We start from the raw sequence: 72,089 nt of genomic DNA, 5'->3' as shown, positions 1-72,089 counted from the left end.
AGAGCGCTGACCTGGTGGGCAGGTCATGTCATCCTTATGCCGGATGAATGCATACCCAAGCAGCTCTTTTTTGGGGAACTTTCTGCTGGAAGATGCTCGCATGGAGGGCAGAAAATATGTTACAAAGACACACCCAAGGCCTTCTGAAGTCGCTTGACATGACACAGCCATCTAGAACACGCTGGCACAAAACCGTCCTACCTGGTGCTGCCTCATCCACAAGGGCTGTCAAGCTTACGAAGCAAGGTGTATTGCTGAAGCACAACTTAAGTGCAAGCTGCACAAGTCCAGAGCCACCAGTGCAACAACTACAGTGTCTACACAAGTCTGCCCAATATGTGCCACGACATTCCATGCCTGAATTGGCCTGATCAGTCATTTTTGGACACACCGCAACCAGCCTCAAAATGACTAATGGTGTTGAGGTCCTCATCGATGACGATGGGCGAACAACAATAATATGGTTCCCATGGTTCGCAACATCGCAACGTTGGTCTGAGACAGATTGTCTTCTAGAACTGCGCTGACTCCATGAAAATTGTAGAGCGGAGTATTTATTTAGGATGTATACAGTTATACTAGTTATATAGTAATGACACTAGTTATATACTAGTTATTTAGTATTTTAGTTTTCAGCATTTATTTAGTATAGTGCTTTAGTAGTTACTTGGTATTTTTGTATTTAGTGTTTATTTATTGTGCATACAGTCATACTAGTTATATAGTAGTGATATTAGTGATTTAGGATTATAGCAGTCAGTATTTATTATTTATAGTTATACGGTTGTATTAGTTATATAGTAGGTACACTAGTTAATTAATCTTTCCTGTCTGAATGTACTGTGGCATGGCCAGCCTTTGATTTGATTTAGTTACACCCCTTGTTTAGGTGTTATTTGGTGTTATTTCTACATTACAACAGTGAGAAAGTACTTTATTAGCTGTAAAGTTCTTTGGGACTTCCTGAGGTAGTGAACCTTAGTATATATATTACACCCAATTTGTGAAACTGCCTATTTCATGAACCTATTAGATCCATTTCATGGACTGGGCAAGCACATTGCACAGCAGTTTGATTGCTCATTTCATGAAATGGCTGTACTGTGTATAAGTTTTAAAATCTTATTTGTGGAGTTGTTGCTACAAGCTTAACACCATGTATTAAGTTGCTCAACAATGACATGAACATTGTAAATTTGGGAAGGCAAGTTTTTTTTAAAAAATTCATTAGATATGGCATCGCTGACTGGACTGATATTTATTGCCCATTCTCGAGAGCACTTAAGAGTCAAGCACATGGCTATGGGTCTGCAGTCACATATAGGCAAGGCCAGGTAAGGATGGCAGATTTATTTTCCTAAATTAGTGAACCAGTTGAGTTTTAATTGACAATGCTTTCACGGTTATTAGACTTTTAATTCCAGATTGTATTTTATTGAGTTCAGATTTCACCATCTGCCATGGTGGGATTTGATTCCAGCTCCTCAGAGCATTACGCTGAATTACTAGTCTAGTGACAGTTCCCCTAAGTTAGTCTACAAAGGCATAAATAGTGGTTGGTGGAAGGTGTAAAAGTTAATATAAACTTCAAAAGGACAAGTATCGTGGTGCATGAGGCCATTTGGCCCATCAAGCCCGCACTGCTAACAATCCCACCCAGGCTCTATCCTCGTAACCCCACATATTTACTCTGCTAATCCCCGTGATGCTAGGAGGCAATTTACTGTGGCCAATCTGCCTAACCTGCACATCCCTGGACCGTGGGAGGAAACTGGAGCGCCCGGAGGAAACCCACCCAGAATGTGGAAGCTCCACACAGATAGCCACTGAGACTTGAATTGAGCCTGGGTCCCTGATACTGTGAAGCAGCCATGCTAACCATTGTGCCACCCACAAATCAATGATGCAAAAGTGTTGACTTCCAACACTTTTACAGCAAGTAAAACTGCACAGTCCATTGGCAACATGTTTATCTTTCCTTTGTTGTACCCAGACGAACATGTGATGGCATTCACACCTCTTGTTTAACTAGCATATAGGCATAAAAATCTATACTAACCAACATAACCCCTGTAAACACTGAAAATGCATGATTGTATTGAGAGCTGTACTATTTTGTGGTCTTCTAAGCTAAGATGAATACATGGCTTAAGGGATGGTGCAAGAGGGAGGGATTCAAATTCCTGGGACATTGGAACCAATTATGGGGAGGTGGGACTAGTACAAATCAAATGGTGTGCACCTGGTCAGGACTGGAAACAATGTCCTAAGGGGAGTGTTTGCTAGTGCTGTCGGAGAGAGTTTAAACTAATGTAGCAGGGGGATGGGAACTCTTGCAGAAAATCAGAGGGAAGTAAAGTGGGGACAGAAACAAAAGGCAGTAAGGGGAAAAATGGAAGGCAGAGAAACCAAAGACAAAAACCAAAAAATCAAAAATAGACTACAGAGACTATGGAGAACTCAGTGAATGGGTCCAGTAAGGTTAAGAGAAATAAAATACAGGGAGAGTGTACAAAACATGATAGGACAGATGGTCTGAGGTGTGTTTGCTTTAATGCAAGGAGTATGAAAGGTAAGACGGATGAACTTAAAGGTTGGATTACTATATGGAATTATGATGTTGTGGCAATTACGGAGACTTCAGGACTGGCAGTTCAGCATTTCAGGATTTAGATGCTTCAGGTGAAATAGAGGGGGTGACAAAAGAGGTGGGGAAGGTGTTGCTTTACTGATTAGGGAGAATGTTAGAGCTATACAGAGGGAGGACAACTTGGTGGGATCATGCAGTGAGGCCATATGGGTAGAACTCAGGAACAGGAGTGGTGCAATCGCACTGTTGGAGTTGTACTACAGATCTCCTAACAGCCAGCGTGAAGAGGAGGGACTGATACGTCAGCAGATTATGGAAAGATGTTAAAACAACAGGTTTGTTGTGTTGGGTGGTTTTAACTTTCCCAACATAGACTGGGATTCTTTTAGTGCCGGGGCTTCAACGGGGCAGGTTTTGTTCAGCATGTCCAAGAGTGCTTCTTGAGGCAAGATGTGGATAATCTAATTCAGGAAGGGGCTATCTAAGACCTGGGAAATGAGGCCAGACAAATGATTGATGTCTCAGTGGGAGAGCCATTTTGGGAACAGTGATCACAATTCTATAAGTTTTAAAATACTTGTAGAAAAGGATAAAAGTAGACCCAGAGTGAAAGCACTAAACTGGAAGAAGGCTAATTACAACAGTATTAGGCAAGAGCTAAGGAATGTGGACTGGGGGTGGCTGTTTAAGGGTAAATAGTAAATTAAAATATTTCTTAACAAAAGAAAAGATGATTTAACCATACATGATTCTATATATATATATAAAATTAGTCTTACAGAATATGCCCCCCCAGAAGATTTCCACTTGGTTAGATTCACAAACAAACTTTACTTTAGGCAATAGTTGTATAGTATTTAATTTATAAAACACTCAGTAACATTACCACGAGGCAAAGACTGTTGCAATGGGGAAGATACTTCACAGGGTACCTCTCTAGTTCACTCTGCTGTGGAGAATTCCAAAAGGTTTAGAACAAAACCCTGCTTTCTGAAACAAATAGACACTTCTTTTGGGCTGGCTGAAGGCTGTTCACTTCTTCACAGTTCTGACCCAGCACAGGATACACTCCAGAGTCTTACACACAACCCCCCCACCCAACAACAATCCCCCATCCCCAAACACAGCTCCTAACCTTCCCTTAAATATGTTTATTTTCTCTTCCATCTTTAAAACTATTGTTCACAGCATCTCTCTGAACTTAACTGTCTTCAAAACATAAAAAAACTTTCATGTTCTCTATTGTCCCCATTCCTGGGTTAAATGAAACTTAATAATCTTTCCCAAGTTTACTTATGAACTTTCCCTAGTTATAAAACCTTTTTTTTACATCTGTTTGAAACTCAACAGCTAAATTCTCAAATCCAATTGTCTCCGAATGAAAATTTCTACTGAGGTGTTAACTTGTAGAACACCCAATTAGGCTATATTCACTTCAAATACTTGCTTTTTGCACCCAGCTCCTTTGATGACCTCAATTCCATAGACAATCTCTACTTTAATTAAATTATCACACAAACGCAACGACATGCAGCCCCCACAATCCCACTTTACAGAATAGCACAGAAATAATTTAAAAATAACATTTTCTTCACAATGATGTAACTGACCAAATTCCATGTCATCCGTCCATTGAAATCCAAGACAGCAGCTGAGGTTACTCATAGAAACATAGAAACCTGAAGCCCCCTCTGCTATTCATCACCATCATTGCTGGGACTTGAGAAGTTGAGTTACAGAGAGAGATTGAATAGGTTAGGACTTTATTCCCTGGAGCGTAGAAGAATGAGGGGAGATTTGATAGAGGTGTATAAGATTTTGATGGGTGTAGATAGAGTGAATGCAAGCAGGCTTTTTCCACTGAGGCTAGGGGAGAAAAAAACCAGAGGGCATGGGTTAAGGGTGAAAGGAGAAAAGCTTAAAGGGAATATTAGGGGGGCTTCTTTACGCAGAGAGTGGTGGGAGTGTGGGATGAGCTGCTGGATAAAGTGGTAAATGCGGGGTCACTTTTAACATTTAAGAAAAACTTGGAGGGGTTCATGGATGAGAGGGGTGTGGAGGGATATGGTCCAAGTGCAGGTCAGTGGGATTGGGCAAAAAATGGTTCGACACAAAAGGCCTGTTTCTGAGCTGTAATTTTCTATGGTTCTATGGCTGATCATCCAAGTCAGTTGCCTAATCCCGTTTTCTCCCCTTAACATTTGATCCCTTTCACCCCAAGTGCTTTATCCAGCTGCCTCTTGAATACATTCAATACTTTGGCATCAACTACTTCCTGTGGTAATGAATTCCACGGGCTCATCACATTTTGGGTGAAGAAATGTCTCCTCATCTCTGTCCTAAATGGTCTACCCTGTATGCTCAGAATGTGGCACCTGGTTCTGGACATCCCCACCATCAGGAATATTCTTCCTGCATCTGCCGTGACTTTGAGCTGCTTCTCGTATTTCTAGACATTGGAGTTCTACATATTCTTCAGTCAAACAATGGAGCAGGGTTCACAGCACACAAACTGGTAACACTAGGCAAAGAGTTGGTATTGGTCAATGGACATTCCAGACATCCCAAGTCAAGGCTCTGTGGAACACAGTAATGCTGATATGAGCTGGATACGTGATAACTGCTGCTCTCCATAGCTTTGGTGTCCACTTTTCTGGGTTGACAATGAACCGCAGTTGTAGTGAGGCTATAAAGATGGCTCCTTAGTGGAAACAAATCATGGTGTAGTCTCACACCAATGTTTCCAGATGAGTTCCTCAACAGAATCTCCACAAATATTGAAGAAGATGAATCGGAAAGACTTCTTAAGAACATTTCATAGAATTCCTATGGTGCAGAAGGAGGCCATTCAGCACATTGAGTCTGCACTGACTCTCTGACAGAGTTTTCTACCCAAGCCCTTTCCCCTGCCCTATCCTTATAACCCCACACACTCACCATGGCTAATCCACCTAACCTATATGTATTGGGACACTAAGGGACAATTTAACATGGCCATTCCACCTAGCCTGTGCGTCTTTGGAGTGTGGGAGGAAACCAGAGCACCTGGAAGAAACCCACGCACACACAAAGAGAATGTGCAAGCTCCACATACAGCCAGTCATCCAAGGCTGGAATCGAATCTGGGTCCCAGGCGCTGAGAGGTAGCAGTACTAACCACTATGCCACCGTGCCACCCTAACATGGAAAACCCTGACCCTGAACTGGGCCCTGAACCATCCTTCATGGACAATCCTGTGCTGGCCCCAGAACCATCCACCATAGACAATTCCAAGTCAGACCCTAGACTATCCAACATTGAAGATCCTGCGCAAATCCCAGAAGGATCCAACGCAGATGACTCTGAGTCATTCCCGAGACCACCCAAACCTAAGCCAATTTCTGGATCATTCAACAAGCATGATCCTGAGACTTCCCCGGGACCATCCTTCATGAATGACCCTGAACAGGCCTCTGGATTATCCATTGGAGATAACTCTAAATCAGATGAAGAGCTTTACCTTGCTAGGCGTGCAAGGAAGGACGTTTCACAGCAAGCCAGTCACTTTGGGCAGTTGATGTTGGAGACAATGTGACTGTCCCAGTGTGATTGCAGCAGAGGTGACCCGTCAAATATTATAGGGGTGGCACTGGCAGCAGATGGGACTAGGTACATCTTTGGAACAGTTGGGGGGCTGTGAGAGGCAAACTTGCCAAAATTAGTTTGTATCTGTGTGGTACAGTGGATGGAGTGCAGAAGACATTCCACAAGAACAACTCAGCCTTTATGAGACTGTATGTGTTCAAAGTATCATTGCAGTGTTAGTGTAAGCCTACTCATGACACTAATAAATAAGCTTTAAAAAAAACTCTATTTGCTTCAGAGACTTTCAGAGATCACTGAAGGAGTAACTGCTTAGCAGGACGATGTTCCTGCTTGAAAGCAGGTCTCCACTGCAATGGTGCCTGTCACTGCCACAAATCTGTGACAATGTTGACCAGTACTGACAGTGCTGACATGTTAAATATGTATGAATTGTATTCATGCTGTTTTTGTAAACATTGATGTATAAGTTATCTGAATGGTTTGGGTGTGATCTTGAATGAAATATATCAGAACACAAACCAATGAATTTGAAATGTTTGGATCTCACAATGAATCTAAAAATGTACATTGAACAAAGGCACATTATGCGTGGATGAATTATTTCTTTATTTGCTGCATCCTATTCATTGATGAATATAAGCTCTTTCTGAATGGTTTGGGTATAATACTGAATGAAACAGAAGAGGAAGTAAACAGAATCTAGCAGATTATACACTTGTGAATTAAATTTTATTATTTTTCCGATAAGTTGGTCATTTCATGAACTGAGTGGTCAAACTGTGTGTGTCATAAACTGTGCTGGTCAGTGCTCATTTCAAAAAAATTGCCAATTTTACTGGCTGTTTCATGAAATGCACAGTTTCATAAATTGAATGTAACACAAATACATTGAGGATTCTGCATGTTAGGGAGTTTCAGAGACACATTTTCATTTTTTTTATTGGTGTGACAAGTAGGTTTACATTAACGCTGCAATGACGTTACTGTGAAAATCCTCTAGTTGCCACACTCTGGTGCCTGTTCGGGTACATGGAGAGAAAATTTAGCACGGCTAATGCACCTCACCAGCACGTCTTTCGGACTGTGAGAGGTAACTGGAGTACCTGGAGGAAACCCATGTAGACATGGGGAGAACATGCAGCATCCACACAAACAGTGACCCAAGCCAGGAATCGAACCCAGATCCCTGGCATAGTGAGGCAGTAGTGCTAACCACTGTGCCACTGTGTCGCCCCGTGAGAGTGGTCAGAACGTGGACCATGCAACCAAAAGGAGTTGTTCAGCCAAATACTACAGATGCTTTCAAATGTAGCTGGATAAACACACAAGGATGAAAGGAATAAAAGGGTTAGTTTATAGGATAAGTTAAAAAGGGCATTGTGAGTAATCTTAATACAAGCGACAGATTATTCCATCGCATTCTGAATTCAGCTATCTGTTTTGAGTGAAGTGATAGATAATAGCTTGCTGTAATTCTCCACAAAAGGCAGCAGGGTGCAGAATAGAGCAGAGCAAGCAAAAAGAGAGAATAGATGTTAACCTGTAAAAGGGGAATGGTAACACTTGCAGAACCTAATCATTCCAGTGATTTACCCTCGGAATCAGAGAGGAAATAATATCGGGATTGAATCCTGAATCTTATTTAAAGGTTCTAGATTTTATCTCCAACCTATTTTTTGTACGGCTAATTAAAAAAACAATAATGAACTGCAGGGTAATATTTGCGATGACATTCCTAGCCGTTAGTTTACAGACAGCATGAGTCTAATTTCAACTGTACTGCTTTAGAAGCTGCCAGATAGAGACCAAGCAGTAAGGGAGGTTAGAAAAATTACAAGGATTAATTTACACATCTACTGGTGACCTCCATTTTGGGAGAAAATGCAGTGGATTGAGAAAGGTGGCCGGGGTGTGGGGGGGAATGGCCAGTGGGATGGTTGGGGTTGGGGGGGATTGGTAAGGTGGCAATGGGAATATATACACAGCTTAAATTTTTCAAATCATCAATTTAAAATCTAATCAGGAGCAAGTTTAGGATTGACAAGGAACTTTGTGATTTTTTTGGGCCTCCTAGCAAAATGTAATAAAGGGAATAAATCTCGGCCCTCTAAGTACCCGTCTGAGTTCCTACTCAAGTATGGGACAGAACATTTCTGATTTATAGGATTTCAAAAGTGATGAAAGATGGCAAACTTCTTGTTTTTAAAATGATGATCAAAAGATGATCACCAAAGATGGCGTCGGAGTGAGGCGACTTCTTGCAATCTGTTCGCAGCATACCTTCTCATTCTATCTTTTCACTCTCTCGTTTCATTCTCTATGAACGGTATGCTTTGTCAGCACGCAAGAAACAATAATCTTCGCTGTATGCTAACACATGCGACAATAATAAATCCAATCAAATGATTGAGAAAGCTTATCTGAGAAGTCAGCTGCAGGTTAGGAACAACAATCCATGTGTTCCACACTCTTCTCCCTCATGTCTCATCCATACTTTCCATCACCTTCTGTTGTGGTTTTCCTAACAGCCTCTTCACTGGCTTTGCGCCGTAAATAAACACTTATAAGAATTTCGCCACCTCTACCTTTTCCACATTAAGATCATCAATAATCTCAGCTCAATTCATTGATTTCAAAATTTGCCTTCTTATCAATGATTCTAGCCTCAGACCTGCCAATCTATGGGAACTTCTCCAGCGCTAGCTTCTTGCAACATTGTTGATTGATCAATTTATGATGGATTATAATTCTTGCCCCTTTTCAGGACAATCCCAGATTCGACATTCCTCTCAGATGACTCCCTTCAACTTTAGGTTGAGGAAGGCAGATCCTTAAAGATGTTAAATGGGTTTGATGGAATGACCTATCTCTTCATTCTTCACAAAGGACAACTAATGCTTCAGTTGTACAGAACGTTGGTTAGACCACATTTGGAGTACTGCGTCCAGTTCTGGTCACCTTACTACCAGAAGGACATGGAGACCCTGGAGAAGGTGCAGAGGAGGTTTACCAGGATGCTGCCTGGCATGGAAGGACTGAGTTACGAGGAAAGGTTGGAGAAACTGGGGCTCTTCTCCTTAGAAAGACGGAGATTAAGGGGTGATATGATAGAGGTATATAAAATACTGAAGGGAATAGATAGAGTAAACAGTGGTAGGCTTTTCCCTAGATTGGGGACAATTACGAGAGGTCACGATCTAAGGGTGAGGGGGGAGAAGTATAATTTGGATATGAGAGGAAGGTTTTTCACGCAGAGGGTCGTGGGGGTATGGAACGTGCTACCGAGTAGGGTGGTGGAGGCAGGCACGTTGGACTTGTTTAAGGTTTACTTAGACAGACACGAGTGAAGCAAGGATGGAGGGTTATAGTAGAGGGTATTAAATAGGGTCAGAGCCTCGGGACGACACCGGAAATGTAGTTTTATATGTTAACGTATTGTCTTTTTATTCCACAGGGTCGGTCCACCTTGTTGTCAAACAAGGGGCATGCACACGGTGGGTCGTGCGTGGGCTGCTCTTGGAGGTTCCGGGAGTGGCCTAGTACTTCGTGTCGTTGTGCATGCTTAATCCTGGACCAGCAGATGGGCACTGCAACAGCTCAGTGACTATCACTGCTAGCTGTGCAGATACATGGATTTAGGCCTGTGTCTGTGGGAGTTTGTGCATTCTCCCTGTGGTTGCGTGGGTTTCCTCCGGGCGCTCCGGTTTCCTCCCACACCCCAAAGATGTGCTCTTAGGCTGATTGGTGTACCAAATTGACACTATTCTACCCTGAATCTGGCTACATTAGGGGTTCCACTCACATACACACAGGGCAGGGTAGGTGTAGGAAGATGCGGCGGCACGGGCTCGTTGGGCTGAAGGGCCTGTTTCCCGTGCTGGGATATTCTTTGTTCTTTGTACAACTGAGAGTATTACACTCCTCTGGATAACCTTATTTTTTAAGCAGATTTCAGTCAGATCATCATATCCTGGATATTATTAGGGCCTAAGAATAATTCCTCAGTATTATAGCACACCCTCCTCCCCCCACCCCCTCCTCAGGTTCAAAATCAGGTCCACATGTTAGTGATACAGGAGACTATGTAAGACAATATAAATTCTAAATCATACGGATGTTTATTAAAGAACTAGACATGAAAATGTGGTAAAAAATAGTCAATTGCAATGTTAGAAAATTCTACAAAAAGCGAAGAAACACAGTCTTATTGCTGGTAAAGAATCCTGTTTTTAAATATACTCAGTAAAATATTTTAAGTAGGCTACCCATCATTTACAAAACTAATATTTATCTTAATCCCTCAGTGAAGACCAGAGTTCGCATTCTGTCCCACTTAGGGAGAGAATTATAATCACCAAACCCCAGTAGTTGTATCTTTACTGCAGGGATGTTGGAATAAATTCAGTGAATCTAAAATTGCAGTGTGAGCTCTCAATATACATAGTGTTCCCTGAGGTTGCATAATTAATTTCTTATGTGGTTGGGATATGTTAATTTCTAGCCAGTTCCAGCCTTTTTTGATTTCTAAGTAAATTGATATAATTGTTAACTTCTAAGATAAAATACTGAGGATGCTGGAAAACCTGCTGAGATTATCCAGTTTATGTAACTGTTAACTTGCAGGCAAGATCTGCCCTTTTGTCAGCTGTAAGGATGCAAAGCTGTGAGGGCCCTGGCTGTATTTTAAGATTATAATGCTGTTTTTGGATTGGGTTTGCTTTGTAAGGATTTAAAATTGATTGTGGTTTAGGCTATCAGCATAAACTCATTTTATCAGATATTACATTGCGGTAACCTTCCTGACAGGTTACAAAGAAGTGTTTTACCCTGTGGCTTTGGATGTGGATCTCTCTGATTGTTCAAGGAAGAGACAAGTCACTTCACGCAGGGCCAATCAACTTTGAGCTTTGATCTGTATTTTACCTTTTAAATAATGAAACCTTTCCAACGTTTTAGAGTTTACATTCATAGGAAAATAACTCTTTCAACCTTATAATCCCTTACTATGGCCAGATTCCATTGCAAATCTGTCTGGTTTGCAATGCCTCTTTTTAACTTCAAAAGCATCCTTAAAAAGCTACCTCTTCAACACTATCTTTAACCCCTTTGTCCAATTCTCCTTCTTGTTGAGCCTGAGTTCCAACTACAAATGCCTTGGGATACCTGGTTACATTCAAAGTTGTATAAAAATGCAAGTTCTTTACTGAGTTCCCTGGCTGACCTTAGTAACGGCAACAATGGAGGTGCAATTTACCTCAGCAGCTTTGGGTTATTTAGGGGAAAACCAGTCAGGCTTCCCTCTCCTGAATGCTTTCCAACAGTACTTGCAGATATGGATGTGGATGGAAGCAGAATTAAGTTTTGCAATGGTGCCCTCCTGTAGTTAATTAAACTGCTTGCATATAAAAAATGACCACTTGAGCAAGATAGCAGAAGATTTCCACCACCCGTGGAGAGGGGAAAAAGGATGAAAATTGATGAGGAGAACATAGAGTTCTAGATATTAGCGATCAGCTGTACAGTTTCACACTATTAATCAAATATACATGAAATACTTGACATAGCTTCTCAGATGAGTGTGTTTCATCGGTGGAGAAAGACGGGCAACAGCCATTTAATAAATGATTGAGGCCATATGACCCATCCATGGATATACTCATTGGCCAAAATTTGGCTATGATTTCAAGGCCGCCAGGGGGTCATTCAACGGGAAACCCCGTTGATCTTGGCAGGAGCAGAAGATCCCATTGTGGTGAAACATATGACAGGTCGCATGGTAAATCCTGCCCAGTGGAAATGTGAAATGAAAGGCAGCTCCCAATGATTTGCCATCCAATATCAGGTTCCATAATGGACAGAGAGCTTCATGAGGTGGCTGAATTCTTGCTGAACCATCAATGACTGAGTAAGGGGGTCATTGTTACCCAATGTACAACGAACCCTGTTGGGCTCCTCACTTTGTAATGATGATGAGGTCTGAATAAAATGTCAATGGTATGTTTTACTGTTGGATTAACCTTGGTATATTTTGTTCATGGCAATCAAACAACTGACTGACGTGTGTCACAGGCAGCAAGTAAATTACAAAGACTAGGACTTCTGTCGGCCATTGTCTGTTCATATAAAACATTTGAATTAATGATTTTTCGATTGTGGCAACAGATGTTTTGTTATTATTTCGCTACTTTTGGACAGGGTTACTAGTGTGGATGCAGTGAAACTGGGAAGCGATTCACATTTTGACATAATATGAAATATTGAGTCAGTGAGCAATAAGAATGTTTTTAAAACATCACTGTGTTATGCACTGTGAACACCTGGTGGAGAGGATTATAGACAATTGCTGCAATGATTCATGTTCTTATATGCTGCAAAATCACTCCAGTACCCTATCAAACCCTATGTGAGCTAAATATTGATGGTAAGAAATGTCACAGGCGAGTATGAGACCAAGTCTGTCTTTACTCAATGTCCTTATATGCATATCTTCCTACCAGAAATAATTCCCTCTGGATTTCTACTATCCTGAAAGCACTTTGCTCAGATTTACATCTGCTTTATTTTGTGTGTGTTTCTCTTGTCAATGAATTAACATTATTTTCTTTAGACCTGAGGTTTTATCAAATTTATTCTCATTTCCATGAAGTGTTTATGTTTGCTCCTGTATCCCTGCTTAAAAGGCTGTGAATGTAGCCCAATCCATCATGCAAACCAACCTCCCATCCATTGACTCTGTTTACACTTCCCGCTGCCTCGGAAAAGCAGCCAGCATAATTAAGGACCCCACGCACCCGGATATTCTCTCTTCCACCTTCTTCCATCAGGAAAAAGATACAGAAGTCTGAGGTCACGTCCCAACTGAGTCAAGAACATCTTCTTCCTTGCTGCTGTAAGACTTTTGAATGGACCTACCTTAAATTAAGTTGATCTTTCTTTACACCCTAGCTGTGACTGTAACACTACATTCGTCTCTCTCTCGTTTCATTCTCGATGAACAGTATGCTTTATCTGTGTAGCGCGCAAGAAACAATACTTTTCACTGTATGCTAATATAGGCGACAATAATAAGTCAAAACAAATCAAATCAAATTGTGTAATTTTATATCAATATTCAACTATAGGAATTTCATTCTTGAATGATTGTATACTTGAGCTTGTCAGTAGTTTGTTAAAATGAATGATTGATATAACAGATGCTTCTAAGCTTTGATGTTTTATTCCATTTCAATCTAGTTAATAACAAAATTGCACTTAATCTGCAATTATGGGTAATTATGAAAAAAATTAAATGAATTGCCCCCTGGACAAATAGGTGGTCAAACTGTACAACTTGTTTCAACTGGTGAGGGGCGCAAACAAAACTGTTAGATTAACTGTTAGATTCTGTTGTGGGCAAGGTTTTGGAAAAAATTATTAGGGATAGGATTTATAGTTATTTGGAGAGTAATGAGTTGATTGGAGATAGTCAGCATGGTTTTGTGGCGGGTAGGTCGTGCCTTACTAACCTTATTGAGTTTTTTGAGAAAGTGACCAAAGAGGTGGATGGGGGTAAGGTAGTGGACGTGGTGTATATGGATTTTAGTAAGGCGTTTGATAAGGTTCACCATGGTAGGCTTCTGCACAAAATGCAGATGTATGGGATTGGGGGTGATGTAGGGAACTGGATTAGGAATTGGCTAGCGGATAGGAGACAGAGGGTAGTGGTTGACGGTAAATATTCATCATGGAGTTCGGTTACAAGTGGTGTGCCTCAGGGATCTGTGTTGGGGCCACTGCTGTTTGTGATTTTTATTAATGATCTGGATGAGGGTATAGTTGGGTGGATCAGTAAATTTGCTGATGACACCAAAGTCGGAGGTGTGGTAGATAGTGAGGAAGGGTGTCATAGTTTGCAGGAAGACTTAGACAGGTTGCAGAGCTGGGCCGAGAGGTGGCGGATGGAGTTTAATGCAGAGAAATGTGAGGTAATTCACTTTGGTAGGAATAACAGATGTGTTGAGTATAGGGCTAACGGGAAGACTTTGAATAGTGTGAAGGAGCAGAGGGATCTAGGTGTATGTGTACATAGATCCCTGAAAGTTGGGAATCAAGTAGATAAGGTTGTTAAGAAGGCATACAGTGTCTTGGTGTTTATTGGTAGGGGGATTGAATTTAGGAGTCGTAGCGTTATGTTGCAACTGTACACAACTCTGGTGCGGCTGCACTTGGAGTATTGTGTGCAGTTCTGGTCCCCACATTACAGGAAGGATGTGGAGGCTTTGGAGAGGGTGCAGAGGAGGTTTACCAGGATGTTGCCTGGTATGGAGGGGAGATCCTATGAGGAGAGGCTGAGGGATTTGGGGTTGTTTTCGCTGGAAAGAAGGCGGCTAAGAGGGGATCTTATTGAAGCATATAAGATGATTAGAGGTTTAGATAGGGTGGATAGTGATAGCCTTTTTCCTCTGATGGAAAAATCTAGCACGAGGGGGCATGGCTTTAAACTAAGGGGGGTTAGTTATAGGACAGATGTCAGGGGTAGGTTCTTTACCCAGAGGGTGGTGAGGGATTGGAATGCCCTGCCTGCTGCAGTTGTAAATGCGCCTAGTTTGGGGGCGTTTAAGAGGTCTGTGGACAGGTTTATGGACAAAAAGGGATTGGTTTAGGTTAGTGGGTCATTGTTGTTGTTTTTTTTTTAACTGGTCGGCGCAACATCGTGGGCCGAAGGGCCTGTTCTGCGCTGTAATGTTCTATGTTCTAAATAACGATTGTTCTTAATAAAATGAAATTAGTTTTGTTTGTTTGAGAGAAAAGTGAACACTATGGATGGGATTATCCAGCTGTTCACACCAACAGGATTCTTCCATCCCATTGCAAAATCCTGAGGTAATAGACAGTGGCCAAAACTCTACCACCTTGCCCGCCATAGAATCAGAGTGTGCGAGGGTCTGACAATAGAAATCTCTGTTGACCTTGGGTGAGAATTTCCAGTCTCGCTCAAGCGAGGCCGTAAAATCCCACCCAGTGTGTGAATCACACTTTTACCTTAAATCTATATGTACCGGCTGCCAGATGAAAGTCTGATCAGAGATGGAATGGTTACTGGCAAATACTGGCAAAGTTATGAAGAAAACTTCACAAGAAGCAAATCTGATTTTGACAGCAGAACATGCACAGAGCTGTTGGATCAGTAGCACCAAGACAGAAATAAATAAATACCCGGGGAGAGCCAGGAAGAAATGCAATGCTTATTGAGGAAAACAATAATGGACTGTAAATATTGTGGGAAGTGTCACATTAGAAAGAAAGAAGCCTGTTCTGCTTGGGGTCAGCTTCATAATACATGCAGACAATAGGCTATTTCTCAAAATATTCAAAATCTAGAGAGTGGTACAGTGATAAACTAGGTGAAGCAGCTTGTAACTCAGATGAAGGGGAGTCTGTTGCTTATGCTTTTGGATCTGTGGAAAGTAAGAACAATTTCTAGGAGTCATGCTCATCGACCACAAGAAAGTCAAATTTCAGTTTGCTTATGTAGTATTTGACAATAAAAACCTGAAACTGATGAGCTTCAGAGTTTGAACATTTTGATCGCTTTGAAATCACTTTGATAGGGTTGTACTATAGGCCCCAAATATGTCAGTGGGAAATTAAGGAGCAAATATCTAAGGAGATTACAAATAGCTCCAAGAAAAATAGGGTGGTAATAGTAGGGGACTTTTACTTTCCCCAGTATTGACTGGGGCAGCCATAGTATTAGAGGCTTGGATGGAGAGAAATGTGTTGAGTGTATTCAGGAGGAATTTCTCATTCAGAATGTGGATAGCCCGATATAGAGGGGGCAAAGCTTGATCTCCTCTTGGGAAATAAGGAAAGGCATGTGACAGAAGTGTTAGTGAGGGATTATTTTGGGACCAGTGACCATAATTCTATTAGCTTTAAGAGAGCTATGGAGAATGATAGGCCTAGCCCGAAATTAAAATTCTAAATTGGGGCAAAGCCAATTTTGCTGGTATCAGGCAGGAACTTTCAAAAGTTAATTGAAGGAGTCTGTGGGAAAGCAAATACATAGATGATCTGGAGGAGGGAACCGAGTGCAGGGTGTCGAAATTTGCTGATGACACCAAGATTGGGGGAAAGGCAAATTGTGCGGAGGGTGTGGAGAGTCTGCAGAAGGATCTAGATAGGCTGGGCGAATGGGCCAGGAAATGGCAAATGGAATTTAATGTTGGCAAGTGTGAGGTGGTCCACTTTGGTAGGAAGAATGGTAGGAAGGACTATTACTTACGTGGCGAAAAACTGCAGCAGGCGACGGTGCAGAGGGACCTCGGGGTCCTTGTGCATGAGTCGCAAAAACCCAGCTTGCAGGTGCAGCAGGTGGTCAGGAAGGCGAATGGGATGCTGGCCTTCATAGCGAGGGGGATTGAATATAAAAGTAGGGAGGTCTTGCTGCAGCTGTATAGGGCATTGGTGAGGCCGCAGCTGGAGTACTGTGTGCAGTTTTGGGCGCCGCACCTGCGCAAGGATATTTTGGCCCTGGAGGGAGTGCAGAGGAGGTTTACTAGGCTGATACCGGAGTTGAGGGGATTGAGCTATGAGGAGAGGCTGAATAAACTCGGCTTGTACTCGTTAGAGTTTAGAAGAATGAGGGGAGATCTCATTGAGACGTATAAGATGATGAATGGGATGGATAGGATAGAGGTGGAGAGACTCTTCCCGCTCAAAAAAGACAGTAGGACTAGGGGGCACAGCCTCAAGATAAAGGGGAGGCGGTTTAGAACGGAGTTGAGGAGGAACTTCTTCACTCAAAGGGTGGTGAATCTCTGGAATTCTCTGCCCGTTGAAGTGGTGGAGGCTGCCTCACTAAATATTTTTAAGAAGCGGGTTGATGGGTTCTTGATAAGAGAGGGGATTAAGGGTTATGGGGAGAGGGCGGGAAAGTGGAACTGAGCCACAACAGATCAGCCATGATCTTATTGAATGGCGGGGCAGGCTCGAAGGGCTAGATGGCCTACTCCTGCTCCTATTTCTTATGTTCTTATGTTCTTATGTTCTTATGTTCTTATGATGTCTAGTAAGTGGGAGGCTTTCAAAAGTGTATTAACAGGGTTTCAGGGTAAGTACAAAGTTTGTAGAGTGAAGGGCAAGGCTGGTAGAAGTAGGGAACCCTGGATGACTTGGGATATTGGGGCCCTCATCAAGAAGAAGAAAGAGGCACATGACATACATAGGCAGCTGGGATCAAGTGAATCCCTTGAAGAGGATAGAGGATGTAGGAGTAGGGATCAGAGAGAAATCAGGAGGGCATAAAAGGGGACAACAGATTGTTTTGGCAGATACAGTGAAGGAGAATCCAAAGATCTTCCACAAATATATAAAGGGCAAAAGAGTAACAAGGGAGAGAGTAGGGCCTCTTAATAATCAATAAGATCATCTATGTGTGGGTCCACAAGAGATGGGTGAGATCTTAAATGAATATTTCTCATCAGTATTTACAATTGAGGAAAGCATGGACGTTAGGGGACTTGAGTTAGTGATGTCTTGAACGTGTATATATTACAGAGGAGGAGGTGCTAGAAGTCTTAAAGTGCATCAAGTTAGATAAATCCCTGGGACCTGATGAAGCGTATCCCAGGACATTGTGCGAGGCTAGGGAGGAAATTGATGGTCCTCTAGCAGAGATATTTGAATCATCGATAGTCACAGGTGAGGTGCTTGGAGATTGGAGGGTGACAAATGTTGTGCCCTTGTTTAAAAAGGGCAACAGGGGAAAAGCCTGGGAACTATAGGCCAGATAGCCTCACAACTGTTGTTAGAAGGTATTTTGAGCGACAGGATCTACAGGCATTTAGAGACACATGGACTGATTAGGGACATTCAGCATGGCTTTGTGAGTAGAAAATCATGTCTCACAAATTTGATTGAGTTTTTTGAAAGGATGACCAAGAACATAGATGAAGGCAGTGCAATTAATGCTGTCTGCATGGACCTTAGCAAAGCCTTCGACAAGGTACCGCATGGTAGATTGTTGCAAAAGGTTAAATCTCATGAGATCCAGGGTGAGGTATCTAAATGGATACACAATTGACTTGATGACAGAAGCCAGAGGGTGGTTGTAGAGGGTTGTTTTTCAAACTAGAGGCCTGTGACCAGTGGTGTGCCTCAGGTATCGGTGCTGGGTCCACTGTCATTTATCATTTATATTAATGATTTGGATAAGAATATAGGAGGCCTGGTTAGTAGGTTTGCAGATGACACCAAGATTGGTGACATAGTGGACAGTGAAGAAGGTTATCTAGGATTGCAATGGGATCTTGATCAATTGGGCCAGTGGGCTGACAAATCGTGGATGGAGTTTAATTTAGATAATGCAAGGTGATACATTTTGGTATATCAATAAGCCTATGAAGATCCAGTTGATTGGATATCCCTGAGTGTGATGGTAGAGATAGGGAATGATCATTTAACGAAACTCCCAAACATAATCATACAAAGAACAAAAACAGCCCGGGAAACAGGCCCTTCGGCCCAATGAGCCCACGCCGCCAGTCCCCCCTCCACCCATGACCCTTGTCTAATGTTTTATGGCCATCCACATTGAGGGAAACTAATTTAGGGACAATTTATTACTGCCAATCAGCCTAACAGCACATCTTTGGGGAGTGGGAGGAAACTGGAGCACCTGGAGAAAACCCACGCAAGCACGGGGAGAATGCGCAAACTCCCACAGACACCTGCCCAAATCCATGTGTCTGCACAGCAATCAGTAATAGTCACTGAGTTGTCATCTTGCCCAGTATGATCCACTCTGAACAATAAATGCTCTGCCTGAAATAATATGGTTGTGATTGCTAGCAGTGTGTTTTGATAAGTTGTTTCAGATGAAGGATTGAGTTTTATGACTATCTTTTCAACACCATGTGGAAGGTACAGTTCAGAATCTCTCTAGATGCTGCAAAAATTTGAAATGAAATGAGGCATTTGGAGATTGGGAAGCAATCATTTATGGGAGAGGATGGTGGACTTCTAATGAACGAGGAGTTAAAGTATACATTTTTAGGAATGACATGAAGTAAAGTGGGAGGAGTCTGGAGTAAAAGCACCTGCATGTGCCTGCTGGGCAAAATAGCCTGTTTCTGTGCTGCAAATTCTACAAATTCCCTGATGAATGCCATCGTTTTCAGTCCAGTCCAATGACAAAAATAAAACTGAGTTTTGTCATTTCATCAGCTTATTAACAAGATAAAATGTTAACATTATTAAAGGCATTCCTGAAACAGGTACACAAGTCTGACGCAGACCATTATCTCACTTTCTTTAATCGTGAGTAGCTCACCAGCTGAAAGGTGATGTAGCAGATAAACCGACAAACCAACTACTGAAACTGAGGGTCATTAATGTTGTAAGAGAAACTGTACCTAAGAAAGTGCCCTAATTCTACAATAAAGGCACTATAGATTACCTTGAGAGCTTGAGAAGCTTTTGGAAAATACTAAATGGGAAGTCAATGCGAGGATAAACACAGGAACAAATCGATATACAATCCTCAAATAAAAGCCTGGATTTTGATTATGGGGTGATTTGGGAGCTTTTTAGAAATGGTAAAGAGGATTGATCCTGAAATTCCTGCTCCCATTCCCATTTCTGGCACAGAAAAAGATACTCAGCCCACATACAGCATGTTCACCCTTGCCAACATTATTGCTTGAATCCCCACCACGTCTTCTCACAGACTCACTTATACCTCCCATGCCCTCTCCATGCTCCCTATGTTATCTTCCAAAGTCAAATACCCACCTCGCTAGTTATGTGGAGTCAGGCCCCTTCAGTAGGTAGACATAGTTCACTACCTTTCAGGGGAGACATGAGCACAGTCCCAAGTGGGGAACCAAAAGAAGAAAAGTCACCTACTTTTGAAATTCTTCCATTGACAGGCTTTGAAATACAAAAACAAATTCTTTCAGTTTGAATAGTTGAATGCTGTTTGTAAGTTTCATGAGTTTTTACTGAAGTAATTAGGGTCTTTATTGCAATGATTTGAAATGATTTAAATGCACACAACTCTTATAAAATGAAAAAAAAAGTCCTCAGCAGTGGAAGGAAAAATAAACCCCGCAATTTCTCTTGAAATTCTTTAATAAGACATCCAGAACAGCTTAAAAGATATTCTTTTTTTTAGTTTCAATAGGTTCCATTTCTGTGAGCTAGATTTCTTTTAATGACACAATGGCCCTTATAAATGCTTAGCTGATCTTCAATAGGGCCAGAACCACTTATCTCAGCATGGGACTCTATGGGTATTAGTACTGATACTTTTCAGATGTTATGAAAGTATTAGCTGTGTTTGGTTTGGATAATTAGATAGATGCTTGTTTTAAAAGCAGATTGACAACCTCAAGGGATTTAATTATTTTAGAATAGCTTTCTTTTTGAATGAGTATAGATTGTTAGATGCTTGTTGTTTTGAATATCCATTTCAAATCCCAAGGTCTGCCCACAGTGGATACTGGGTATTTGACTTTGGAAGATAACATAGGGAGCATGGAGAGGGCATGGGAGATATAAGTGAGTCTGTGAGAAGACATGGTGGATAGGTGGAGGGTGAAAGAAGTGTGGGATGAAGGTTTGAGAACTGAACATTCATCATTAAAATTGGCCAATGTTCCAGTAAACAGAGGCAGACATTCCAACCTGTTGACCTGGCCAGTTTCCATTGCCAATTTGGGCCTGGATTTGTAAGCAAGGAACCAGACTCTATCCCATCCCTGCCTCCCCAGAATGAAAGTATGGTAGGCGGGGCCCTTTTAATGAAGGTGACTCTGCTGAGTCAGAAAGTGTCCGAACTTGACCTTCCCGACTCCTCCACAGAAATCCAGCTCTCACAACCAAAAATGAAAGAATCTACATGGACCTATGAAAAGTAAATCAATCACTTGTGGGGACACCCAACAAGCTGGTGATATACTCCATTACATGAGAGGAATGGTCCAAACATTGCATTCCAACAAACGAACATTGAGCACAATAAGACCTAGAGGAAGAAAATATCAGGCCCATTAATGGACCATTAATGGACTAAACTGTGAACCAACATGTCAGCTGGAATCTTTGATGGAAAAGGATGTCACCGACATTATGAATAACAAGCCTTAAAATAGGCCTTAAGACCTTAACATTCAAGACTGAAGAGAATTGTGAAAACCACATTACCATTTTATCAATGATATTGTAAGGTCTATTAATATTTTGCCAGTCGCAAAATATTCCCGGGTCTTTTTTCAACATAATCAGCTTCACACCGGGGAACAGCGCAAGGCTGATTACAATATGCAAATCATGATCCACATTTATTTAGCAAGCCTGGGACATAACCGTCCAGGCTCATGAATGTTCCAGATCCCACTGGTGGAGGTCGATTACAGTGAGCATCACGTATGGTCCCCAGCAATGGGGACCAAGTGTGGTGGCCTTGTTGATGGGACCAGAGGCCACTGAGGCTCCCTGGGATGTCTGCAGCAGAGGGGGTGCCCCTCAGATTGTGCCAGCCTGACATCCTCGCAGGGCCAACCTGGCACCCTGGCATTGCCCACTGGGAACCCTGGCACTGCCAACCTGGCACACCGCAGAACAAGACCAGAAGGTAAGGGATTGGTGCATGCGCAGTGGCCCTCTCAGCAGTCTTATGCCAGTTGGCCTGTTGGGTGGGATTAGGCTCTGCCCACTCCTACCAGCATAAATGCCCTTAGGGCCTATTTGCTGCACAGAGTACCAGAAATTCATTAAACTAAGTTCTCTCAAAAAATGGGTGTGAAAGTCTCCCGTTTGATTAAGAAGGGAAAAATGGAGTATAAAAGTAAGGTGGTGAGGCATTAAAAACTGACTGTAAAAGTTTCCATAGATATATAAAGAGGAAAAGATTGACAAAGATGAATTAGGTCCCTTACAAACAGGAGAATTCATAATGTAGAATAAAAAAAGTCTGACGAATTAAATTCGTACTTTGCTTCAGTCTTCACAAAGCAAGACATGAGTAATGTACTAGAAATTCTGAGAGAACCAAATTTTATTGAGGAGCTGAAGGAAATCAGCATTAGTAGAGAAATGGTTTTGGGGAAATTGATGGGATTGAAGGTGGATAAATCCCCAGGTCCTGATAATCTTCATTCCAGAGTACTTAAGGATGGGGCCCTGGAAAGAGTAGATCTATTGGTGGTTATCTTTTAAAGTTCTTTGGACATTGGACTGGTTCGTACAGATTGGAGAGTAGCTAATGTAAGCCTGCTATTCGAAAAGGGAGGTAGAGAGAAAACAGGGAACTATAGACCAGTGAGCCAAACGTTGGCACTGGAGAACTTACTAGAGTCCATTATCAAGGATTTCATAACTTGGCATTTGGAAGGCAGTGGTGTAATCAGACGACATCAGCATGGATTTATAAAAGGGAAATCATGCTTGATGAGTCTATTGGAATTATTTGAGGATGAACTAGTAGAGTTGACCAAGGAGAACCAATGGATGTGGTTTATTTAGACTTTCAGAAGGCTTTTGATAAGTTATCACATAACAAAGTGCTATGTAAAGTTAAAGCGCATGGGATTGCAGATAATATCTTGAGATGTATAGAAAGCTGGTTAGCAGATAGGAAGCAAAAGAGTTGGTGTAAATTAGCCTTTTTCTGATTGGCAGGCAGTGACTTGTGGGGTACCATAGGAATCTGTGCTTGGACCCCAACTATTCACATTATATAATAGAATCATACAGCGCAGAAGAGGCCCTTTGGCCCATCAAGTTGGCACCAACACATTAGAAACACATGAACCCCCACCTAATCCTACCTGCCAGCACTTGGCGCATAGCCCTGAATGTTATGATGTGCTAAATGCTCATCCAGATACTTCTTAAAGGATGTGAGGCAAACTGCCTCTATCACCCTCCCAGGCAGCACATTCCAGACCGTTACCATTCTCTGGGTAAAAAAGTTTTTCCTCACATCCCCCCTGGACCTCCTGCCCCTTGAACTTATGTCCCCTTGTGACTGATCTTTCAACTAAGAGGAACAGCTTTTCCTTAACCACTATGTCCATGTCTGTCATAATCTTGTACACCTCGATCAGGTTGCCCCTCTGTCTTCCCTGCTCCAATGGAAACAACGCAAGCCTAGCCAGCTTCTCTTTACAACTTAAAATGTCCCAAACCAAGCAGCAGCATTTGAGCATAGAAATAGGGAAGTTTTACTTCAATTATATAGGACGTTGGTGAATTCACACCTGGAGTATTGTGTGCAGTTTTGGTGTCCTTATCTGAGGAAGGTTGTCTTTGCTATAGAGGGAGTACAGCAAAGGTTGACATCATGGGATGCCCAATCTGTTATATGAGAAGAGACTAAGTCGGTTAGGATTATTTTCACTGGAGTTTAGAAGAGTGAGGGGGAACTCATAGAAACTTATAAAATTCTAACAGAGTTAGGTAGGGTAAATTCAGAAAGAATACTGCCAATGGTGGAGGAGTTGAGAACTATGGATCATAGTTTGAGGAAAAGGGGTAAACCTTTTAGAACTGAGGTGAGGAAAAATTTCTTCACCCAGAGGGCGGTGAATGTGTGGAATTCACTACCACGGAAAGTAGTTGAGACCAGACATTGTGTGATTTCAAGGAGAAATTAAATATAGTTCCTGGGGCTAAAGGGATCAAGGGATATGGAAGGGGAGGGGGGAATCAGGATATTGAATTTGGTGATCAGCCATGATCAACATGAATGACATTACAGGCTTGAAGCACTGACTAGTCTATTCCTACCTCTAATTTCAATGTTTCTACATTGGGCAGTCTTTTTTTGGGAAAACCATGCCCGTTAAGTCTGTTAATTGACACCCACATAGTCAACTAAAATGGTTGAGTAGTAGAGATCAATTTATTAAACATTGAAGCTCTTCTCAAAAGTGTTACGAAATGAATTTGAATGTTAAAGTTTTCATTCAATTGAATTTGAAACCATTTCCTCAGTATTAAATTTTGGAAGGCATTCATGTAATAATGTTTGAATGCTTCTTAAAACACTTGAGTCAGCAGTCACTGGAATGTTTATTCTGGTGATTATCCAGGGTTCCTGCCAAGCTAGGAAATCATTAGAAAACTTTGTTGATTTTTTTCTTTCAAATAGCAGATGTAGTGACCGTTTTCCCAAATATGGCTGCTACATTTCATTTCCAACCCTTTTCTTAACAAAAAGAAAGCAAAATCTTATCCTCCTGCTAATGGTGACTCCCTGGAGAATTGCTATCAGTTCCAAAAGCAGTCAATTCAAGCCCAGTGCAAGGAATTCTTATCCCGTTTTACAAATGCATTTTCCTTGTAGCTAGCACATTTTTTGAAAAAACATGCACTACTTTGGTGTTTCCTTCATATGCATTTTCCATGATAGATATCAGTGAGAACACAACCAATTTGCAAACAATTAAATTAAACACATTGATCCTCTGGAGCCAGTATTTTTACAGGAGAAGCATGCTGATGTATGTAGGGAATATTTTTGTGCTGTTCTATTGCTGTTTTCTATCTTTGCCTTTTCCCCAATCTATTGTATTCTTTCTGCCTAGATGCTATAGTCAACAAAACATAGAAACATTGAAACTAGAAGCAGGAGTAGACAATTTGACCCTTCGCACCTGCTGCGCCATTCATTTTGATCATGATTGATCATCAAATTCAAGATCCTTATCCCTCTCTTCCCTCATATCCCTTGATCCCTTTAACCCCAAGAGCTATATCTAATTTCTTCTTGAAATCAGACAGTGTTTTGGCCTCAAATACATTCTGTGGTAGTGAATTCCACACATTCACCCACCCTCTGGCTGATGAAATTTTTCCCCACCTCAGTTCTAAAAGATCCCTTTTCCTCAAATTATGACCTCTAGTTCTGGACTCCCCACCATTGGGAACATGCTTTCTGAATCTACCCTGTATAACCCTGTTAGAGCATTATAAGTTTCTGTGAGATTCCCTCTCACTCTTCTAAGCTCCAGTGAATATAATCCTAACCTATTTATATGCCTCATATGACAGACCTGCCATCCCAAGAATCAGCCTGGTAAAGTCTTTGCTGTACTCCCTCGAGAGCAAGGACATCCTTCCCCTTTAAGAGCACCAAAACTGCACACAGTACTCCAGATGTGGCCTCACCAATGCCCTATACAATTGCAGGAAAACATCCTTTTCTCTGTATTCAAATCCTCTTGCTATGAAGGCCAACCTACTATTTGCCTTCTCTACTGCCTGTTGTACCTGCGCACTTACTTTCAGTGACTGATGCACGAGGACTCCAAGGTCTGGTTGAGTATGCACCTCTCTCAATTTACATCCATTGAAGTCATAATCTGTCATCCTATTATTTCTACCAAAGTGGATAACCTCATATTTATCCACTTTATACTGCATCAGCCATGCAGATGCCCAGACACTCAGCCTATCATACTCAGTTGTAGTATATCTTTTGCTGTTGTTCCTGTTCTTTTGCATTGCCATTTCTTGTTGTTTCTATGTGATTTTTAAATTAACCTCCTCAAATTGTCTTTTTCTGGTACTTTCTTTTCTCAGTGTCTTTTTGGAATACTTCAGTCAGTGTTGAGGCAGTCACCAACTCCATTATTTGCTTTGACAATTCAGTCTCTGAAATGTTCCATTCATTGCCCTTGCTATGTACCTGCTGATGAATTGCTCTATTAGTTCCTGTGGCTATCAATTCGAAGAGATGAAGCTGATCGTGCAGCACTTCCCATGTTGTTGTGGGAACTTGCTGGTCCTCTTCAGATAAATCAGGTGTACTGGCTGTATGTAACCTACCACCACCCCCCCACCCCCCCACCCCGCCGCCCGATTGCAAATTGTTATCAGTATTTTCACAGCTTACTTATCCGGCTCTGCAATGATTTGGTCCGTGAAGCAGAGCTGTATTCTCTATTTATACCGTTAGAATTCAAGGAGGACATTGCTGGCCTTCCGGTTCATGCTGGAAGGTTCAATACTTATCCTTCTGCTGTCCTTTAGACTTTCCAGGTACTATCGATTTGCATTAATGGTTTATGTGCCTCCAGCAGTGTTCCTACTTTGTTTTCTGCTTTTTTTTGCTTTATAACTTACTTTCTTCACTGTGTCTTCAGCATTGTATTTGGTGTGCCTTTTCTGTTTTTCATTCTGCATTTAACCCTATACCGTCATCTCTGTTCTGACTGCTCTTAAGTAGCAAGATCCTGGGGCTGCTTTCCCAGGATTGCCCAGCCCAAAGACACTTAGTTTGCGAAGTGAGTCTTACTTCTTCCATTTTTTATGTTTGTTTTCATCTGGTTTCTGTACTGTAGGAATTTTTTAAAACAATTATTATTTTTCATTTCTTATAGTATGGAAGGAAGCCATTCAGCCCATTGAGCCTGCACTGAAAACAATCCCGTTCATGTCCTCTTCCCGTAACCCCACACATTTACCATGCTAATCCCCCGACTCTAAGAGGGAATTTAGCATGGCTGATCAACCTAATCTGCACATCTTTGGACAGTCACCCAAGGCTGGAATCGAACCCGCGTCCCTGACACCATGAGGCAGCAGTGCTAACCAGTGTTCCACCATGCCATATACAATTTCTGGAGTGCGTTTTAGCCTTTTCTGTGTACATTGTCCTGCTTTTTTCACTTCAGAGAGAACAGTCACTGCTGTACACAATGTCATGGTATCCTTGTGCTATCTATATGTAAAAAACAGTACGTGGATTCCATTTGCTTGAGGGTCTCTGGTGGGGTTTATTTACAGCTCAATCAGCACAATCAGTAGAGCAATCTCTGGATACATCCTGTTGTCCAGGGTACTACAGCGCAGAGAGAGAGACCATGACTCCTGGTCCCATGATGACATCCTGGCACATTTGCATGCTGAGTTTCTTAAAGGGACAACACTCTTTAAAGCGATACCACAACAAAGACCAGCTCCGCCATCATAATAAGCTGGCTAGTAAAAGACAGGTCAGAGTGGGTAGACTGCCTTTTCAACAAACTTGATGAACAAGAGGAGGAAGGGGGTTACCTCCTTTTGTGGGCAGATGGGGATGCAATGTGCACACTGGGGCTACCTTCCCCAGGATGAGGAAGATGAGATCAACACATGCTGTGTCAAATATTTGTCTGCCATGTTTGATCTTGACCATTATGGACTATACTTTTTCTGTCTAATTGGTTGTTGTATTATATCTAAACTGTCGTTTCTTAATGAACTACCATAACATTACTTATGACTAGTCGACTTCCTACTTAGATATTTGTGGTCCTTAAACCCTTAGATCTTATACTCCCTAAGATTGTACCCCCTCTTTGTATCTCCTCACCTGGCATTCAAAACTTGCCCCCTCTTTCACTCCCTTTGCACCTCTGCAACACCCTCTGCCAGGCTACAGATTCCACCCCGGCCTAAATTCTGGGCTTACCTCTCTTTGGTGGCCATGTCTTCTTCAGCTTGTCTCCTTGCAGTCCCAGGAGTGGCCTCTACTCAGTGATGGCGCTGCTGGGTTCTGCAAGGGCAAGAGGCCAATCAAATTGGCCAAGAAGTCTCTTGTGGGGGGGGGGGGGGGGGGGGGGGGGGTGGTAGAAATCTGACACTCAGCTTGTTGAGGAAGTACCCAGCTTATCATCACTGTAGAGCAACCAGCTTTTCTTCTGGCGTAATGGGGGGCTGAGTAACACATACCCTCACAACCACCCCCCAAAAAATCCAGGCCAATTACTGTATTTTTAACCACTACTCCAATCAGTGAATAATAACCTACACTGGAAATTTGGAGGTTTGATGGAACCCTTGGAAATAATTCATCTAAAAATGTTTCCAACAATAATAAGAGTAAAACTTCTCCAAAATAATTACCTTTGGCACTGATTGTGGGTGGGCTCATAATTCTGTTTCTAGCCTGTGATTTACTGGCCATGAGAGATGGGTGGTCTTTAAGGAGAGGATCCACTATGTCTGGAAAATCCACTTGAGTGGAAATGAGGAACTGTATTTCAAAAAACCATCCACTGTTCTCCTTAAAATGGAATGAGGTTGCAATTTGGTTTCATACAAGCCATAATATTTCTCACCTCAGTGGCATTTCATAAATATATGTAAGAAATTAAGTTTAACTGTAACTTAATTTGTCATAAAAGTAATCTATTAAAAGCAAAATTTAAAAATAACTTGACAGAAAACAGTCCTGAAAGCCTTGATATGTTTAAATACAGACCCACTGATTAAGGTTTTAAATTGCAATGAACTAAAAGCTGCAGAAATGGTTCCAGTGATAATTATATAAGTATATATCTCAGCAACCTCCTAACTTGCAGCTCATCTTCTACTCCAAGCAGATGCTACATCTTGAAGGCCAAGTACAAGTGTTGGTGTTGAGAACAAAATATGATAAAACTACATAAGTTGTCTTATATAAGCAGAACTTTAACAAAGAGCTAAATTGGGCTCTCTGAGGTGCTACATGGTGAGCTAAGAGTCTAAGTTGCGCAGAAGTTGTGACAGGAAGTGTGCAGGATTCCATCTTTTAAAGGAGTTTGGGCACACATGTAGCCAACAGCCAGCAGAACTGTATAGACAAGTCCATGTATGACAGAGAATTGAATCCCTGCATGCCATTTTCTAACTGTGCACTCGTGCAATTCTGTCTTAACTTGCATATCTGAATATAATGTGAAACAACATGACAAACAAAGTGCTACATTGACAAGGAATCATGAACTACTTACAGGCTAAATGTTGGATTAGTTCATCAGGTTGTTGGTTCAATTATATACATTTTTGGAGCTTTCTTCTACTTGTTTGAAGTTTGAATAACTCCTACAGGGAGTGGTCAGAGAGTTCTTGCACTTTGTGTCCTATAAAATATTGTGCTGAAACATATTGCTTCCTGACATGGGCAGGCTTCCTCCTGATAATGAATACGCAGAAGGGCCAAGAAGAGCAGACAGGCTGCTGGAGAGGAAGGAGGAGGGGGCAAAGAGGTTACATTTGCAAAGCTTCTTCAGGAAGTAATTCACTTAATGCAATTTCATGGAGTAACAATGCTTGACATATCTTCACTTCAGAAAAGAAATTGTAATTAAAACCTGCCAACTGTTACAGCAATGCAGTCAAAGTCATGAAAGGTTAGAAATGGTGTGCAGCTGTACTCCCTTATTTCACTTGTGAATTTGAGTTGAAAGCACTATTTAAACCAAACCCACAACTGTGTTGCTCTGGTTCCTCAGAGATGCCTCTGTTAAGCGACACTGCTGGGTGTGTATGGTGGGGCTGTTCCCTGTGTCTGTCGCGGGTGTTGAGTTGGCTTTTTCCCTGGGTCTGTCTCGGGTGTTGAATTATTCCCAGCTGTTGCCTTGCTACTCCAGTGGGTCTGTTGTGTATCTGTGAGCCTCAAGCAGAGCTGCACTGGAAAACTGAAACCAGCATGGTGACCAGGATGGGAAGATGATAGGGCTATAAGGGAAAGGAGAGTTTGGTAGTGTGGGTGGGAGGGGGACAATGGCAGTGAAAGAGAAGATGGAGTCCAACATGGAGAGAAGAAGGTACACAGCAGTGGGGAATGGGATTCTATTTGCATGAAGGGGAGGGGATACACATAGACTCTACAGTACATAAGTGGGGCGGGGTTAGCGTGACAGGAGAGGAACGAGTTGCACAGAGATCTATGAGTGGGGTTGAGAGTGGGGAGGAGGTTTGCACAAGAGGGACAAATTGCACAGAGACTCATGGAGCAGGGAAGGGGAAAGGGAAGGTTCATTCGTCAAGGAGCCAGTGAGCTGCGTGAAAGACAGTCATAGTCTCTGCAGTGATGTCAAGAGTCTGAGGTGAGGAATTAGTACTGGGGTTTCGTGGGCCATGCTATAGGCCTGGCACACATGTTCCTGCTCCAGAGAGGGGCAAAGCCTCTGTGCTAATAGAGATCAGGCACAGGTTAGTGTGCAGGGCTTGATCATAATGTTACAGTTAGTGGTGATCAGGGTGTCTGGCTCCATATTAGGTGGCCCATGGGATGGACATGGTCAGAAGAGACATCTGCAGCCTCTAACTGGGGAAAATATCATAAAGGGTGTGGTTCTCAAAAGACTCCTGGTGGGGACATCACCTCTGTGTGCAACTGAGCTGGGGAGGACTGAGGGGCATGGGAAAATCAACAGGGTTCAGAGTGGGGTGGCAAGAACATCTACCAAAATGACAATAGGATGCAGGGTTACTGGAGGAGGTTGGAGAGTTACTGGAGGGAGTTCTACTTACACATCGTGACATTTGAGGAAGAAAGGGGGGACTTGAACTCTGACTGGAGGACAGTCAAAGCATGACTTAAAGTAGAAATGCAGCATGACCAATGTGACACCCCAAAGTTACGGTGCAGTTTAAAATCCAAACTGAACAGAATCTCAAAGGAAGGGCCTGAGACAGTATGGGAGGAGCCCGTGTCTGGATCCAGTGTCCAAGCAGGGGACATCCTCACATTGCTTCGAGTATCAACATGGAAACGGAGTCTGAGCTGATAGGAAGAGTTTATTGAGAAGGTGCAATTGGAGCCATTGACATTTGGGGCACTTCAACACGAGAGTGCAGGGGTCATTGGGTTCACAATACAATTGATCAATTTGAGCATGAGCAGAGAGGAAGATGAGAATGCAAGATGCAACCAAACATGAAGGGGGAAGAGCTGCTGGATATCTACAAGATAACCAATGAAAACCTCTAAGGTGCTTTCTGTGGTTGGCATGGCAAACGGGCTAAAGGGCATCCAGTCATTCCAAAAGTGCAGTTTAGGCATAATCAGTATACCAGATTAGACATAGTAGAAGAGCAGTCAGTGAGGTGGAACATATCCTGGATGCACTCAAAGCCTCTTCCAACCTCTGCAAGGTGCTGGAATAGCATATTGGCCACCTAGGTCTGAGGACATGTACCAACCGACTCAAAAACAGTTTCTTCTCTGCTGCCATCAGATTTCTGAATCGACCACCTGCATTCAGCTAATCTTTCTCTACACCCTAGCTATGATTGTAACACTACATACTGTATTCTCTCCTTTCCTTCTCTATGAATGGTATGCTCTGTCTGTATAGCACGCAACAAACAATACTTTTCACTGTCTATTAACATATGTGACAATAATAAGTCAAATCAAAAGATCTGTGAGGTTGTGCCTCAGCTGGAATACTGGATCAGGGAAGGTGAGTATCACAGATATAGCTCGAAGTCATGACAGTGGTTTTCTGGTCATGATTGGGAGATCTAGTATAGTTACCCATTACCCATGAATCTGTTGGAATTATCTGTCTACAGGGAGAAGGATGATTGATGAATGGAGCCTGAGCTCAATGCTGCCATCTTGACGATAGTGATGCAATTGAGGAGAAGAGGGGCCTAGCACCATCTAACATAGCTGCGGGAAGAGGTCTGGCCTGATGACTATAGTAAGAAGTCTCACAACACGAGGTTAAAGTCCAACAAGTTTATTTGATAGTAAACCCACAAGCTTTCAGGGTTTGGCCCTTCAGTAGGTGAGTGGAGAGTTCCGGTCTCAAACAGAGCATATAAAGGCACGCAGAGTTTACAGAATACTGATTAGAATGTGAGTCTTCACAGCTAATCAATTCTTAAAGGTGCAGACAATGTCCGCAAACTGATGACTATAGTCTAGGGGAATCCCAGCAAGAACTGGAGGGCGAGGAATTTAGACCCATACCATGGAAACATGACCAAGGGTCTACTGTGGACGCAGTACGGTTTCATTAAAGGGAAGTCGTGTCTGACAAATTTACTGGAGTTCTATGAGGATGTGTCTAGGGCGGTGGATAGAGGAGAGCCGGTGGATGTGGTCTTTCTAGATTTTCAGAAGGCGTTTGACAAAGTACCTCACAAGAGGTTATTGCAGAAGGTCGAGGGACATGGAGTTGGGGGTAGGGTGTTAGCGTGGATAGAGGATTGGTTGTCAAATAGGAGGCAGAGAGTGGGGGTCAACGGGTGCTATTTGGATTGGCGGATGGTGACTAGTGGAGTGCCCCAGGGGTCGGTGCTGGGGCCTCAGCTTTTTACCATTTATATAGATGATCTGGAGGAGGGAACCCAGTGTAGGGTGTCGAAATTTGCTGATGACACCAAGATTGGGGGAACGGCAAATTGTGCGGAGGGTGTGGAGAGTCTGCAGAAGGATCTAGATAGGCTGGGCGAATGGGCCAGGAAATGGCAAATGGAATTTAATGTTGGCAAGTGTGAGGTGGTCCACTTTGGTAGGAAGAATGGTAGGAAGGACTATTACTTACGGGGCGAAAAACTGCAGCAGGCGACGGTGCAGAGGGACCTCGGGGTCCTTGTGCATGAGTTGCAAAAACCCAGCTTGCAGGTGCAGCAGGTGGTCAGGAAGGCGAATGGGATGCTGGCCTTCATAGCGAGGGGGATTGAATATAAAAGTAGGGAGGTCTTGCTGCAGCTGTATAGGGCATTGGTGAGGCCGCAGCTGGAGTACTGTGTGCAGTTTTGGGCGCCGCACCTGCGCAAAGATATTTTGGCCTTGGAGGGAGTGCAGAGGAGGTTTACTAGGCTGATACCGGAGTTGAGGGGGTTGAGCTATGAGGAGAGGCTGAATAAACTGGGCTTGTACTTGTTAGAGTTTAGAAGAATGAGGGGAGATCTCATTGAGACGTATAAGATGATGAATGGGATGGATAGGATAGAGGTGGAAAGACTCTTCCCGCTCAAAAAAGACAGTAGGACTAGGGGGCACAGCCTCAAGATAAAAGGGGGGCGGTTTAGAACGGAGTTGAGGAGGAACTTCTTCACTCAAAGGGTGGTGAATCTCTGGAATTCTCTGCCCGTTGAAGTGGTGGAGGCTGCCTCGCTAAATATTTTTAAGACACGGGTTGATGGGTTTTTGATAGGAGAGGGGATTAAGGGTTATGGGGAGAGGGCGGGAAAGTGGAACTGAGCAGCGACAGATCAGCCATGATCTTATTGAATGGCGGGGCAGGCTCGAAGGGCTGGATGGCCTACTCCTGTTCCTATGTCTTACGTTCTTATGAGGATGCCCTTGCCACCTAGAGATGAGCAAGAGACAATGCCGCACACATCTATGTTTGTTAAGATGTGGCAGCTCATTATACCTCGCTCTGCAGAAAGAGCGAACGTCTTGGGGACTGTGGGGATATTGACCTTGGCTTGCTGTTAGTTATTTTTGGCTGGATGGAAAACACTACTGAATGAATTTATATCCCATTGCTTTTAAATACTGATAATTAGAAACATGCCTGTCTTCCTTAATGGTAGCTGATACTTCATTAGCTATGGTTGTTGTTCATTAGCTGTGGGAGAAGAAACCACAAAGGACCAAAAGAAAACTGCACAACTCATTTGCTTCTCTCTGTTAGACTATGTACCTTATTTGAAGCTGTCTCCAGCATCTCATTTACATTTAGAGTATAGTTGCCTCTCTAGGTACTGTTTGTCAGGAGCTCTGTGCTTTGGTTTTGAAATTTGTACAGGTGCCAATTGTGGAGGCTTGGCGGCTGCATGGAATGATTAATTCCTATTAATTCACATACTCTGTTGCTATGTACGTCAAGCTGCTGATGTTAACAAATGCTTATGTTCTGATCTGGGATACATCCCTCAAAGGGACAGAACAAATCATAGAATCATATCATAGAATCCCTGCAGTGCAGAAAGAGGCCATTCAGCCTATCGAGGCGGCACCAACAACAATCCCACCCAGGCTCTATCCCCGTTACCCCATGTATTTACCCTGCTAATCTCCCTGACACTAAGTGGCAATTGAGCATGGCCAATCAGCCTAACCCACACAGCTTTGGACTGAAATAGGAAGTATAAACAGTAATAGGAGTTGTTGGACTTTGAAGATTTCAAATGTCATTGCTGAAGGACTACATGTGGTCCAATGATTGAAATTCCTGAATCATGTAAATTATGCTACTTCCCTGATATTAAAATGTTCCAATGTTTGACTTTAATCTCACAAACTGAAGATAATCTTTGTATAATCATTGAAATCTTTCTTTGACTGTGCACTTCTATCACATAATCATCCATCAATTTGCATTGCATTTATATTCTGTAATTTAAAAATACACAATTCACAAAAATTTGATTCATGGGGGCAGGATGATGCTTTCTAGTTTGAATACTGTCCTTTTTAATTTAATTAGAATCATGTGCCATTTGGTTAAATACTGTTCTTTTTAGTTAAAGCATAGTTCTAGCTAGTTAGAATACTGTCCTATTTGAATATCACTATTGTTACAATTTATGAGCTTTATAAGATGGTTGTATTTTAGGACAGTGACTTTAAGGGCAAAAATCCCCCAGTGGTGTGTTCAATTGTGGGAGAAGCGGGGGAAAGCAGTGGTGATCAGGCAGTAGTTTGCATGTACAGTTGAAACAACAACAGTGGTGGTTTTGGAAGGGTGAAATCATAGAATCCAAAGAATCCCTACAGTGCAGAAGGAGGCCATTCGGTCTATCGAACCTGCACCAACCACAATCCCATCCATGCCCTATCCCTGTAACCCCACATATTTACCCTGCTAATGCCCCTAACAGTAGGGTCAATTTAGCACGGCCAATCAACCTAACCCACGCATCTTTTGACTGTGGGAGAAAACCGGAGCACCCAGTGGAAATCCACGCAAACACAGGGACAAAGTGCAAACTCCACACAGTGACCCGAGGCCGGAATTGAACCTGGGTCCCTGGCGCTGCAAGGCAGCTGTGCTAACCACTGTGCCACAGTGCCGAAATTGCACCTGAAAAGAGAGAAACATTGATAATGTCAGCTGGTGACCTCATTTGCAGAAATGGTGGAACTTTAGGCACAAACTGGCATGAGCTGACTATTTAAGAATGTGTCTTCAATATCACTGCCCAATTAGGAAGTGTGGGTGGGGAGCAGAGGGAGGGAGGTATGTGCAGGAAGGTCCATTGTTCAGAGAGCCAGCAGGTTTCATAATGTAACCAGCTAGGGCACTGCTGGTGGGGTAGCAGCAGGAACACAACAGAGGCGCCACCATTATCAGGCAGGCAGTCGGCACTGCATCAGTCCCAATGCTATTGGAGGCATTTGCCTTCAACAAATCACAATAGTGTGGTTGAGTATCAGACATGGGAATGCTGTCCTGTCATTTCTTCATGGCGAACATTAATCCAGTTCTGACCTCCCACTGAGCAGCTGTCTCCTCTGAGTTGCTAGATTCCTGACACTGGATGAGATGGGGGAAGGGTGAGGTGAGGCGGGGGGGGGGAGGGGGTGGGAGTGTGACGCTGGCAAAATTGCCTCGTATGGGGAAAAAAAAATCACTGGAAGTGACCCCTTAATTACCTTAATTGGCTTCCCTCAGCAGACCTGCAGGAACGCTGGCAAGGGATTCAGCCCTGGGAAAAGTGGCTGGAGGCAGGAATGCTTCCTTTATTACACATCACAATCCCTGTTCACATTTTTGGACGCTATTAAAATAAGCCCCCAAACTGACTTCACATTGCTGGTGCTTTAATTCTGTAGAAATGCACAAGGCTTTACTTTTTAATGTGTCTATTCAGTTGAGATGTGGTTATATATTCTATTTGTGATCATCTGCAGCAGCTGATCATTGCCATCTGTCAGAGATAAAAGCGACGGGAAAGCTGGTTCAAAGTGAAATGTGGAAAGGGATTTTTATTTTCAAAGCTTGATCTGAGCAAGCTGAAGGTTAGTTCTGTCACACCAATTAAGTGAAGAGATGTTGTAAAGTTCCTTTAAAAAGGTGATATGCTGTGTTCAAGTATCACTTTAGAATTTCACAGAACAACCCCACTTTGTGCTTGATTAAATGTCTGTCTCAGACAGGATAAAATGAATCAGGGAATTTTGCCTTGGCTTAGCATTGCGCTTCTTCTGTCAAAGAGCACTTGTCTCAGTGTCTCAGCTATCGCTTGCTGGTGTGGTAAGGACATCCAAATCTAAGGTAGGAATCCGTAAAAATCAGCCTGCTCATCTAGCTCCTAAATTTAATAACAATCAGGTCATAAGAATTAGGATCAGGAGTGGGCAGCTTACTCCTTGTGTCTGCTCCGCCATTTAATACAATGATGGCTGATCTAATCTTGACCCCAATTCCACTTTAAGAAGTCTCACAACACCAGGTTAAAGTCCAACAGGTTTATTTGATAGCACAAGCTTTTGGAGTGCTGGTCCTTCATCAGATGCCAGTCACTCACCTGATAAAGGAGCAGCGTTCCAAAAGCTCGTGCTACCAAATAAACTCGTTAGACTTTAACCTGGTGTTGTGAGACTTCCTACAGTGCCCACCCCAGTCCAAAGCCGGCATCTCCACACCATCAATTCCACTTACCTGCCCTTTCACCATAGCCCTTCAAACACTAATTAAAAATCTATCCATCTCTTCCTTAAATTTACTCAAAATCCTAGCTCTGAGGAGTGACTTTCGCTGATTCTCAGCTCTTTGAGAAAATGAATTTCTCCTCATCTCTGTTTTAAATATTCCATCCCTGATCTTAAAACTATGACCTCTTGTTCTAGGTTGCCTTACAAAAGGAAATATCCCCTCTACATTTACTTTGTCAATCACACTTATCATCTTGAATTAAATCTCTCATTCTTCTAAACTCTAGAGGATATAGGCCTAAATTTCTCAATCTCTCTTCATAAGACAAATGCCTCATCTCTGGAATCAGTCGAGTGAACCTCCTCTGTGGAATATACTTTAGTTAGGAGGACTTGAGTATCTCCTTAAATATCTGCCACTGTTCATCAACTGTAATATCTTTAAGTCTTCCTGCTCAGCCCACTAGGGTCAAATCTGTCCTCATGCCTACGTATTTTCTTTTGTTTAACTCCAGAATGCTAGTGTGGGACTCTAGTTTCTCACCCGCAAACTGAATTTGAAATTCTAGCATGCTATGATCACTCTTCCCCAGAGGCTCCTTAACTATGAGATCATTTATTAGCCCCACCTCATTACATAATACCAAATCTACTGTGTTAATATAAGCCTGCTTGTGACAATAATAAATAAACTTTAATATATTTTATATACCTCTTTAAGCCTGCATATTCTGCCATTGAATACAATCATGGCTGATCTTGGGAATCAACTCTATTTTTCCACTTGCTCACTATACCCCTTAATTCGATGAGCCGAGTGGCCTAATTCTGTTTCTATGTCTTATGGTCTTACAGTCTTATAGTCTAATTCCCCAAGAGGCCAAAAATATGTCTATCTGAGCCTTAAATGTATTCATTGGTGGAGCATTCACAACCCTATTGGGTAGAGAATTCTAAAAATTCACAGACATTTGAGTGAAGAAATTTCTCTGCCTATCTGTCCTAAATGATCGGTCCTTATCCTGAAACTGTGCCCCTGTGTTTCCACCCTATCAAAGTTCAGAAGTTTGAAATTCAAAAATTCCAGAGAATATAAGCCTAATTTACTCAGTCTCTCATCACAGGGCCACCCCCTCATCCCAGTGAACCTTTGCCATACCGCCTCCAATGCAAGTATATTCTTTCTTAAATGTGGAGATCAGAACTGCATACAGTATTCCAGCAAAACCCTGTGTGGTTGGCGGGTGGGGGGGTGGGGGGTGTGGCTGGTGGTGGTGGGTTTGGTGGTGCACAGCACCACAGTGGTTAGCACTGCCGCCTCACAGCGCCAGGGACCTGGATTTGATTCCCAGCTTGGGTCACTGTCTGTTTGGAGTCTGTGCATTCTCCCTGGGTCTGTGTGGGTTTCCTCCCACAGTCTGAAAGACGTGTTGGTTAGATGCATTGGCCATGCTAAATTCTCCCCCAGTGTATCTGAACAGGCGCTGGAGTAAGGAGACTAGGGGGTTTTTACAGTAACTTCCTTGCACTGTTAATGTAAGCCTACTTGTGACACTAATAAATAAAAAAGTTAAAAGTTGTTCTTGTACTCCTAACTCCTTCTGATAAAGGCCATTTGAACAGTCCAAGCAGAGACACTGAATTATTGTCGACCAGAGGATCCTACACGTTGTCAATTAGCACATTTATTTGTAAAAGAAATGTAATTTGATGTGGGTAAACAAGACAGAATAAATATGGGCAAGGGAATAGGGAATGTAACGATGCCTCTCCCAATTAAGCAAAGTTAAATACAGATGTAAGTGTCTCAGTAATGTTCCACTCCAATAAGTGACATGGTGTAAGATAAAGTACAGATCTATAACTATGGGTTTGTTACTCCATGTTTACTGATTAACTAATGGTGCTGTTACCCAAGAGAGCTTACAATCTCTGATTGGACGGTTTTGTCCCCTGGGTCCCTGATCCCGGCGATGGCCCACAGCTAGGTGTCTGAGTGATAATTAATTTGATAGTTCTGTCCTAAAAGAGGTGACATGGGGCTCCTACCAGATCTCTATCCAGCAACTTAGACCCCTCCATTAAATATCACCCAGTGAGACATTGTCCATTTTTGGCTAACTAGCTTTCAAAGTCAAAGAGGACAGTTTGTGTCCATGAGGATCAAGACTTACTTAGAGAATATGAGTGACTCGATTACAACAGGATGGCTGAAATTGGTTTGAAACACAACAGGACATTAAGTAGCAGATAAATCAGGATTTCTCCCAGTTTTATATTGGTAAACTCAAAGCCATCCTTTCCACCTCTGCCCTTGGTTTGAGTTCCACAGCTGCTCCCTCAGGCTCTGTCCATAATGTTTCCATTAAGGATACCAGTTTCTGTGATCAAAAACAATATTTTACAAGAGTGCTATGAAACCTTTTCTGTGGTTGTTTACATTCAAAGCAACTAGCATTCCTCAGCACAATATATACACAGCTGTTTCTGCAGATCCGGTACCTTGAATGGTACAAAGGAAATTTAATCAAGGCAATTTAATACTCAGTTAAATTAAGGATAGCTCACGAATATATCTAAACATGTGAAAATTGCCTACGTTGTTTATTAGAGTAGATAAAGCCCCACTCTTTCAGCTGCCAGATAAATAACTTTGGATAAGTAGTGGATTGGGATGAAAATTCCTACATCTAGTCTGCAGCAATATGGCGATGTTGGGAGTTTAGTACTGTCAATTAATCATATCTATTTAATAAGGTCATTGGACATATTGTAGATTTAGTAATGTCTGTAACAAATAAGGCTTCTTCTCCTTCCGCCAACTCCAATTATTCTACATGTAAATATTTCCAGCATCTGGTTGCAAAGATGGTACATCATCCTGATCAGATTTCAAGTTATGTTGCATAGAGAAATGAAGTCAAGTTAAAGTGCAGCATCCTTTATATTTTGCAATAGGCGTATCAAAATGCATCATATCTCTATGTTTAACTTGGGTGCTTTAACATGACCTTTTCTCTATCTGCTCTCATGGTTTTGCTTTCAGGTTACACCTGAAGGCCTCGTGCTGCCAGATGTTGGCTGCTGTTCAGATAAGTTCGTGGAAATGGTTAACACTTATCGCAAGTCAAATAAGATCTGAGTTGGACCCAAGACAACCTGCTTTAATGTGGAGGTCAAAGGTTGCGTTGCTCACTTGAGGAAACAGAAACCTCAGTCAGTCAGGCCCGGGTATGCCGGTGGTACCTTGTCCAGGTCTGGATTATCTTTTATCAGCAAACTGGAAGATCCCATGAGATTTGAAAGTCCCAGGATTTTTTTTTGACCTGTAACCTGATGCCACGTGTTTGAAAGCACTGCTCAGATATACGATTGACTCAGATATCCAGTGCATCAATCTACATTCTCAATGTGTAAGAAGTAGCAACTTGTCCTTGGCTGATGTGAAGTGGGTGACAGTAGCATTCTGCAATGAAGTTGCTACACACCCTGCAGTGAAGAAACTACCTTCCTAATAGTACTATATATAAAACTAATGGACCAAGTTGAGACTCCTGCCATAAGCTGCACCTACTGGCTGAACAGCCTCAGTGTCTGCACATGGTGTGATGTATCTCAAGTATCCTGTTCCTTGATTTGTGAGGTCATTATCATTATCTGTTGGATAATAGCCAAATCCTCAACACTTCCCATCTCCACCTACTCCCTTGTATTCATCAATAAAATACCGAAGTACCTTCGTTGCCACTATTGGATTTCAAATGACAATCTCTGAGTTGATGCATAGGACAGGACTTGGCAAACTGGGGTAATAGAAAGAAAAAGGGGGAAATTATGCCAGAGTTGCAATCAGGTGTACAGTGATCACTGACTTTGCATTTAGTTTTTCTGAAGTAAGAATTTCCTTTGAATTTGTCGTAATCCTCATCAGCCCTGACCCCCTCCCATTGCTGCAGGAAATGCCAAAGAGGATGTGAACTAAACGTGAATGAACAGCGCAGCTAAGTTTTTTTTAAAGTTTATTTATTGTCACAAGTATGCTTACATTAAATACTGAAATGAAGTTACTGTGAAAATCCCCTAGTTGACACATTCCAATGCCTATTTAGGTACACAGAGGAAGAATTTAGCAAGGCCAATGCACCTAACCAGCACGTCTTTTGGACTGTGGGAGGAAACCGAAGCACCTGGAGGAAACCCATGCAGACATGTGGAGAATGTGCAGACCTCTACAGATAGTGTCCTAAGCCAGGAATCAAACCCAGGTCCCTAGCACTGTGAGGCAGCAATGCTAACCGCTGTGCTATTGTGCCACCCAGGGTAGCCTGCAATTCCTTGGGAATTTGGTCCCTTAAAGTAAAAGTGTCACACCTAATCACCTGCAACTGGTGTTGTTCCATGAGTTTGGTCCTTGCTGATCTCCACTATCGCTTGCCTTCACTGGTATTTGACAGAATGGTTCTTGACATCTGCTAGCTCATGTGTCTGTGGTCTGGTTGCTCGCACCCTGGGAGAGGCTGTGTCAATTCCTTCTGTAACACTATTAATAACACTGGATGAAGGATATCACCTGAACGGAATTGGCCAGGTTTCAGCTGGCAATCAATGTCACCAGGACAAGTTAAAGAAGGATTTTATCCCAAGAAGGTGGAATTATAAGAAGGACTTAAGAAGAGATCTCCATGAAATGGCTTTAAATGGAAAGATCCATTTAACCTAAGCACAACGTGAGTGAGGATTAGTCATTCCATTTAAGGATTGTGTGTGAGTGATGAAACTGGGCCTATGGGAAGATGGCAGATTCCTTACTTTCTCCAGCCTGGACAAGGTATTAAACCTCTCTCAGCACTTCATCCACGACTCTACCACTACAACCATCACCTCCCTTTACATATCTCTGGTGTGCACTTACAGTGACCTCCTGCACTGTGAGCCTAACATGTGTTTTCTCCTCAGATGTAAATCATCAAGGAGGATCTAAAGATGTAAGTGAATGATTCTGAGCTTGTCTCTTTCTTCTCTTTTCCTTGCCATGTAGTGCACTTACAACCTCTTCCAAGGTGCCTTTCCGGAACCGTGCAAATATGTAATGGTAATGCTAAGTGGTTTGTTACATTGGTGGGATTGTAGAATATCATTTCTTAGTGGTTTGCAATGTATCAAATTATATTGAAAATTCTGACCTTAGTTTTTACTCAAATGCATTAGTAGTTCCACAATAACAACTTACATTTCTATGTTCATTCTGCTCAAAGACACCCTGAAGCATTTCCTAGGGTGGGTGGATAGGGAGTAGATACAAAAGAGCGGAAGAAAGAAGAGAAGGGGTCAAGAGGGAACAATTTCTACATGGCCTTGCTCCTTATAACCTCTGTGATTTCCTCTGGCATGTACCTTTCAATTCTTAGGATCCAGAAGGAAATTTCAATTGCATTTCTTTGAAATTTGTGTTGTTGAAGTTTATTTTTATTTGTGTCACAAGTGGGCTTACAATAACACTGCAATGAAGTTACTGTGAAATCCCATAGATGCCACACTTCAGCATCTGTTTGGGTACACTGAGGGAAAAGTTAGCATGGCCAATGCATCTAACCAGCACATCATTGATACAGTAGGAGGAAACTGGAGCATCCAGAGGAAACCCATGCTGACATGGGGAGAACATGCAGAATCTGTGCAGACAATGACCCAAGCCAAGAATCGGTCCCTGGCACTGTGAGGCAGCAGTGCTAACCACTGTGCCACCATGCTCCTAATGTGCCACCCCTACACTGCTACCATGCTGCCCTTTTGTGGAAGATATTACTTATTGTGCCATTGATTAAGGAAAGGTTGGTTGACTAAAGATAGGAACTATTGATTATTGAATCAAAATGATTGTATAATGTTGTAATAACTTGGCTCCACCAGATAGATACAAAGAATGAACATTTATTTATACAACATGCTATTTTCAGAATAATGTATTATCAATGCTGTTCATCTGCCTTGGACAGAACTGAGGCCAAAGTCCACACTAATTTTCTAACAAGGCGTAAGGCACAGACCTAGCCATGAAAAGCCTTGGGGTGGCCTCTGGAACCACATGGATCTTTGCTTCAGTCCCTTAATTTTTCCCAGTTATGAAAGACATCGTGGTACTTCTTGATTACTTCTAGCAGTCCACCTTTTTAATTTGGAAAATCTCCATCCAATTCAGTTTTATTTCTTGGAGCCAGTCATGGTCCATTAGATGTGGGCCTTGGGAAAATACAGCTATCAATGAAACTTGGGCAGATTGTTGCCCATAGACCATGGATGCTACAATAGTACCTACTATCTTAATGGCCTCCCTCGTGTACGGTGGCCAATCTTGCAGATGTGTTCTTTAAACTCAAAGGCTGAATGCCTTCTTGGAGATATATGTATATTTCCCTATTACTATAGCCAAAGCTCCTGTGTCAACTTTCATTTTTAATGGTCTGCGATTAACCAAAAGCGCTGCTATGATTGCGGCCACCTTGTCCACTTTCATGTTGTTTAGTGATAGATAGCCCAGTCCATCACACAAACTAGCCTCCCATCCGTTGACTCTGTCCATACTTCCCGCTGCCTCAGAAAGCAGCCAGCTTAATCAAGGATTTCACGCAGCCTGAACATACTCTCTTCCACCTTCTTCCGTCGGGAAAATAATATGAAAGCCTAAAAACATGTGCCAACCAATTCAAGAACAGCTTCTTCCCTGCTGCCACCAGACTTTTGAATGGACTATCATATATTAAACTGATTTTTCTTTTCACCCGACCTATAACTGCAGCATTATATTCTGCAGCCTCTCCTTTCCTTCTCCCTTATGTATTCTATGTATGGTATGTTTTGTCTGCATAGCACACAAGTAACAATACTTTTCACTGTATCCCAATACCTGTAACAATAATAAATCAGACTAAATTGAATGTGTCCAGGTTCCTTGCAGGAAAATCTCTCACATTATGCACTGGTGCTGAGCTGCTCTCTCTGTTGCTGAGTAGGCTCTGCTTACCCTTGCATCTATGTCTCAAATGGTCCTTCCTGTGGCACACAGAGCACTCTGTTTCTTTGAAGTGGCAGACTTCAGGGTAATGATTACCCCATACTGGTACACTCTTTTTCCATCCAAGATGATTGATTCATTTTTCTAAATCTTCTGATTCTACCTGCTGCAATAGTTGCTTCCCTCCTTAAACTAGTGTCTTCACTTTCAGCATCACCAAAGTTTCCCACCCTTATTGGTGGATCACGCCATTTTGCGTGCTGCTCCTGGGCACCCTTCTCAGCACTCTCCATCATAGAGCTACCTTCAGTGCCTTTTTAAAATCAAATTCGGTCTCCATCAGCAGCTTTTTCTGGATGCCTCATGATTAACTCTACAAACTAAGCAGTCTCTCAGCATGTCGTTCAACATGGCCCCAAAATCACAGTGCTCTGCAATTATCTAAGCTTAACAATGCAGGTTGCCTGAGGCTCTCCCATTGGACTTGAATTTAAAATTCTACAGAATCACTGAGGGCTTTGGGTGATCATACCCTTTTATTAAATCCACTATTTCTGCAAATGAATTTGAGTTGTTGCATTCAGAGATATGTGGCTGCAGATTGGATTATAGGCCTGAGTCTCACATGCACTTAACAAGATTGCCTTCTTCTTCCTGTCCTCCTCTATTCCATTTGCCTTGACATAAAATCTGAACCACTCAATATACTGTACCCAGGCATCAAAGAGATCCAATCAGCTGAGTAAAGGCTCTCTTCTACTCTGCACCCTGACCTTGGAATCAACGTGGTTTTGTACTCACAATCCTGGCACCATACTTGCTGATTTTTTCCCTTATCGAAAATGTAATAAGTTGGCACAAGCAACAAATGCCAATTAGTGTTCTCAAATTATTTTCAGTTCTTTCTGCAAAGAATACAAAACGCTGAATGGGGAAAGATCATCTGGTCCATTGAGCCTGTACCATTCCGTCCTCTCATGACCATCACAATACTGCCCGCCAGCCAGCCAGCCAGCCAACCAGCCAGCTAAGAATTCTGAAAAAATCCTCCCTAATTTCCCAAAGGTCTTCAAAATGAAGCTTCAGGAGATAAGCATGATCATGAGGTTCTTTATGGATCATCCCATCTCATAGAGTCATAGAGGTTTACAGCTTGGAAACAGGCCCTTTGGCTCAACTTGTGCGTGCTGCCCTTTTTTGTAACCCCTAAGCTAGTCCTAATTGACTGCATTTGACCCATATCCCTCTATACCCATCTCCCCCGTGTAACTGTCTAAACGCTTTTTAAAAGACAGAATTGTACCCGCCTCTACTACTACCTCTGGCAGCTTGTTCCAGACAGTCATCATCCTCTGTGTAAGGGTGCCCCTCTGGACACTTTTGTATTTCTCCCCTCTGACCTTAAACTTATGCCTTCTAGTTTTAGACTCTCCTGCCTTTGGGAAAAAATATTGACTATCTAGCTGACCTATGCCCCTCATTGTTTTATAGACCTCTATAAGATCACCCTCAAGCCTCGTTTGCTCCAAAGAAAAAAGTCTCAGATATCCAGCCTCTCCTTATAACTCAAACCATTAAGTACTGGTAACATCCTAGCAAATCTTTTTTGCACTCTTTCTAGTTTAATAATATCCTTTTGATAATAGAGTGAACAGAACTGTACACAGAATTCCAGGTGTGGCCTTACCAATGTCTTATATAACTTCAACAAGACGTCCCAATTCCTGTATTCAATGTTCTGATCAATGAAACCAAGCATGCCAAATGCCTTCTTCACCACTCTGTCCATCTGTGACTCCACTTTCAAGGAGCTATGAACCTATACGCCCTAGATCTCTTTGTTCTGTAACTCTCCCCAGTGCCCTACCATTAACTGAGTAAGTCCTGCCCTGGTTCAATTGACCAAAATGCACCGCCTCTCATTTATCTAAATTAAACTCACCTGCCATTCATCAGCCCACTGGCCCAATTGATGAAGATCCCATTGCAATCTGAGATAACCTTCTTCACTGTCCACTGTGCCACAACCTTGGCATGGCTGCTGCTGGTATCTTCCCCTATCTTTCATCGCAGATGTATCAGTCCATTCCAGGCCCTGGAGCTCCATTTTGAAAGGTTTCAGGTAACCTGCACCCATTGAATTGGCAGCTTACCTGAAAGCTTACTGACCCTCTGAGCAAAGATAAATCTCCCAACTTGCAACTTGTGGCAGCATTCCATCCTTGCATCTTGCTGATCAAATACATTTTTGACTAACGAGCTAATCAGATGCCATCGGGGGTAGGCAGAATGTGGATTTGAGGCCATAATCCAATCAATCATGATGTTATTATAGGGCTGGCAGGGTGGCACAGTGGTTAGCACTGCTGCCTCACAGTGCCAGGGACTCGGGTCAATTCCAACCTTCGGTCACTGTGTAGAGTTTGCACATTGTCCCTGTGTCTGCATATGTTTCCTCCAGTTTCCTCCCACTGTCTGAAAGATGTGTGGGTTAGGTTGATTGGCTGTGCTAAATTTCTCCTAGTATCAGGAGGATTAGCAGGGTAAATACGAAGGATTATGGGAATGGGGCTTGGGTGGGATTGTGGTGGGTGCAGACTCAATGGGCTGAATGGACTCCTTCTGCACTGTAGATTCTATGATTCCATTGAACGGCAGAACTGATTCAAGGGACTGAATGGTCTACTCCTGGTCTTAATTCATATGCTTGCGTGTTCTGTGTTAAACATTGCCTGGTGTGGCTCAGGAGCCCCGTTCTGGCACAGCAATCTCTAGTGTATCTCATGCAGAAGACAAACTTAGTTTTATGATTTAAATCCAAGTAAATATATTTGCTTTTATCCCTAAGTTACCTAGTTCAACTCATCTGCTTGAATATATACAGTCGAATCCCTTCATCAATTTAAACATTTCAATTATGTCTCCTTGAATTTTATATTTTTTCTGAGGTAGAAGGCTCATTGAGCCTATTATGATAGCTAAGGATTTTTAAATGCAGTGTTAACCTAATAGTCCTCCTCTGGACCTTGTCTAAGAACTTCAAACACTGATAAGTTTTGTGCTGACCTCAGTGAAAGTTGTGCAGAGACTCGGCTGTCTCACATGTTCAACACTATCTCAGTTACCAAGGGGGCTTGGACCTGGATTCTCTCAATGTCCTTGCCACACAATTGTCAAAGGAAAATTATGATTTTAAATTAGAGGTCACGTTGTAAAGAACTGGAAAGGTGTGGCAAAGAGTTTAAGTTGTAACTCAGTCTTCAGTTTCTGCATAATATTTGGAGGTATTTGAATTTCTTCTGTGATTTATGATAATACCTGAAGTACTCAATTACATTCCTCTCTTAGAACTGGCAGGTATCCCGTGTCCTATATATTTGTAGCAAAGAAATTAATTTGCTGTCTGTTCGAATGGATTAGCCTACAGCACTGTGGAAGGATGGAGCAAACCAGTAATTGAAGTGACTTTACCTCCTTTATATTGCACAGATCCATCAAACAGAAATAATGCTATAATGTGCTTGTTCCTGAACTTGTGGAGCCCATCCCTTTTCTGTGCAAATTCTCCACCAATGGTGGTAACCCGTGAACAATTGAACAGGCATAGGGTAGAATTCTCCGGCCGTTCATACCAGCTGTGTTCTCTGGCTCCACTGGCAGTGCACCCTCACCCATAGGTTTCCTGCCAGCATGGGGGTGGCTTTAGTGAGAAATCCTATTGACAGCAATGGCATCATAGAAACCTGCTGTCAGTGAATGGTACGCTGCCTTCTGCCGCCGAGAAACATATGGCTGGGAGGCCGGATGACTAGACTTTAGGGGTGGCACGGTGGCATAGTGGTCAGCACTGCTGCCTCACAGCACCAGGGATCCGGGTTCAATTCCGGACTTGGTCACTGTCTATGTGGAGTTTGCACATTCTCCCCGTATCTGCGTGTGTTTCCTCCGGGTGGTCTGGTTTCCTCCCACACTCCAAAGATGTGCAGGTTAGGTTGATTGGCCATGCTAAATTGATCCTGAGTGTCAGGAAGATTAGCAGGGTACATATGTGGGAATCTGGGAATAGGGCCTGGGTGGGATTGTGCCTGGTGCAGACTCGATGGGCCAAATGGCCTCCAACTGCACTGTAGGGACTCTATGAAAACTATCAATTACAACTTTCACTTCTGATTGTGCATTTTCACTAATGCCTAAGATACCTATGAACGTGAAAGTTTCTTTAGAGAGCCCTGCCTCTACTCTTATGTTGGACTAATACTTCCAAAGTTGAAACTTCTATCAGTGCCCATGTTGTAATTGAAAGGAGCTGCTACCTTCATCAATTGACCATTATTTATGCCTACTGGGTGAAGGGAAGAACAAAATATAAATGGTGGCGTTTTTGCCTAATCTCTATTTCATGTCTCATGGCAACCAGCCATTGTAAAATTCAGAAGACATGCAAACACACTACAGCCACATTGTTGCATATTAAATTGGGTCATCAATGAGTCAAATGACCAAGGAAGTGGCATCAATGTTGTGCATCATGACACCCTACCTCCATTCTTGATTCTGTTGACTTTTGTGCGGGCAGAAGAGAGCAGAGGGAAGATGAGAAAGTGTCGTCCGCATCATTAACTGGATGTGGATCCGGTTTAGGTCATCAAGCAGTTCATTAAGTTCTTGCTTTCTGTGGTATCAGTGTTTTGGTGGCTGTTGTGAGCTGCATGTGTCAAGCTGAACAGTTCAGTCTTTTGGGAACAGGGCTGGCAGGGCCGGGATACATTTACTGCATTGAAAAAAGTGCCAAGATTGAAAGAAAATCTATCCCACAGCAATGAAATTTTAACAACATTTTCCTATCCTACTCTAGCATCCAGCTCTCCATTGTCTGGACTAATTTGAAGATTCAGAAGTTTTAATTTTTAAAATCAGGCTCAGATCGCAACCAATGGCAACTGTTGTCAAGTAAGGCCAGAGCATGTCTTCCTTTCTTGGGACCTTGCCTCTATTTTTCCCCCGGCCACTAATTGACCCCAACTCCCCTCCCCTCACCAGTTAGCTCCTTGCCTCCAGCAAAATGGAATTTATTTGCTTTGCGTAGGTGGCAGGTTTGTGATCCGGAAAGAAATCCACTATTAAATCCTGCCTCTTCAACTAAACCTCTGGCCACAGTGACTGCGGGGCAAATTGAAAATATCTTTATCAGAAGGTAAATAATCCCGGCAAGAGAAATTCTAATTATTTTGAGTTAAGAACAGGAAATGAGCCTGGCTGTTGTATGAGGAGAGATTAAACAGTTTGGGCTTATGCTCGCTGGAGTTTAGAGGAATGAGAGGGGATCTGATTGAGGTGTATAAAATTTTAAAAGGGATTGATAGAGTAAACGTAGACTAAACATTTCCTCTTAAGAGGTCACAGGTATAGGTTGAGAGCAGGTGGAGGATTTAAAACTGAAATGAGGAGGAACTACTTCTCACAGAGGGTGGTGAATTTGTGGAACTCACTGCCCCATAACGCAGTGGAATCTGAATCAATAAATGTTTTCAAGAAGGAGATAGATATGTTTCTGAATTTTAAAAATGTGTTAAAAGGATGTGGAAAACAGGTGGGGAGGTGGATTTGAGACCAGGGAGCGATCAGCCATGAGCTGATTGAATGGCGGAGCAGGCTCGAAGAGCTGAATTTGCCTACTTCTGCTCCTAATTCCTATGTTCCTCCTAATTGTTTCCCCCTATTCACGTGTATTCTGGTGACTGTACAGTAGGACGTCCATCATTTTTTTCATTGATTCGTGGGCGTTAACTGGCCAGCATTTATTGCCCCTCGCTAGTTGCCCGAGGAAAGTTGAGAGTCAGCCATATTGCGTGGCTCTGAGCCACATGTAGGCCAGTCCAGGTAAGGACAGCAGATTTCCTTCCTCAAAGGACATTAGTGAACCAGATAGATTTTTCCAACAATCGACAATGATTTCATGGTCATCAGTAGATTCTTAATTCCAGATTTTTTTTATTGAATTCAAATTCCACCACCTGCCGTGGTGGACATTAGCTGAGTTTCTGGATTAATAATCTCGTGATAATACCACTAGGCCATTGGCTCATGCAACTTTTTAGAAGCTTTTATGAGCAATGGATATTAAAAGAGATTGAATCAATATACAACTCAATGTTTGAGTAAAATTGTGGAAAACAGGTGTCACATTAGTGAGGAGAGCTACATAACATTATGGTGGGACCTGTTCGGTTACTCATATTTGTGCCCTTCATGGCATAGCTCGCACCCGCAGGAGGGTGATTGTTTTAAGTAGCGTGCCTAAGGCTACACTATTTATGCATAACTAACAGCCTCACCGTTATTCTGACAGTAAATGCTGGCCCATTGTTGTCACAAAATTATTAGGAAAGAACTGACCTATGATATCAGTTTACAGTTTTAACTTGGATGCACAGTAAAGCTCATTGAAAAACAGAACTAATTGAAATAATCAGGTTGGAACAAAATGTTCAACTCAAACCTGTCTCTAATCAAAATTCAATATAAAAAGAAAGTGTAGTTTTCATCCAGTAGCACAGTGTACTGAGCTCAATCACTGCGCTGCAATTGGGTGAAATGTAGATATTCATGCTCATAACTCTTCAGAGTTTCCAATCATGTCCAGATGTTTCACCAAGTGGAATTCACAGGCACTAAGATGGAAGGTAAGGAAGGGACCTTCTGATATATACTGCCACCCAGTTACAGAGTAACAATGACAAATGCCTAGGTTTGGCAGAGCTTCTTAGAACTGAACCAGAGATTGAGACATGAGGTAGGGTATGGACCACAAAATGGATAGAACATAAAAGAATGGTGATTTTATTTTTTTGTTTCGACAAAATGCTAAAGTAAAGGTATAACATCCTGAAATGATTAGTGCTTCTGGGCACTTATGGAGCAGAATTTAATTTGGCGCTCATTCATTGAGCAATTATTCCTATTCCCCTAACCAGGGGAGTCGCTGCTCCTTGATTAACCACATTCACATAAAACCCTTGTTATTTTTGTTTTTTAAGGCACTCGCTCAGGCAATAAACCAGTTCCAGCCCTGGGTAAGAACTGCGCAAACCAACAGTTTTCCATTAGGTCATGCAGGAAATAATCCACGTTGCTACTTAGGTCAGAATTTTCCGTTAATATTTACAAGATATCCATTAGCTGGCTTTCATTATACCAATATTTTAGATACAAATATTATTCTATTCTCTATATCAAACATGATAGTCAGCCTGAACACTGGCCAGCTGCACTCTTCATGTTAGTTACGAGAGTCATTCCTATTTTTAATCCAAATACAATGGTTCTGGCAAAAGTTTTGGATATTGATTTTTTTATCATGAACAAACTCAAGATAATTATTATATTTGATATGTGCAAACAGGAAAATATATTCCAGGAAAAGTTACAGGGTGAGTCTTTTGTACTTAGATGCTCTTGTGGTTTTAGAAATACATGACTGATTTTATTCTCTCTCTATAGTGAAAGCATTGAGCCTTGCTTTAGTGTACATGTTTGCTTAGTTTGCTGCACGTTTGACTGAGCAGCACCTAGCAACAAACTAACACAGGACGCTATCTTCTGATTTAATGCCCACTTGCACACATATAACAGCTTGTTTGTTAGTGGATGGGAGAGAAATAGCAACAGTGGCAGCAGGAGGTCACCATACCTTTTGTTTCAGTTAAACTTCTTAATGGAGATCAAGTCCAATAATGCTTTTCATTCTACTGTGTTCCAGTGGACAATTCCATTCTGCGCACAAGCTTTTATTCTGTAACTATATAAACAAGCCCTATGTAAAAACCGGAGGTTGATTGGGGAGGAGGAGGGGTGGTTGTGGGAGGGAGAGGTGAACGAAGGTGTTAAGGTTCCACTTTGGTTGCAATTGGGGCAGTCTTAGGGGGGGATCTGTGATTTACTCTCATGACCCCTTTGAAGTATTGTGAAGAATTAGTCCTCTAAAAGCTGATCCAACTCCACAAAAGTGCAGAAGACTAGAACAAGCAAGCATACGAGCAAGGAATAGGCTATTCAGCCCCTTTAATAAAATCATGGGTAATCTGACAGTAACCTCAAATCTGCATCCCACCTTTCCCTGGTAATCTATCACCCTCTTGTTTACCAACAATCCATCCACCTCTGCCTTAAGAATATTCAAAGATAGTGCTTCCACCACCTTTCCAGGAATAAATTTCCAAAGACTCACACCCTTGAGAGAAAATAATTCACCTCATCTACATTCTAAATGTGAAACCACATATGTTAAAGCAGTGATTGCTGAGTTCTAGGTTCTCCCACAAGAGCAAACATCCTTTCCACACCCACCCTGTCAAAACCCCACAGGATTTAATGTTTCAGTCAAATCGCCTCTCACTCCACTGACCTCCAGTGGATATGAGCCTAGCCTGTCCAATCTTTCCTCATAACACAACCCATTCATTCCAGTATTAGTCGGGTAAACCTTCTCTAAACTGCTTCCAATGTATTTACATTCTTACCATACATAATACTCCAAATATGGGGCAAGATTCTCCAGTCTCATCCACGCTAGGATCCATTGTGAGCGAGAATGGAAAACGTGGCATTCCAGTCAAAACTCCGTTCACTGTCAGTGGCATTGGAAAATCTCTGCCGTGACCGAGAATGGAAGATTTTAGCCGTGGTCTCATTAGTGTCCTTGAAGCTGAAGCATAGCTTCCCTACTTTTGCATTCTATTGCTCTTGCAGTACACAGTAACATTCTGTTAGCTTTCTTAATTACTGTAATTCTATTAGCTTTCTTAATTACTTTCTTAATTGCTGTAGCTGCATGCTAGCCTTTTGTGATTCATGCATTAGGACGTCCAGATCCCTCTGTACCCCAAAACTCTGCAATTTCTCACCATTTAGATAATATGCTTCTCATTTATGCTTCCTGCCAAAATGGACAATTTCACATTTTCCCACATTATACTCCATTTTCCAGAACTTTGCCCATTCACCTAGGCTGGGATTCTCCAATATTGGTTGCCCAGCCCCCACTGCCAGTGACAACCGAGAACTTGACACACAGCCAAAACTCCTTTCATTGCAGCAGGAAAGGAGAATCCCAGCCACAGAGGAGGTCAGAGAATTTCAGCCTTAACCTACCTGTATATTTTAGTAGCCTCCTTACGTCTTCTTCACTGCTTACTTTGTGTCACTTATCTTTGTGTCATCAGCAAATTTGGCAGCCATTCCTTCAATCCCATCCAAGTTATTTATATAAATGGCAAACAGTTGAGGTCCAAGCATAATCCCTGTAGGCAAACTATTCATTACATCTTACCAATCTGAAAAAGACTAATTTATGCCTACTGTCTGCTCCCCATCTTTAATCAATACCAATATGTTACCCCTTATACCAGGACATTTTATTTTGCCTTGTTGAAACATGCTTATTCCCAAATGAAGTGGACCCACATTGGTGAAAAATGGACAGGGATGGAATCAGGAATCATTGAGTTTCATCCCGGCTGCCAGTTCTCCATTTCCACGGAGTCTTCATGACTCCATGAAAATACAACATATTTTCTCTGATGAGAATTGTTATTAAGTATGTGAGGACCCAGTTTGGATGCATTTCCAGTCATCCAAAGCAAAAAACCGCAAGTGAATTTTGAGGTTTTACAATCAGTTTGTCTCAGAGTTTAGTTTGTCAGAAGGTCATTACTACTAAACTATTTGAACCGCCTTATAACTAGTACCAAAGAGCTGAGGCCTGACCTCAGTAATGAGAGAGGGAAATGAGATTTATGGTAAATTGGTTTACATATTCATAAATTCATTTCAAGGCCTTGTTGGTCTCCAGCCAACATTTTCTTTCTGCCATTGCAATTATATTTAAAAATAATATTTCCCTTTGGCAAGCTTCTCTATTCATAATACAGACTACATTTTGGATCATTTTTATGCCCTAATGAAAGCAGACCACATAAGGTAAAAAGATGGGAATATTTTGCTTGTAAAGTTGTTTGTAAAATTTTTAATACTCATGAAATGACTTTTCTCATTGTTGTCTAATTCTGATATTAAGCACGCCTGTTAAAGAACATTTTTGTAACTATGATGGACTTCTGACTGAATACTCCTTGGTTCCTTTGTGTAAATAGACATTGCTCCTCTGAGCGCCAGGAACCTGGTTCAATTCTGGCCTTGGGTGACTGAGGAGTTTGCATGTTCTCCCCATGTCTGCGTGGGTTTCTTCCAAATGCTCCAGTTTCCTCCCATACGCCAAAGATGTGCAGATTAGGTTGATTGGATATGCTAAATTGTCCCTTCATGCCAGGGGGTTTAGCAGGGTAAATATGGGGGGTCATGGGGATAGGGCCTTTTGGGGATTGTGATCGGTGCAGGCTCAATGGGTCGAATGGCCTCTTCTGCACAGTAAAGATTCTATGATTCCATGATTCATATTTCATAGAATCATAGGTGCTTACAGCAAAGAAGGAGGCCATTTGGTCCATCATGTCCATGCCGGTCAACAAAGATCTGACTACACTGATTCCATTTCCCAGCATTTGGCCTATAGCCTTGGAGGTTACGACAGTGCAAGTGAATATCTAGATACTTCTTAAATATTACAAGTGTTTCTGACTTAACCACCCTTTCAGGCAGTAAGTTCCAGATTCCCACCACCCTCTGAGTGAAAAAGGTTCTCCTCACTTCCCTCTTACCCTTCTACCTCTTACCTTAAATCTATGTCCCCTGGCTATTGACCTCTCTACGAATGGAAAAGGTGCATTCCCCTCCACCCTATCTATTCCCCCCATACTCTTATACACCTCTATCAGGTCTCCTCTCAAACTTCACTATCTCAAGGAAAGCAATACCAGGGCGGCATGGTGACACAGTGGTTAGTAATGCTGCTTCATAGCGCCAGGGACTCGGGTTCGATTCCTGGTTTGGGTCACTGTCTATGGAATCTGCATGTTCTCCTGGGTTTCCTCTGGGTGCTCCGGTTTCCTCCCACAGCCCAAAAGCAGTGCCAGTTAAGTGTATTGGCCATGATGAATTCTCCCTCAGTCTACCCAAACAGGTGCTGGAGTATGGCAACTGGGCAATTTTCACAGTAACCACATTGCAGTGTTAATGTAAGCGTACTTGTGACACTAATAAATAAATAGACTTTAAAAACTTTAAACTTTAAAAAACTTTAAAACAGCCCCGGCCTATTCAATCATTTCTCATTGCTCAGACCCTCCAGCCCAGGCAGTATCCTGGTAAATCTCATCTGCATGCTTTCCAGTGCAATCACATCCTTTCTATAATGTGGTGACCAGAACTGCACTCAGTATTCCAGTTGTGACCTAAGCTGCAATTTATACAGTTCCAGCATAACCTCCATGCTCTTTATTCGATGTTCTGGTTAATAAAGGCAAGTATCCCATGTGCCTTCTTAACTACCTACCTGCTATCTTCAAGGATCTATGGATATGCATTCCAAGGTTCCTCTGATCTCCAATACTTTCCAGACTCCCACTATTCATAATGTAATCCTACACCTTGTTTTCCCTCCCTAAGTGAATTACCTCAAACTTTTCAGGGTTGAATTGCATTTGCCACTAGTCTGCCCACCTGATCAGTCCATTGATATCCTCCTGCAGTCTATGACTATCCTCCTCACTATTTATCACCCTCCCAATTTTCATGTCATTCATCCATAAAACTTTTTGATCATGCCCATTACATTTATGTCCACATCACTAACATAGACCACAAAAAGTGAGAGCCTAGCTCTGAGCTCTGTGGAATCCCACTGGAAACAGAATTTCAGTCACAGTAAATATCCTTCTCCCATCACCCTCTGCTTCCTGCCTCTCTACCAATTATGAATCCAATGTGCCACTTTGCCTTGGATCTCATGGGCCCTTACTTTCATGAACAGTCAAAAGATGTGTGGGTTAGGTTGATTGGCCATGCTAAAATTTCCCCTTAGTGTCCTGAGATGCATAGGTTAGAGGGATTAGTGGGTAAATGTTTAGGGATATGGGGATAGGGCCTGGGTGGGATTGTGGTCAATACAGAGGTGATGGGCCAAATGGCCTCTTTCTGCACTGCAGGGTTTCTATGATTCTGTGATTCTATGAGTCTGCCATGAGGGACCTGAGCCAAAGCCTTGTCAAAGTCCACATAGAATCCATAGAATCCCTGCAGTGCAGAGCCATAGACATCATACACTGCAGAAGGAGGCCATTTGGCCCATCTAGTCTGCACTGTCTCTCCAAAAGGGCATCTTACCCAGGCCCATCCTCCCCACCATTCCCCTTCCCTCCATTCCCCTACTCTTTCCCTAGTTATTCTCCTGCTCTTTAAATATTTCTAAACTATGAAGTTTGGTTGTATTTTGTATCAAAAAAGATCTTTTTTCCTTCGTAATCCTTGCATAGAGCTTCAGTTTAAATTCAAGGGAGTGGTGTTAGCAATCAAGCAACTGTATTGAGGAGATTGTGACAGCCTCATGACCTATTCTGCTTCAGATTATAAGGAATTCTGTATTTTAGTTTTATCAATTAATTTTAACCTTGGCCTGTACTGTACTCATTTAGAATGGTTTCTGTCGCATGATTTGGGATTTTTGTTTTTGCGTTTGTCTTTGGAACACTTTCAAGAACAAATTCCCTGACCAATAGCTATTCAAATATGTAACATTTAGAAACATTATGATTATTTGTTCGAACAGCTTTGATTGAGTGAAGAAGGGGTATGATCTAAAATTTAGATCAATTTTCTATCTAATTGTCCAGTGGTTGATGCCCAGAGTCATGCTACCCTCACCTGGAAGATCAGCCAAGTATTTATTTGACTTATCTGTTTATGCTTCATTGAGATATTAACTGGATCTGCAAAACCTAAATAATAGGAGTGGCACATGGCACAGTGGTTAGCACTGCTGCCTTACGGGACTAGGAACCCGGGCTTGAATCACTATCTGTGAGGAGTCTGCACATTCTCCCTGTGCCTGCATGAGTTTCCTCCAGATGCTCCAGTTTCCTCCCACAACCCCAAGATATGCTGGTTAGGTGCACTGGCCATGCTAAATTCTCCCTTAGTGCACCCGAACAGGCGCTGGAGTGAGGCGACTAAGGGATTTTCACAGAAGCTTCATTGCAGTGTTAATGGAAGTCTACTTGTGACTAATAAATAAACTTTAAAATTTGTGGGTCAGCATTTAAATCAGCATCTGCAGCAGTGTGGATATTTGATGTTGGTTTTTATTGATACTCCTGTACCAAAGGGGTCAGAATCCATTTTCTTGGTGGTCTTGACTAATTGTGAAAAATAATTATTTACATTTCTTTCCACAATATTGAGCATCAAAAGGGACAAATATATGTAGATTCCTGGTTTGTGTTCTTTACTTCCTGTTCTCCTTTATGGATTGGGAAATTGATGGGTACTCTAGGACTAATTTCTTACATAAACCTTTGTTCCTGGGCTCATGTAGAAAAATGCAAATATTTTGGAATTGGTTGCTGAAAGTTAGATGTAGGGGCTTAAATGTGATAGGGGATGGTGAGCAGGATAGAAACAAGTAATAAGGAGTGAGTGATGGGAAAGAAGTTTAGGGGATGGAAGAATTGTAACAAGAAATAGAACAAAGGGTAAAATTTTGAGGACAGCAGGCGATCGACTCTCAACATGCTGAGAATCTGTGTGTAACATGCAGCCACCAAAATCTCAAACTCTCACTGCTTTTTAACATTCCACTGAGCATTGGTTGGCATGGGCAGGACTTCTGTCTGCCCTCGGGAGGAAGCCCAATCAAGTTGGCCGACAGCTCTTCAACCCGGCCAGCCACACTGCTGCAGTTGCCATAAGTGGTACTGCAGTGTTTAAAGTTTAAAGTTTATTTATTAGTTACAAGTAAGGCTTACGTTAACTGCAATGAAATTATTGTGAAATTCCCCTAGTCGTCACACTCCAGCACCTGAACGGGTCAATGCACCTAGCCAGCACATCTTTCAGACTGTGGGAGGAAACCCACACAGACACGGGGAGGATGTGAAAACTCCACACAGACAGTGACCCAAGCCGGGAACTGAACCCAGGACCCTGGCGCCGTGAGGCAGCAGTGCTAACCATTGTGCCGTTCACTGCCTGAGACTAAGTCCTAAGCCCTTTGAAAAGCTAAGTCCCATGGGTCCTGTGGATGGGACTATAGGGCTACCTGGGGGCGGGAGGGGGTGGTGGTTGGGGTTGGGAGAGAGACATTTGTAGAAGTGGGTAGGCCAGGGGTGGGTATCCTGGAATTCCAATGTCCTAGGGCTCCAATGCCTTAGAGAAGAGAGCACCCCAATTCTGAGGATGTCTTCAGAGAGGTATCCCCCTTCCCCCTCTTCAAACCCCCACTCCCCTATCCAAGCTCCTGAGATGGGGAAAAGGTTTAATATCACTTTCCCACCCTAACAACGCTAAGCTCCTGCTAGTCTAAAAGTTGAGGCTGGGCTAGACAGGACTTTACAGTGTCTGTTTAAGGGCCTTAATTGGTGAATGGGTTCCTGTCCTAGACTTTGCCCAGTTAAGTGTGAAATTGCAACTGGAATTGGGTGAAAAGTAATGATAGAATGGAGGCAGACAGAAAATTTGTGGCTCTGATGCAGAACCTTTCTGTTTGTCCAGAAAGCTTTTTCATAATTCACCTGTACTAAATTGTCACCTGACAGCAAGATCCATGAATGTCATCAACATATAATCATATGTATCCTTGTGCCTGCTGCCGTCCCTTTAAATGAATTGTGAGTGTGGTGGATGTCCACACACAAGTAAAAATGACATCCATTTCTGGTTCCCCCAAGACCTGCATGCCTCTTATCAAATTCCACTCAAGGGGTGAGAAGGAAAAGAAGTATAAAATATGTTATAACAGCAATAGTCATTGCTTTCATAGCAGAACCTGTGACGACAATGGCCAATATGATCACATCTAATTCCTATCATCCTATTTTAATTATATCATTATCCCTTAAAATAAATGGGGAAATTACTTAATGAAGTTAGCTCAATAGGAATTTGTTGTGAATGAATTATAAATCGACTGGAATCTCAACCAACTGTTGTTTACAATCAAATCTTCTAGCAGTAGAAACAAAAATGAAAGACAAGGTCCTCTAGTGGCACAGTGGAACTGCTGTCATACAGCACAAGGGACTTGAGTCCCAATTCTGGCCTTGGTGACTGTCTGGAGTCTGCACGTTCTCCCTGTGTCCGTGTGGGTTTCCTCCGGGTGCTCCAGTTTCCTCCCATAGTCCAAAGATGTCTGGGTTGGCCATGCTAAATTGCCCCTTAGTTTCCCATGCGTGGTGGTGGGGGGGGCCTGGGTAAGATACTTGTCAGCACAGACTCCATGGACTGAATGGCCTCCTTCTGATCTGTGTGATTCTATGAAAACTACTTCAAGTGACAGAATGTTCAAGATTCTATTCCAGGTCATTCACTCAGGGTTTTGCAGATCACACAAATTATACCTTTGCATGGGTGAAGACTGGAGGAGCTGTCACCAGAAATCCTTACCACTATGCATGTTTGGTAGTACCTGCTACATAATCTCAGGGACATGGAGATATTACAGATCTGGGGAAAATCATGGTTGTCTGCTACATGTGGCTCTATTTCAGTACTGTATCAGCCCATTTTATTACAGAACAGCTTTCTCTCATGGGGATCAGTATGCAATGTTTCCATATGCAGCTTGCTGTATCCCTTTGAATTCCATTATCAACAATCAACAGCATTAGGCTCAGATTCAGCTACTTTGTCCAGGATCCTGGAAAGACCTTGGACTTTAATCCTCGGACCTTGAAATTTAACCCGGACGAACGTGAGATAATGCATTCTGGAAAGTCTAATACAGATAAGAAATATACAGTAAATGGCAGAACCCTTAAGAGTTTCGATAGGCAAAGGGATCTGAGTGTACAGGTACACAGGTCACTGAAAGTGGCAATGCACGTGGAGAAGGTAGTCAAGAAGGCATACCACACGCTTGCCTTCATCGGCCGGGGTACTGAGTTTAAAAATTGGCAAGTCATGTTGCAGTTTAATAGAACTTTAGTTAGGCCGCACTTGGAATATAGTGTTCAATTCTGATCGCCACACTACCAGAAGGAAGTGGAGGCATTGGAGAGGGTACAGAAAGTATTTACCAGGATGTTGCCTGGTATGGAGGACATTAGCTATGAGGAGAGGTTGGAAAAACTTGGTTTGTTCTCACTGGAGTGACGGAAAGTTCACACACGCAATTTATTTAAAGGGACTGCAATGGGCACAGGGATACATATGATTACATGGTGACGACATTCAGGCGGGCTGCTTGTCCTGGATGGTGTTGTGTTTCTTGAGTGTACTTAGAGCTGCGCTCACCCAGGCAAGTGGAGTGTATTCCATCACGTGCCTGACCAGTGTCTTGTAGATGGTTATTAGGCTTTGGAGAGTTAGGAGGTGAGTTACCCTCTGCAGAATTCCAAGTCTCTGACCTGCTCTTGAAGCCTCAGTTTTTATATGGCTAGTCCAGTTCAGTTTCTGGTCAATGGTAATCCCTGGTATGTAAATTTTTTTATTCTTTCAGAGGAAATCTGATTTCCTCCATTTTCCCGACACATAGCCATTTTTTTATTTAGCCTTTATCCAGTTTGGGAATGACTATTGCACAAAATATACAACGGCCCCCATTGAGGTCAGAGTGTCAGAAGCTTTTTCCCAGTGTGGAAGAGTCAGTTACTAGGGGGCACAGGTTTAAGGTACGAGGGGCAAAGTTTAAAGGAAATGTACAAGGCAAGTTTTTAACACAGAAGGTGATGGGTGCCTGGAACTTGCTGTCGGGGGAGGTAGTGGAAGCAGAGATGATAGTGACTTTTAAGGGGCATCTTGACATATACATGAATAGAATGGGAATAGAGGGATATGGTCTCTGGAAAGGTAGGGGGTTCTAGTTCAGTCAGGCAGCATGATCGGTGCAGGTTTGGAAGGCTGAAGGGCCTGTTCTTGTGCTATAATTTTCTTTGCCCTTTAACCCACTAACATTGTTACTTTTACTTGATAAGCCTGCAGGGAGTCCATTTACATTCTCATCTTATCTCCTTTCTTCACACGGGACATCCGTCCAAAGCTAATGTTCCTATCCATGGATGCTGCAGGAAATTGGTGAAATGCCCTTGCAGAAGTTGTGCTGAGGGACAATTCTTGAACAAACAACTTTTCCTCCGCCAACTATAGGATGAGACCACCCTGAGCTTCAAAATTTCAAGTAAAAATCATTACCATAATTACTGCAATTAAAGTGATTACCATTTATCCAACTACTTAGGAGGCCTTATATATTTAACCAAATTGTTCCCAGTCAAACAAGCATTCTGTTATTCCATCTCTTGATTTTGTACAGTGCTTTTGCTTGTTCCAAATCAGTAACATGCGCTAAGTTTTATGAAATTTAAGACCTGCAGAGGTTACTTGGTATAATATTATTTCAATATCATGACTATCCTTTTCAATGGAAATGTTGCATTATTAATCATTCTCTTCTCTTAAGGCTTCATTTGCAGATACTACTGCTTGGATTGTAATCAGAAACATAGCATAAACAAGTGAAGAGGGCACTTAGTAGAATGCATACCTCCCCAGTGCTGTGTCAACACAATCTTATTACAATTCCTTAACCTTTTTTTGAGATTCGTCCCCGCCCGGTTCATGGTCTTGTCATACTCAGTACAGGCTTGAAGACATTGCAAATTTTCAGGCTTATTTCTTAAAATATAGACAACTGCTTTAACAAGATTGATAACACAATATATGGCAATATTGGCTCCAGACAAGACCTGAAACCCAAACAAATGTCTCATTAAAATCTGAACAATCCCAGATACTTATAAAATTCACAAATTCTTTAGTTAAAAATAAACTGTAAACAACATGGACTATAATACCAGCCAATTTATCTTCATAGAATCACAGAATCCATACTCGACCTATTGAGTTTCCACCAACTATACACAAAGTGTCTTACCAGGCAACCCCTGCCCTATCCCCATAATCCTATGCATTTACCATGGCTAATTCATCTAGCCTACACTTCTTTGGATAATAAAGGGCAATTTAACATGGCCAGTCAATCTAACTTGCACACCTTTGGATAAAAGCAAATTACTGCAGATACTGGAAACTGAAATCAAAAGAGAAAATGCTGGAAAATCTCAGCAGGTCTGGCAACATCTGTAAGGAGAGAAAAGAGCTGATGTTTCGAGTTCAGATGACCTTTTGCCAGACCTGTTGAGATTTTCCAGCATTTTCTCTTTTGACTGCATATCTTTGGACATAAGAACATAAGAACATAAGAAATAGGAGCAGGAGTAGGCCATCTAGCCCTTTGAGCCTGCCCCGCCATTCAATAAGATCATGGCTGATCTGTTGTGGCTCAGTTCCACTTTCCCGCCCTCTCCCCATAACCCTTAATCCCCTCTCTTATCAAGAACCCATCAACCCGCTTCTTAAAAATATTTAGCGAGGCAGCCTCCACCACTTCAACGGGCAGAGAATTCCAGAGATTCACCACCCTTTGAGTGAAGAAGTTCCTCCTCAACTCCGTTCTAAACCGCCTCCCCTTTATCTTGAGGCTGTGCCCCCTAGTCCTACTGTCTTTTTTGAGCGGGAAGAGTCTCTCCACCTCTATCCTATCCATCCCATTCATCATCTTATACCGTGGGAGGAAACCGGAGCACCCGAAGGAAATCCATGCAGGCACAGGGAGAACGTGTAGGCTCCATATAGACCATCAACCAAAGCCAGCACTGAACCTGTATTCTTGGAGCTGTGAGGCAGTAGTGCTAACCACTGTACCATCTTGTAACCCTTCTTGGTTTACCACATGTGCTAAAGCAATATGAAATGAGTCTTCAGTTACAGTGCCAGTTCAGCTAAGAAACTATAGGCCTGCTTTGAAAAAGATTGAAATTATTTTAACATATAATTGTACATTTTTTCCTCTCATCTGTATCTATTCATTTTGTGTGTGATGGCATATGTGAGACATTGCATTAAAACCTCTGAGGCAAGAATGCAATAATAAATGATATTTATTTTAAAATTCACAAAAGCTTCATGATGGAAATTATTCACATTAGGACAAGCAACAACGAGTGCAAGAACATATACTATCCTCACACTTAAAAAAAATTTTGATCACAGACAATAATAAGCACATAAGCTCTGCCTGTGATACTCCATAAAGATGAAAAAAATCAATATTATTAACAGCTTCCATTTTATTCAGGAGGTTTCAGGGCAATCCATATCCAATAACCTGCTCTGAAAACTCTACTCGCCCTTTGCCTTTTGACGCCTGTCACAAATTGCAATATTCTAAAATGATCAACAGCATTCAAAAAAAAACGTCAAGTTACCTTATTTCCCAATGTTAAGAATTCCTTTTAAAAATTCAGGAACCTGGATCCACAGTTTTGCCAAACAAAAATGAGTCAGTTTTTTGGGGCCAACCCCTAACTGTATCAAGTTTCGCTGAAATCTGTCCATTAGTTTTTTTTTAGATATATTGCCTTTAGCCAAATAGGCAAACGAGCTAACAAATGGGCAAAAATATCCTGTCATGGATTTCCCTGGTAACAGCGGGACCCAAAATTAATAAAGGGGCTGATAGGATGTAATCTATCCACCAACAGGAGAGGATATGCCTGGCAACAGCAGGAGCCAACATTCAAAGGGGATGATGGGATGTGTCCTTTTCCCAGTAATGTGATTAGCAGGCATCTAGATAAGATCAGATATAAATAGCCCTATCATCAGGAAGCAGTTAAACTTGATGATTGAAAAATCAGTGAAGACAGACCGATATTAATTTTTGAAAGTCAAGGAATGTGAGAGAGAGAGACAGAAGACTGCCCAATATATAGTAGGCAGAATCAAAGAGAAAACCAGGATATAATTGCCAACTCCAAGTCAGGCCAGTTTAATATCCAAGTCAGCTAGCAGAAGAGGCCACTTTTAAACTCTTACAGCCAAGCTAGTGCAGAAACCTTCATAAAGGCAGTTTAAATATCTTCACTGAACCAGGCAAAGATGTTCCCAGACTGGATCATCCTCATGGTATTGTGTAGTAAATCGAAGATGGATTGAATTTGTAGATTTGTTTATGGCAGATGTTATTTGGAAAAAAGGAAATCTTACAGAGTTCAGGTATCAGGGATATAGTGTGGAACAAGGTGTAATTTCTAGATAAAGCGAGAAATGTATGTTTATTACTTCCGGTATTTACTTGTCTTATAGCATTATAGTTGATTTTGTCGTTAAGTCAATAAACAGTCTTGAGTAGTTGTTACACAACAACTGGGCTGCTTATTCTCACGGATTTCACATGACTTCTCGCACCATTCAAAAACAAACCATGTCTCACGCTGAGGTGTCCTCGCAGATAACATCAGCATGGTTCATGATAATTCAGACAAAAGTAAAATACTGCAGATTTGGTAAAGCATTACCTCCACCCACTTTCAGTGATGGGGTAAAAATGCTACTAATAATACCAATAGAAATTGTCAAGTGACATGTTAAGTACTAGAATCGACAATAGAGTGAAAGATCATTTCAGTGTGAAAAGTGAAACATGAATGCTGAAATTTTTTAAAAGTTTATTTATTAATGTCATTAGTAGGCTTACATTAACATTGCAATGAAGTTACTGTGAAAACCCCCTAGTCACCTCACTGCAGAGCCTGTTCAGGTACACTGTGGGATCATTTAGTATTTAACCAATGCACCTAACCAGCACATGTCTGCAATAGGTTTCCTCTAAGTGCTCTGGTTTCCTCCCACAGCCCAAAGATGTGAGAGTCAGGAGGATTAGCAGAGTAAATGCATGGAGTCACGGGGATAAGTGCCTGGGTGGGATTGTTGTCGGTGCAGGCTAGATGGGCCGAATGGCCTTTTTCTGCATTGGAGGGATTCTATGAAACCGGAGCGTATGGAGGAAACCCACGCTGATACGCGGAGAACATGCAGATTCGGTACAGACAGCGAGGCAAGCCAGGAATCGAATCCAGGTTCCTGGTGCTGTGAAGCAACAGTGCTAACCATTGTGCCACCACGCCGCCAGTGTAAATAGATGTTGACGTTTAGAAGATACTCTGTGAGAAATGTGAGGTTTCATAGTGAGGAAAAAAAAATTTCAAAAGGAGTAGAATTACCTTGGCACAATTTTGGGAATACTAACAATACAAAAGGTCAATGGGACTATTGCCGTCCCAATCTACCAGCAATAGCCACAAATGTGAAAGTAATTAAATAGAGAAAACCCATCAGCATGTTTTAATTATACATTAAATTTAACAGGAAGGAAGCAAAAGCAGGAACATACAGGGGAACTTATGTAAGCAAAGAATAATCATTACAAAGGAAGAACGTTGCTCCTGAGTGACTGCACCTACCTCAGATATATAGGACTGGATTATTTGATAGTTATCCAGCTCTTTGAATAGGAATTTATGCACATGTATTACAATCCTCTGTAAACCAACTTGGGCTATAGGATAAAGCAAAGCATTTCAAATTAATTAGGCAGCTATATCAAATGTGGGAATTTGGCATTCGTTTTTGAATATCGTATTCACTTAAACCATTTTGTAAAAATTATCTCGGTGATGCTGAACCAGGACAATAGAAAGAGGGGCATGTAAACCTCAGGGAGCTGGAACCTAAATATAATGGAAACGTCACCTCTGATTTATTATTCTCACAGAATGTATGCTCACAATGTATGCAGTCTTTGTTACAGTGCTTCAGAAAATAATGTTCAGACATAGAGAGGAAGCTTGGTATCAAGGAAGGAAATAAATGAAAGTGATCTATATGATCTATTATCATAGTCTGGAATAAATGCCAAAATGAACTTGATGAGTCAACCTGCACACTCATGTTTTTATCTTTAACAATGCCAAGAAGGATTTGCTACTCTAATATCCCTTGCAGTTGAGCTGCTTATATGTTTGTTTTTACAGCACTTTGGAATGATAAACAATGAAGTCTTAAATGTAAGACATGAAAAAGATCAAGGGAGCGATATTCCCCTCAAAAAATCAAAGTGCCCAAGATTGGGAAAGGGGGAGTTTTTGGGTGAGCTAATAATATGAATTTATGGCATTAGAGAGGTTACTCAGGGGGCCAGTGTGCATTGCATCCACCTCCTAGTATATCGGGAGATCGGTTGACATGCACCTCCCCCACCAGATATTGTCAGTCTTCTGAGTGGCAGCGCAGACTCTGCCCCCTTCAGTAGTGCCAGTCCTGAACCTTGGCATGCCCGCCTACACTCTTCATTGAACCAGGGCCAATTCCCTCCTTGGTGGTAATGGTAGCGCGGGAGGATGTGCCTGGTCATTCGGTTACAGAGTGTGGTTGAGTATTGCAATGAATTCAATCAGGTCATTGAGGTTGGTCTATTGGAATATGAACTCCCTGATTAAGGAGTCAATTGATGGGCTGATCAGAGAGTCTTTTCCTTGTATTTAATCAGGAGTGTCAGTTCCTCTGGCACTCCCGAAGGTAGACTACTGGCTGATAGCACTCTGTGTACTGCTGTTGGAATTGTAAACAAAGGGGTTTTGGTGAAGGGACTTCTGCCTCCAAAGACTTCATACAAGTACAATTCTGCTGCTGTTGCTGATGGCTCAGGAATATGAGTTGCTAGACCTGTTTGAAATCTATCCCATTTAGCATGTTGGTAATGCCACACCTTGACCTGCCTGCAACCTAGTTGAGTCTGGCTTTGGAACTTCCAAGGCTATGGGAATGGTTTTGACCCCAGCCCCACTGCTGGTTTCTTGGCAAACCAACCATTTTCTTTTATATGGCCCATTTTGCCACACTGGAAGCAGGCAGCTGTGGTTCCATTGATTTGCTTTCCAGGTTCTTTCTTTTTACAGTTGGAAATTGATCTGACTGACTTCTCTGCTCTTTTCTTCTGAAGTCAATTTCTGTGCCATCTATCTCCTTCCTATCTCGCTGTTGCTGATAGAAGCTACTAGATCCAAATTAGTTTTTCATGCAGAGGTTTATGAATTGAGGCATCAGCCATGATGGAATCATCTACGATTTTGGAAACATTTTGTTCTTCTATGGGAGTTTCGAGAATGAATGCGAGGCAGTTTTTAAATTCCTCTAACACTAATATTTCTCTTAATGTTTCATACGTGCAGCCAATTTTGACCATTGGTCAAATGCTAACTGTGTAATTCTCTGATTACAGTAAGGTCTATGTCAGTTTTTTTTTTACAGGAGTTCCAAACTTGTTGGTGATATGCCTCAGGTGCGGATTCAAGGGGACTAAGAATAGTATCTTTTGTCTAATCATAACTGGCAGACCTCCCATCAGGCAGCATGGAATAAACCCCATGGACTTTTCTTTGTGTTGTTAGTGTCCAAAATTCTGCTAGCCGTTGTCACTGGGCTGCCAGTTTCTTGATGGCAGTGAAGAATGCATCTACATCTTACCCTTCAAACTTGGGGACAGATCAGGTGTACTTTAAGAAATCAAATTTTGTCTTTGGTGTAGAGATATTTAAATTACTATGAGGTAAAGTTGGGTCCTCCCTGGTTTCTGCAATTTTTCTCTCAGTTCCTGACCTTTCCATGCCTGTAACTCTCTCCCAAGCTCTTCTAGCTGGGAAGCATGTTCCTCATGTCTCGCTTAGAATTTTTTTCTTTCTCTTTTTGCCAGAGTTCTTGCTCCTCCAGGTGAATTTTGCCAAGGGCAACCTCATCTGTTTCAGCATCTGTTTCTTCCACTTACTCCAAATCTGAAATGCAGCTGAGATTCTCAGATTGCATCTTTAGTATCTGAGGTCTCCATATATATTCTCGATATTAAGTGCTACCTGCCTTGCTATTCCTTTTTTATTGCCTTACTTTTAGCTATTCTATGTTTAGGAATGCTGATTTTTAAGTCAAGTCCTATTTGCAGAAATGCTTTCACATTGAATGTATCCATCTTATTGTCTATTGTTAGAACATAGAAAGCTTACCACTGTAATCTCTTTTGTTTCAACAATTTTGACTTTATATTCATAGAATGCCCACAGTGCAGGAGGACGCCATTTAGACTATAGAGTTTGCACCAACAACAACCCCACCCAAGCCATACCCCCATTACCCCATGTCTTTACCCTGCTAATCCCCTTGATACTCTTAGTCAAATTAGCATGGCCAATCTGACTAAGCTGCACATCTTTGGGCTGAGGGAGGAAACCAGAGCACCCGAAGGAAACCCATGCAAATACAGTGAGAACATGCAGACTCCACACCAACCCGAGGCTGGAATTGAACCTGGGTCCCTGGCACTGTGAGGCAGCAGTGCTAAGCACTACGCCACCGTGCCACCTCAAATTTCATGAATTATAGAGTTCCATATTGTGGAATTTTCCGGCTATTCTCCCCAGTAGGATTTGCTGGTCCCACCGATGGCAAACACCCACTGTGGTTTCCCGGTAATAGAGGTGTGTGGAACAGGAAACCCTGTGGATAGCAGAGGATCAACAGCAGGCCACCTCCGCCATCTTGAAGCACGTCACGGGATGGGGAGGGGGGTGCAGAAAGTCTCGCCTTCTGTGTTTCTTACTTTCCATGATCACAGTGTTTTATATGTCAGGTGTGAGTAGTTCTCCCAATTTAAATAATTCCAGCAGCAAGCTTTTTTATGGGTTTTAAAATTAAGAATGTTATTTATTATCTGCACTTACCCCACAGCTTTAAAAACACAATGGCTGGAATTCTCTGGCTGTCCTTGTCAGTGGGATTCTCTGGTCTTGCCAGCAGTGCACCCCCCAACCTTGGGTTTTGCACAGTGTGGGGTGGCATCAATAGGAAATCCCATTGACAGCAGTGGAACCACAGAAACCCACTGCTAGTGAACAGTGTGCCATTTTCCACCGCGGAAAACACAGGGCTGGGAGACTGGAAAATCTCACTCAACATTTCAGTCAACCCACACACATTATTACCTATTTTTATTCGTTCATGAAATGTAGACATCGCTGGTTGGGCCAGCATTTATTGCTCATTCCTGAGGGCAGTTCAGAGTCAACCATATTGCTGTGGATCTGGAGTCACATATAGGCCAGATCAGGTAAGATGGCAGATTTCTTCCCTAATGGATATTACTGAACAAGATGGGTTTTTATGGCAATCAATGATGGCAAATTGTGCGGAGGGTGTGGAGAGTCTACAGAAGGATCTAGATAGGCTGGGCGAATGGGCCAGGAAATGGCAAATGGAATTTAATGTTGGCAAGTGTGAGGTGGTCCACTTTGGTAGGAAGAATGGTAGGAAGGATTATTACTTACGTGGCGAAAAACTGCAGCAGACGACGGTGCAGAGGGACCTCAGGGTCCTTGTGCATGAGTCGCAAAAACCCAGCTTGCAGGTGCAGCAGGTGGTCAGGAAGGCGAATGGGATGCTGGCCTTCATAGCGAGGGGCATTGAATATAAAAGTAGGGAGGTCTTGCTGCAGCTGTATAGGGCATTGGTGAGGCCGCAGCTGGAGTACTGTGTGCAGTTTTGGGCGCCGTACTTACGCAAGGGTATTTTGGCCTTGGAGGGAGTGCAGAGGAGGTTTACTAGGCTGATGCCGGAGTTGAGGGGGTTGAGCTATGAGGAGAGGCTGAATAAGTTAGGCTTGTACTCGTTAGAGTTTAGAAGAATGAGGGGAGGTCTCATTGAGACGTATAAGATGATGAATGGGATGGATAGGATAGAGGTGGAGAGACTCTTCCCGCTCAGAAAGGATAGTAGGACTAGGGGGCACAGCCTCAAGATAAAGGGGGAGCGGTTTAGAACGGAGTTGAGGAGGAACTTCTTCACTCAAGGGGTGGTGAATCTCTGGAATTCTCTGCCCGTTGAGGTGGTGGAGGCTGCCTCGCTAAATATTTTTAAGACGCGGGTTGATGGGTTTTTGATAAGAGAGGGGATTAAGGGTTATGGGGAGAGGGCGGGAAAGTGGAACTGAGCCACGACAGATCAGCCATGATCTTATTGAATGGCGGGGCAGGCTCGAAGGGCTAGATGGCCTACTCCTGCTTCTATTTCTTATGTTCTTATGTTTAACGATAATTAATAGACTTTTTACTATCAGATTTTAATTGAATTCAAATTTCACCATCTGCAGTGATGAAAACAGGTCCCCAGAGCATTACCCTGGGTCTCTGGATTACTATTCCAGCGACAATACCACTACATCACTGCCTCCTTTGTACATATAAAGAAAAGATACAGAAGAAGAAGAAAAAATAAAATTTTCTCACAGTAAACACTCAGAATAAATGCAGTGACGCAGTGGGTTGTGTCCCTGCCTTTGAGCCGAAAGCTCTGGGACTTGATGGCCATGGAAAATGTGTGCCTAACGTGGCAATACAGCTTGTGTATCAACCCATAAATTACTTCTTCCAACACATGGCGAGAACAAGCGAGATTCCTAGTCAGATATGGGGGCTGGAAAGAAAGTTCAAGCCTCTATTGTCTCTACACCCAGCTACAACGTGCTTGTAAGAAGTGCATGTCTCTACAGCACCCTGGACTTCCTGAGTCAATTGTAACACTCCACGAACAAAACATCATCAAAAGTGAATAGTAATATTATCCTCAACAGATGTTAATTGCAAAGCTTGTGATATTATCAAGTTTTCACCCATTGGTAAACTGTGATTTTGCTGACATTAATCTTTGTGCTGACCAGTCAGCTGAATAATATGTAATTACTGTACACTGTAACTCCTTTAGAGTCTGCTGCAAAAAATCAAAAAGAAAGTTGTCATTCCTGTGACGTACAGATTGAACTTTACCTGCCCTTTCGAGGATATTTCACAACCAATTATAAACATTGCCCTTTTACCATTAATTTCAGACAAATTAATACGACGTCTAGCCAGGGCATGTTGTGTACAACTTTCCATTCATGACATGCCAAGTTCACTCAGCAGACATCCAGCAAATTGCTGTTCCGTGTGAGGAACATAGGCCTCTAGATGTGAGACTGTGGCCAGTCTTTATCAGCTACAGCTTCATCATGCAGAATAATTGTAGAACCAGCAGAAGTTTTCACTCAATTTTCCTGCAAAATGTACGCTTGTGGAAAATGTTGCCTCACAATTTCCACAAAGGTGGAGCTGAAATTTTCAGAAAATCTCATTGGCATAGGACGGAACGTAAAAACCAATGTACAGAAATCACTGTAAACAATGGGAACCCAAGGAAAGTGAAGACCCTGCATGATTCTATAGTCATAGAATCCCTACGGTGCAGAAGGAGGCCATTCAGCCCATCAAGTCTGCACCAACCACAATCCCACCCAGGTCCTATTCCCATAACCCCACATATATACCATGCTAATCCCCCTGACACTGGGGTCAATTTAACATGGCCAATCAATCTAACCTGCACATCTTTGGGCTGTGGGAGGAAACCAGAGCACCCGGAGAAATCCCACACAGACATGGGGAGAATGTGCAAAATCTACACAGGCAGCGACCGGAATTGAACCTGTGCCCCGGCACTGTGAGGCAGAAGTCCTAACCACTGTGCTACCATGCAGCCATAGTGCTCCTATTATGCACAGAAAAAATAAGCTTGATACATTACATTTTTAAGAAAGTGGAACCTTTTGAAGTTTTGAACAAACTTACTGTTGCAAAAATTGATTCAAAAATCCTAAAAACATAGGCCTTAGTGAGGTCTAGCTGGTATTTAGTTCATTTTTTCCTTCTCTGCAAGAACTATTTTGTTATTTTACTTGCAGTGAAAACAATATAAAATATCTGTAAAAATAATTAGGAATCATCAGAAATATCTATCTAAAATAATAGACATAAACTTGCTCCAGTTCAGAACTAATATAAATGCAGCATACTTCTGTTTTATAGTTTCTATATGGAGGGCAGAATTATAACACGAGTGACACTAAATTAAAATTCTGGCTCAAATTCAAAAGTTGCCTAAACCCTAATTCCTTCCATCTTTTGTGCTGAAAATTGCCATTGTGCAATTATGTTGTAATGCTATTATTTTGCCGCATGTTTTTTTTTAAAGCCCAATGGTTAAATCTATCATGATAAAGGTTCAGTGCCTCGGGATGTTTTACTGTGTTAATGTTCTACAAGTGTAGGATGCTGTTTAGTATGTCAAAGTTTTATGGAAGGCAAATGGAGTTTTTATTGTAACAAATGCAAGCTCAAAGCTTATTTCTAGAAGGTGGTACAGTTTTGCTGCAAATGTGGTACCGAGCTGTATAGGGTAGCAAGTCACTTGCTTCAGTGCCAATTAATCTGAATAGCAACAGTTGGCACCACAATTTTTCTCGTTGAGTTTAAGCCAAGGGAAGAGCATTGACCAGGATTTGTATCTGAAAAAAAGCTGAAGATCTGAAATAAAGACAGCAAGTGCTGGAAAAACTTAGCTGATGAGAAATCATTGAATTATGCTCCCCTGGATGTTATATGTTTCCCTCCTT

This window comes from Carcharhinus amblyrhynchos, chromosome 9 (genome assembly GCF_965287045.1).
Source record: "Carcharhinus amblyrhynchos chromosome 9, sCarAmb.v2.hapA, whole genome shotgun sequence".
Classification (NCBI taxonomy): domain Eukaryota; kingdom Metazoa; phylum Chordata; class Chondrichthyes; order Carcharhiniformes; family Carcharhinidae; genus Carcharhinus; species Carcharhinus amblyrhynchos.
The sequence above is the reverse complement of the archived record's forward strand: the minus strand, read 5'-3'. Positions refer to the sequence as shown.